Consider the following 72,089-nt stretch of genomic DNA (forward strand, 5'->3'; position numbering starts at 1 on the left):
TTGGAACAAAGGAAAATCTAACATTAGTTTTAAAATTTAGGTTTGCGCATGCGCAGTTCCAACTTTCTTATTTAGAAAAGCATTGAAATGAAATTCTTCTCATAAACTGAAATTGAAGTAGCACGTCAACAATGGATTGCCCATGTGCAACGCTATCTTTCATATTTGTGGCCGGATTTTTACGATTTTAACAGAAGTTGCATCTTACAAATGGGAAATGAATGCAAGTGGAAATGCGCTTTATGTAAATCGTTTACGATTACTTTTTAAGTTGTTCGTCTTACAGATCCATGCTTATACATTCTACGTTTTGCGGCAAAGTTGGAATTCGAAGGAAAAACGCAGGAAGTTGCAAACACAGCCCTTAGATTAGTACAAAGGATGAAGAGAGATTCAATACATTCAGGTAGAAGACCATCTGGTCTTTGTGGTGCAGGTAATTTGATTATGGGGGAGAAAGTCAACGATTTAACGTTACTTTCGTTGTAGCATTACTAATGGCGGCTCGTCTACATAATTTTAATCGAACCCCGGTGGACATTGTCAAAATTGTCAAAATTCACGAATCAACTTTACGTAAAAGGTAGGCAATTAATTGCTTTTCGGTCTGCAAATCCAATTAACTTACTATATTTACTTTGTCATCAGAGTGTACTTACTTTTCACTTTGTTTGCATTAAGTGCCTATTAGAAATTCTATTTGATTCGTAAAATACTTGCATAAGTAAGTAGTCTGATATTCAATAAGCCATATTGTGTAATGTGTGGTAGACAGTGGTGCTGTTTAGCAATTTTAAAAAGGTATAAGATTTCACTCGCCTATTATTTGAAAAAATCTTTCAGATATATGTCATAATTTCATAATGTGCAATGATTTTCTTAAATACCACATAAAAGTGGTTTTAAACTATGACTGCACCACCTAAGCTGTAAAAACTAAAATTTCAGGGTATCCAAATCTGAAATAGTAGTACAAAAATGTACATCATATCTGATACACACATACATAAAATTGAAATGGCTCATCCCTTGACGCATACCCTGTCATTTTCTTCTTTTTCACAGATTAATGGAATTTGGCGATACTCCCAGTAGCGCGTTGACATTAGACGAGTTCATGACTGTTGATTTGGAGGAAGAACAGGATCCGCCATCTTTTAAAGCAGCTAGGAAGAAGGACAAAGAGCGTTTACAAAAAGTACGTTGGTAAACATACAGGGTGGAAATTTTGTCTGGAACACTGAAAAATTTATATCTTCAAAACAATATTTTGTTAAATTTCTTTATGGTATCCAAAATTATAAAAAAACCGCTACACTTCACTACAGGATTCTTGTTCTCATCTTCAGCATTGTTTGAACCTAGAAAAACGATAACGCCCTGTAGTTTTCAGTTTACACAACAATAGTGATAATGTAACTGTGAACCACCTAACAAATGAAGTAATTGCAACCTTCAGGGTTATACATTTTCTCCTTTTTAGATGTTTATCTAAGTAAAATTGGGAGGAACCAATGTTATTTTGTTTATTTATTCTTTTATCCAATCCAATTTGGTAACTATTGCAAGTAATGTGTATCTTATTGTACTTTTCTTGCATTTTTGTAATTTAGGATTCTTTTCCACCTTTAACCATGACAAAAGCTAAAACAGAATTGGCAAAGAAGTAACTTCCAGAAGCTCCATAAACGGGAATAGATCTTGGCAGAGGTGAAAGAGACGAAGTTGTATCTAGTATTTTAAAAATGAAAAATTATCGTTAAATCTCTTGCAATATATTTCATTCAATTACAATTATGTTGATTTAGTTAATGGAGGAAGAAGCCGATCACATAACAGAACTACAAAAAGACATTGAGTCACAGCTAGATACAAATTATAAACGAAGTAGTAAAGTGCACAGTAAGTGATTGTTCCATTATTTTCGGAATGAATACTGAGCGCATGGATGAATGGGATAATAATGAGTTCTTCTTTTTGTTTGTAAGAAAGTGAGTGTGGTGTGATATTTAAATGGGGTACAATAGTACAAACTTTAGACTTATCTACTTTATATATTTTATTTTAGATTCAAAATCTAGCAAAGAATGTAGTGATGAAAGTAGATTTATAAAAGAATCCACCTTAGGAGTAATAGGTCAACTATTAAATGAAGAATTGGAAGACGATCCTGATAATTTGGAAAGTCAAAAATCAAAAGAACTTGGTAAATAATCTTTATATTAATTATCAGACATTGTCGCTACATTGTCTATTGCCATACATTTAACCCTAACAGGGAGTAATTGAAAATGTAACCCCTGGTTATTTTGAGTTCGTAGTGCAATTTTTTAAGAAGTAAAAAAATGCTTTGGAGAGATCTGTTCTAGTGAAACCTCGATTCTCTATCTACAGGCATCTTGTATATTTAAGGTCCAGACATAGCCAGTATGGGTCTTGCCAATTCTTTGGAGGATGTTACCAATGCAGCCCCAACCAATCCCACCATAGAAGTAAATCTAACATTTGATGATATCGACGACAATGAGTTGGATGCTTACATTATGAGCGAAGATGAAATGAAACATAAAAATGGATTATGGTTAGAAGAAAACGCTACCTATTTGGAGCTATTAAAAGGTAATCTTTCTTAACAATTTAGGCCGAAAAGATTCTTTATCAAAATCGGACCCTTGCTATTAAGAACTCGAGAATGGAAACATGTGTGTGATTTCAGATTATGACAAATTGAAACTAATTTCACACTATATCTTATATTTCATTGTGTAAATGAGAGTAAAGTAATGAGCTTACTTATTAGGTAACTTTGACAGAGCACATATGTAATTTATTTACTTTATAATGTCAATAATTTCATTTTTAATCACTTATTTACTTATGTTAATGTTGATTTTACTTTCACATGCCATGTTTTCTGAGCCTATATTTTATTTACCTTTTAATTTAAGTTATTTCATTCCTCTCTAAAATCCTGATGGTGACAAACTTGAATAAATTCTTTTCATGTTTTCTCATCTACATTGATTTTAATCTTCCTTGCATATACACCCGCCATGGCAATTAATGACTTTACATAATTCTTTATAATGAATGAGTAGGTATGCAAACATTAAGGTCGGAAACAAATTTCTCTTACATTTAAAGTGTGATTCCCTTTTTAATTAGACATCTGGGTGTGTATGGGGACCAGGATCTTGAAATAATCAAAAAAGTACGTGAGTTAGAAGTGGGTTATGTAAATGAAATATATTTTGCTATTCTTTATGTACTTCATACATTTATATTTAAATAAGAACCTGACTGGTATTTATTTTCCTTACCTACTTTGCCACGCCGTAATTTTGCGCCTGTATTTTCTGGTTTATCTGTAATTTTCCTTTATAATTAACGCACGTTTGGGCCCCACAATGAAATGGTAGTTTCTTTTCTCTACGCAATACAGTGAATTATTTTCTTGAATTCATATATTTATTTACGAATCTGTTCTTACTCGTAGTACCCCGACAGTACATAAGGGACTGCTAAGTAACCTACGACGCAGTAGATATTAACTACGCGGTATGCTACAACAAAATAAAGTACAACGCTGTAAATTAAGAAAAATGACTCGGTCGATGTAAATGGAAGTTCTACCCGTGAATATCGCTGCTGGTCCTACGATGGGCACGTCGCAATCTGTTTCGGTTTATCAATCATACACGGTAGGTACGTGCCTAGAGGTGACGAACATTTCGTACGCGGCTTTTAAGTTCGCGCAGAGGAGATGTTACACCTTCACAGGCGTTTTTCTATTTATATTACGCTATCAGGGAACCAACACAATTTTGGAAACCGGCGTCCTTTTTTAACCAATATCCGATCAGCGTTTTTTGTTTATAAACAATTTTCGTCTTTGTTATACGGAACCGCGACGTCCTTTTTTAGAGTATACATAACAATCCATGGTGTGCAAGTAGAGAGGCATTATGCAGGTCACTCTGTAATTGGAGGGATAATAAATAAAAAATTTAAAAAAACTAACATAAAGGAGACTTATGGAATGTTTTCCATACCCAAAGAAAAAGTATTTCTGCTGGATAGCCTTGTTCCATCATCCTCCCAAGAACTCTCCTAACTGAAGCGCTCTCATTTTTTCATCCCAGTTTCTCTGTTTCTGTCCCTGTCATTTACTTTTTTCAAAAAGATTTTGCCTTGTCTATGTTCTGTTGGGTTAGCACTATTTATTTTCGTACTCGATGTTTCCTTTTCACCTTCAACTGGACATCTTTCTTTTAAATACTTTGGCATTGTCATTGGTCACTCATTTACCTGTAATAGCTCAACGTTGTAATTTGATGCTTGTAATAAAATGTTACTTTTTATAAATCATGCAACCACACTCAATCACATGCAGTTAGTGCCCATTCCAAGTTACTAATCTGACCTCTAATCTACCCTGGTCTTTACACACTACGTGACTGTTTTGCTGAAGCCTATGTAAGGCAGTCTTTTATTCCATCACCCTGTTCAAAATTAATAGGACATCTCTTTATTTCAGTTAAGGAAGAAAAAATTGCAAAAGAGAAAGAAGAAGGAAAACCCGAAAAAAAGAAACGCAGAACAACTCGTAAGAAACAAAATTTAGGTCCAGCGAATTCCGCGGGTGAAGCTATAGAGAAAATGTTACAGGAAAAAAAAGTATCGTCAAAGATTAATTATGAAGTATTGAAGAGTCTGACAGCTTCTAAATCTGAGGAGCAGTCAAACGAGAAGGAAGCAACTATAGATATTGATCAAATGTAAAAGATTTACCTTATTATGTACTTACCCGTAAAAGAGATTGTTGTTTCAGTGCTTCCACCTCTCTACCGGATGTCCCTAGCGCTACTCCTAAACCACGAAAAACGAAACCTTCCGTTAAAATTAATTCTAGAAACTCCAAAATTAAAGCACCTGCCGTTGGTTTACCATTTGTGGAAAAAGCGGAAACTGTAACAGTTAATGAAGTTCCAGAGGAACCAAAAGACATGGACACAAGTAAGTTCCTGCTCGAATGAATGTAAGCGTCATGTATACAAATTTTTAGCGCAAGATGACTATTTCGACGATGATGATGAGGAGGAGACAAGTGCTGTAGAACCTGAAATGGGCGTGTATCAGATGTTGAGGCAACATCAACAAAATGGTGCAGAGGAAGGAGAAGACTTGTATGGAATGGACTATGAGGAAGAAGATTATTAATGTGATGATTAAACAATTTTATTTATTTATTTAATATACCTTTAGATCATGACTATCTGTAAGAATTTAATTGCGAATACTTGTTATCTCTATTTATATTAGCCAAAATAAATATTGAAGTGCAAATCTGGAATCTGAGAGTATACATGGATCGTTTTAGCAATGGGTATAATAAATGGGAAAGAAAATTTTGGAATGGATGGAAATTTTTATGAAGGCATCTTCTCCTCATTTTCTCTGATTATTTTACATCATGATCATGATGAACAAGTGGTTGTTATAATATTTTTTTTCCTACCTTGGGTTGGGTATTTCAGGCCTGCGCACTTTGACCCTTGGATCTATTGTTCATGAACCAGTATCTTACTGCGGCTCCCTGATGTACGGAGGTGTTATTGCAGCCTCACCGCGCTCTTGTGATCTCTATGTGCTCAGGAATCAGGGGGTGGCCAGGTGGGACTGAGCCCCACCGAGAACATGGTCTTGTCCCCACTGGAAATTATGGTTGATGGTTCTTTTACAAAAATTACAGGGGAAGTTTTTACCATTCTTAAGCCCCACCCACCCATAAAAATACTTGCCACCCCTGCTACTTCACTCTGGCAACGGGCCTGTCAGGAATGTTTATTTGTTGTACAACTCCTAAGTGTTTTGCACCTTTATGTATTCCTCCCAACTCACTATGGAGCAGTCTTATTGTTCCACTCGCTGCTTCCTTCTTCACCACTAAGTGAAGAGGGAAGAGGTTCAGGAAGATCTCCATGGCAGCTATAGGTGTAATCATTGCTCCACTAATACTCAGACAGGATATTCGTTGTAGCCTATTTAGTTGGGGTTGGGGTCAGGGTTTTTTTCTAAGGAATACTCTGCCCTACTGTTTTCTCCATCGTTTTAAGGGTGAAAGTCGGTAGCTCTTGGGTTGGTTGGCTATTGGGTCTCTTGTCTGCCTTGGCAATAAAATCCACGTCTACCGTCCTCCAGAGCTTAGGGAGTAGCTTCCCCTAAAAATTTCTACTAGAAAGGACGTTAATATCTCAGTCCCTTTTATAAAGAGAATGGGGAGATTTATAAGGCTTGTAGTAGCCTATCGCCCAACGGACCCTGTTTGGTGTAAATATACGGCACTATAAGTGCCCCTTCATACTGCGTGATTGAGAAACGCTGCTTATAATCGTGCTGCTGAGCAGCGGGGCGGGACGTAGTGTAGCAGCGCGACGGAGTCGCCTTAACCCGCGACCCAGTCGCACGTTCAGTGACTTGCAGCACTTTCGAGTAACTTTATATCTGATGCTCTAAGGGGTCATTTATTAGATCATTATGAATATGTGGTCTAATATATTCTATCTTCTACGTTTTTGATGTTCATCATAACTGTTCTTCACGCTCCAGAACCGATCTGAATTTGTGAGAAAACTTTCCCGGAGGTCTCCTATAGGTTTCGACTAGCAAGTTTTACCATCGCAAGTTGCGTGCGTGATAGAAACGTCGCAGTTCTTATAGCTGGTCAGTGCTGTCAGACGGCAACTTGCGTTAGAAACCTTGCAAGTTAATTCCTACCTTTACATAAATGCACTTCACAAGTACTATCTGGACTATTTCCAATAAATCAAAAATAAATTTATATTTATAGATCTTTTAAGTAATCAACATTATAATAGAAATCAAGTGAGTACTACTAGTAAACCTGTTGAGAGCACAATTGTAGCATGTTTCTGATAGTAAGATAGTTCCAAATGTCTAGTGATTTTTTGTTACATTCTTCATTGAACTTTTCGTGGATTGTCCCAGGCGAGCTGGCCGGAATGGCATGTCCAAAGACGAAACATATGAACTATTTGGAAAGTGTGGGAATTAAACATTTAATAACATTATCGCCAGAAATTCTTCCACCTTCTGAGGGTAAAACTATAAAGTGGTCCCAAATATTTATTGAGGAATTTGAAGCGCCTTCGTTGGAGCAAATATTGAAGTTCGTTGATATTTGCAATACATGCCGTATTCTACATGAGGTAGGCGAATTACATTACATGCTGAAAAAAATGGTGTTTTTTTGGGGAGTTTGTTATTTATTTATTGTTTCTTATCGCTCTCTTGTTGTTCAAAATACACTTTTGAAAATGCCGGAAGTAGTTGGAAACTTTGTTGTTTTAAAGTTTTAGCGGATTTTTGAGTCCATATGAATTTTTTTTTCATACCCTGATAATGCTTTCGCGTCACGGTTTATGAGTTGGGACAAGTGAAAATTTGCTGATTATTCACGTTGGGGGTGACGCAGTGGGTACTCTTTGGTATAGGTATCCTCACAATTCGTTTTAAAAAGGTTAGCGGACCTATTAAAAAACAGGAACAAGAAAATATGAATCCTGGTAGTTGCGCATATTCAAGTTATATAGTCACATCGGCCTAGAACACATTAATGGCTATTTTTTAGGATTATCGAGAAAATCCTAATGAAAACGAGTAGGTAAGTGGCCGTATATAAACCAGAAACCCCTTGTAATACAAGAAGTCAGAAGGGTACCTATTTGTACCTTTTTAATCATAGTTTTGTGTTCATAACTTTTTTTAAAAATTTTTCGTTACTACGTGTAATTTATACGTTTATGTATGTCTGCCATAGGTTAACTGAATTACAATTAAAAAAAGGGCCTTTACAATAAGCGAATGCAGTCTCGGAGACCGGAACGACTAGAGCACCGGGCCTAAACGTGGAAATAAGTAATAATTCGCCTCTACTGTAAGTTTAATGCAATAAAATGGGAATTCCTCAGAAGCTATAGTAATAGTAGTATAATAGCCAGAAACATGAAATATCAAAATTAGCGCTTTTTCATCTATTACATGGGAAAATCAGAGACTTGCTATAACTAGACTGCGCTTAACGTATATCTAAGGTGTTGTTGACACAGTATGCAACACACAATACACCGCGGGGCAAAAATCGCTGAGATGATATGCAATATAATGACATAAGCTGTTATTTTAGATGTTCCATTCATTAATCATTCTCATGATTAGCTCGAATTGTGAACAGATAAATTTCTGTTGAGTTGAGACTTGAGAATAAACCAATAAACTTAGGTTAACTTGTGCCTATCAACATGTACTCTGTCGATAAATTTTTAAATAATATGCTGATTTTCAACGGATAAAAGTTTGAAGGGCTAATGGATCAGAGCCATTCGAAGAGAAAAATTTACTCCCACCATAGTGCATTTGCGGGGAATGAAGCCGATTTTAGAAAGGTACCTACGAAGGTGTTAAACAATAATGCAATACCGAGCGTTTTCGACTTTCCCATTCACTTAAAATAACGTAGAACTATTATTCGACATCCTTTACCAGCAAGACAACGGCAATACCTATTTGCCTATTAGGTATAGACGTAACTAAGTACTTACTGGTACTAAGTATATTTCAGGTTTTGTTACAAGAAAAATAGCTAAGTCTGTTAAATGTTCCATATGTGCAGATGCGATATTCGCATCAGAGAGTCATTCACAGCTTTTAAGTAGAAAAAATCGTGGAGGATTGTTGCGCGTATCAAGCGATGCATTAAAAATTTGCCAAATTGCTGAAAATGTGTTCAGGTTTTTCATTCAATCCACACGACACCGCGTTGTAAACAAAATGGTTATCAGAAGTCTAAGAAAAATAAATAACAGTTACAGCCCATTTGGGTTTTTGGATAGGCATATATTGAATCAAAATCCGCTAAATAATCATATCTTACTACTTACATCTTTAGTTTTAAGAGTATATTTTCCCATATACGTGTTCACCACCAAAATACACATATAAATCAAATTAGGACTAGAGTAAGGCAGTTATATACCAATTTAGTTCAAATAAAATACCAATAAATTCGATTAAAACAGTTAACATCTATATGTTATGTTTTTTTGCAACTAAAATTTAGAATAAACATGGCTAAAGCAAGCTGCAGAACGTACGTCTGCCCCGCGATGAACAGTTGGTTGCCTATCCTATCTTGACAACAGGCGTTTATAGTAAAATCTACGTTACGCGCGGTCTAGTTATAACAAGTCTCTAAATACTTCATTAAAAATAAAGGAGTCCTGTATTTATTTAAAGAAAACCTCAAATTTAAGGAGCCATAGCAGTGGTCATATAGTATTTTAAAATTTGTTGGAATTACGATTATTTCGGGTTTTGAAGCCGTGCCCCCAGCCATAAGGATTATTAAGCAGTAGAGCAAAGGGATGCAAGCTTTTTAGGGGAGTCGATGATGTCTGTCTGTGAACACGATAACTCGCAAACGCTTGCACAGATTCAGTTCCAACTTTCCATTTAAATTGAAAATGGGTCAAATCCAATGACCCCGTTGAGCCAAACCGATCTGCCGCTTTTCTATGCCCGTTTTACACGCGATTTATTGGTCATTGAATACATGGAAATATCATCATATAAACAAAATCTGGAATAAAACCTTTATTAATTAGTTTGAGTATACAGGCTGTTTCACGCAAACCGCTACCTTAAAGTTTTCAGATTCTCATTGATGAAATTTTGCATACAAACACAGTTTTTCATGATCTATCGAAAGGAAATATTATGATCGTTTCACTTCCGGTTTTACCAGATGTGTATAGCAACTTTCGTATTTTACATAGAAAACACCCTATATTTTATTGCATTACATTAGGTATACCTACATGAATTTGCAAAACTTTTTGAAATTCAAGTCAACGGAATCATATGTGCATCAGGGCCCAAAAGAAAAGCAATCAAACGTCAAAAATGTTGAAAAATCTTAAATAAGTTGAAAACCATTGAGGCGCTGAGGAAGGGGGTATCAAACGACGTAGATTTTCATTTAGATTTCGAAAATGCAATAAAATACCGAGTGTTCTATTTAAAATATCCGGTACACCCGGTAAAGCCGGAAGTGAAACGATCTCGATAATATTTTCATTCTATAGATCATGAAAACCCTCGTGAGAAACTATGTTCGTATGCAAATTTTCAAGTTTAAATTATTAATTGGAGTAGTAGGAATACTTTCAGGCAATGAATAATTTATTCATTGCTTTTAGGTAGCGGTTTGTGTGACAGGGGTCAACTCGATGAGACAGGTCAAGAAGTACTTACCATTGCCGAATTCTGTCGCACGGTGTCATCTTGCGAGCATATTACGCCTCAATTTGCTGTGATTACTGACATAGAGAAATTCCATTACTATTTTTATGGAAAAATCTTCATTCTACGCACGGATTATAAGCCATTGTTTGGCAAAAACAAGCACACGTCATTTTTCGAAAGAAAAAAGGAACTCTCGTTTTATCAAGGTTGCATTCATTGTGGGCACCAAAGTCGCGATTCCGCCAGGGGGGAGGAAGAGAGTATTGGAAATACTTCACGCAGTGCATCCAGGCATTGTGAATATGAAGGCACTGGTCCGATATCTTACTGGTGACCAAAGATGGCTGATCAAATCTAGGAGAAAATTAATACCTCTACGTGTTCCAGTGGTCAACAAGTGAGACCGATCCCTAAGAAAACTCCGGTACGGCCATGAGAATGGGCCAGGGCACTCTGGACGCGGTTGCATTAGGTTCTGCGGGACCTTTTGGTAAATTCTTTTTAATTGTCCTTGCGCCCTACTCGAAGTGCGAATGCATTGCACTTCTAATACCGTAACCATTACTTCTTTGGGAGTTTTTTACAACCCTGGATCCAGTATTCACCTAATTGGAATTTAAATCGTTTCTAGACAAAAATGGAAACTGTCAAGTCCTAGAGTAGCTCCATATACCATCCTAGCAGTAATGGACAAGCCGAACGAATGTGAAGAAAAGCGCTAAAGATGTCATCCAAGGATATTAGAATCCCCCTGTTTAGGTAGATGTTTGCTTACTCAATAGAGAGACGAATTCCAGCGATACTGACTCTAGTCAAATGACTTCAGAAGTTGCGGAGACACTAAGAAATCTTCACTGTTGGACACCAGCGAGATTGACTGTACCGGGTAAAACTTTAGTAGGTAGTCCTTATTTTCTTTTATTGAGAAATTTCCTGCTGACATAAAATTGTATGCATTAAGTTTCTTTCGGCAACTTGTTTGATGGGATTGAAGGAACGGGAATAATTCCAGAAAATATTATTCCAAACAAGCTGTCAATTGGCATTAAACAAGGATTTGAAAAAAACTCGTAAACGATTTACAAAAAGCGTATTTCCGCATTAACAGTTTTTGTCTGAAAAAATTACTGCAGCCATTTAACCAAAAAATTGCATCCAGAAATAAGAAAGTAGGCACCGCGCATGCACAATTCTTTGGTAGGTATCTGGTATATCGATATGTCATTTGAATTTGAGTTAATAAAAACCATCTTAGCGTATAGAGTTTATGAGCACAAAAAATTCAATAAGTGAATACCGAACGTATAGGTATCACGTATCCATCATTATCCATATCTTCGAAAACATTTTTTTTGAATCGACATAACTAAGGGAAGGGTCAAAAGGGCCTTCCTTACTTTTTTTTATCTACATTGCCAATTCACGAACTCTGTTCTAACAAACTTAATAAAGAAAAATTTCCTCGCAATTGGTGCAAGCGTTCTGTTTTAAATCGAGACATGAAGCCATCGAGCGAGAGAGTCCGGACGATTGGGAGAAAGCATAGGTAGCATATAATATACCGTTTGTATGTACCTACTGTTGTATTAATTTATAAACTTCCCAATGAGCGAATTTTTCAAACAAAATTACAAACACCCGCAATGGAGTAACAGCATTGAATTTATAATTATAACTATGAATGGTAGTAATAGGTGCAGTTTCTAGCATAATCGGCGCTGCCTTATCAAAAATTAAAAGAAACCCAAAAATGCAAAAAGGGTAGCCATAGTCGATTCCACGGTGACTTTGAAAGTTTCTACACTTTCGAATTTCAGGTTCAATGACCTATTTTGGATTTGTCTTTATGGAGGACTCCGCCCCTCTTTGACTTTTCCTTTTACACTTGTGCTCACTTTAGAGACAACATTTATACTTTTTTTGCTCTCTATATAGAGTTTGCATCATTTGTGTGCATCCGCACCATTGTTTTCCCTGGAAACATCGGACTACCCGTACCAATGAACATTTATATGGTGTATATATACATAACATCGGTTTAAAGTTAGTGTGAGAAGTAAATTGAACTTGAATTGATGTATTTTAGCTAAATTTGAATGAATCAATCTCATTTTTTGGTATCTTGTGGCAAATGGTATCAACAAAGGAACTGGCGAAAAATTTTTTTGAAAACTTGATAGGATTTCAAAAAATAATTAGAATTAGTATTTTAAAACGTTATAGTAGCTCTGCGCAGGCGAAGTTAGCGGTGAATATGCGATTCGTGAACGCCACTCTATTTGTTACATGGTTTACACTACTTGTCATTGATTGTTATTATTCCGATACCACATTTCCCACTCGAAAACGTAATCTTATCTAATTTCAACGCAAAACACGTGAAAATGATAGCTTTATTGTTATATTGGTTAATCGTCGACAACTACGTACGTAGATTTAAATGGTGTTACATTTGTTGCCTAATCAAAAGGGGCGATTAAACCTGCAATCAGCAGTACAAATTTTTGTAGCTATTTATGCTTTTATTCAAAAACTTTGAATAATTTATATTCAAAGGTGTAAAAAGCTTTACTTCCACTATGATAATATACGGTATGGCTTGAGCGCCATTCGCCATATCTTGCATTATGGTTTACGGTGCTTTGAATGATCAATTATAGCGCGAGCTTTGATATAGTTATATTATACCCCAAGGTAGAGTCACATTATTCTGCAGCGATTAAATTGTGTGGAAGTTTTATGTTGATTTAACAAAAGAAAGTTCACGTAGACTGCGATTGACAGCTCAAAAACGAATTTCATTGGATTTTTTGATTGGCAGCAAAAATTAGCGTCCTAGAGTAAACGTCGGCTTTGAGCTTGGAATGAATGCCCCCAAAGAGACTCCAACGAGTACAGTCAAAGTGGGAATCAAACCGCGAGGTGAAATTTTGTGATTGTAAATAAAAAGGATTGGTGAGAGATAGTCGAGTACGGTTAAATTAAATTTTGTGACCCCAAATATAAGAGAGAATTCCATCAAGATCAATATCAAAATCGAAACGTTACCTGAATTATACCTTTAAATCAATAAATACTGTCAAATGCACATCGTCTGCTTTATATATGTTGCAAACGTTATAGGTTACTATTTATATTTAAATAAAATAAGCAATTTAATGTAAGTTTCGCATCCCAGCTGAAAATTCTATTTGAAATTAATACACAATTTCAATTAAAATCCTAATGATGAATTTGAACTACCTCAAAGTTGCGCAAGATAAACGATTGTTCGGAGAAACGCAACTGCAGTTCAGTTTATTAATACGTGATACAACACATACCTTATCTTGAACCAGCCGGTGTGCCTGTGACGTCATACAGCAACATGTAGATATTACGGTTCTGGTTACTGGCGTGTTGACAACGAAAGCTGCCTCTTCATATACGAAGTGGAAATATAAGTAGGTCAACTATGTATCGGACAAAGTTCAGAGAAAATAGAAAATTTGTCTGATAGATACATTCGCAAGAGTTGTGCGCGGGTGTCCCATCCTGTTGAAACTAACAATTTTCTACTTTCGATTTTTTTGTGTGCCTGATATACCTATCGTTGTACTCGTAATAAAAAATGCTACTCTATACAATATGTACTTTTTTCACGGGCCATATAAAAAATAAAGTTGATTTCTCTGAAACGAAACATTGCATTGAGATTGAAAAAACGGGAGCTTGCAGAGATCAAAAAAATAAAAATGAAATCGGCCAATGTCGGGTTGTCTGGAATATCTTCGAAAGTAATCGGAATTTTCCAGCGTGATAATAATCCTTTAATTGCGTAACCTTTTTAGCGCATTTCCACAAAAAAAAATGCGCTATTGTGGCCACTTTGTCCGTCCGTCCGTCCGTCCGTCCGCTAACTTTGCGACGCTACTAGTTTTTTTATCTTAAGAGCTATTGTTCTACTTTTTTCGCTATTTGGTTCGTTATGGTGTCGAGTCTTGTACCAAGGAAGGAATTTTTTCTGTACCGCTTACAAAAAAAGTTATGTAAAAAAACAAAAAACCGTTTTTTACATGTTCCATAATTTTACACTTTTGCCGTTTATTAACGATCCTAAAGATCGTTTATAATTTTGCATTGCTATCTGTCGCCTGCCGGTTGGTCTCTCCGTCTGTTCCTTTGTCTGTCTGTCCATCTATCTGTCCGTGTGAACGATAACTTTGTTTAGAAATGTTCGATCGCTTTTACATCTCCGTTAGTTATGAAACTGAATTGCATGAAATTCAATATGGGCATAGATTTAGCCATATAATACGCAATGCCAAAAGTTGGATCGAATCGATTCAAAATTCACAGTGCCCTTTTCGCATCTCGACCATTTATAAGCCGAATTGCAAACTTTTTTACTTATAAAAGTATTTGAATGAAATTTGATACATAGGCACTTGTAATAAAGGAAAATCAAACGACAATTTCAAAATTTGGTTTTGCGCATGCGCAGTGCCAACTTTTTTATTTATGGAAGAATTTAAACGAAATTTGATACATAGGCACTTGGGATAAAGGTAAATCAAACGCCAATTTCAAAATTTGGTTTTGCGCATGCGCAGTGCCAACTTTTTTATTTATGGAAGAATTTAAACGAAATTTGATACATAGGCACTTGGGATAAAGGGAAATCAAACGCCAATTTCAAAATTTGGTTTTGCGCATGCGCAGTGCCAACTTTTTTATTTATGGAAGAATTTAAACGAAATTTGATACATAGGCACTTGGGATAAAGGAAAATCAAATGCCAGTTTCAAAATTTGGCTTTGCGCATGCGCAGTGCCAACTTTTTTATTTATGGAAGAATTTAAATGAAATGTGATACATAGGCACTTGGAATAAAGGAAAATCTAACGCCAGTTTCAAAATTTTATTTTGCGCATGCGCAGTGCCAACTTTTTTATCTATGGAAGCATTTAAGTGAAATTTGATACTTAGGCGCTTGGAACAAAGAAAAATCTAACATTAGTTTCAAAATTTAGGTTTGCGCATGCGCAGTTCCAACTTTCTTATTTAGAAAAGCATTGAAATGAAATTCTTCGCATAAACTGAAATTGAAGTAGCACGTCAACAATGGATTGCCCATGTGCAACGCTATCTTTCATATTTGTGGCCGGATTTTGACGATTTTAACAGAAGTTGCATCTTACAAATGGGAAATGAATGCAAGTGGAAATGCGCTTTATGTAAATCGTTTACGATTACTTTTTAACTTGTTTTAATTTGACCATCGTCGTATCTTCAATGGTTTCCGAGATGATAGACATCCTTATCTTGGAAACGATGTATATAATGTGCAGGGGCACAAGAATTGGACTTTGACGTACCTACTCAATTGTTAATTGGTAAAAAGATTGATTCCGAATCTTTTATTTTCACTATCTGGCTTCCACTAGTAATTAAAAGAGGTATCAGACTTATCGAAATCAATACTTGTGTCAGGATTGAATAGTCAAGCATAATTAACACAGACAGTTCATCATTATCGGCACCACTCAATATATCATCAGTTAGGTATATCAAAGAGTATATAACATACTCTGTGGTTATATTTAAACAAGTTAAAAAGTAATCATAAACGATTTACATAAAGCGCATTACCACTTGCATTCATTTCCCATTTGTAAGATGCAACTTCTGTTAAAATCGTAAAAATCCGGCCACAAATATGAAATATAGCGTTGCACATGGGCAATCCATTGTTGACGTGCTACTTCAATTTCAGTTTATGAGAAGAATTTCATATCAATGCTTTTCTAAATAAGAAAGTTGGAACTGCGCATGCGCGAACCTAAATTTTAAAACTAATGTTAGATTTTCCTTTGTTCCAAGCGCCCAAGTATCAAATTTCACTTAAATAGTTCCATAGATAAAAAAGTTGGCACTGCGCATGCGCAAAATAAAATTTTGAAACTGCCGCTAGATTTTCCTTTATTCCAAGTGCCTATGTATCACATTTCATTTAAATTCTTCCATAAATAAAAAAGTTGGCACTGCGCAAGCGCAAAACCAAATTTTGAAATTGGCGTTTGATTTTCCTTTATTCCAAGTGCCTATGTATCAAATTTCATTCAAATACTTTTATAAGTAAAAACGTTTGCAATTCGGTTTATAAATGGTCGAGATGCGAAAAGGGCACTGTGAATTTTGAATCGATTCGATTCAACTTTTGGCATTGCGTATTATATGGCTAAAGCTATGCCCATATTGAATTTCATGCAATTCAGTTCATAACTAACGGAGATGTAAAAGCGATCGAACATTTCTAAACAAAGTTATCGTTCACACGGACAGATAGATGGACAGACAGACAAAGGAACAGACGGACAGACCAACAGGCAGACGACAGATAGCAATGCAAAATTATAAACGATCTCTAGGATCGTTAATAAACGGCAAAAGTGTAAAATTATGGAACATGTAAAAAACGGTTTTTTGGTTTTTTTACAATAACTTTTTTTGTAAGCGGTACAGAAAAAATTCCTTCCTTGGTACAAGACTCGACACCATAACGAACCAAATAGCGAAAAAAGTAGAACAATAGCTCTTAAGATAAAGAACTAGTAGCGTCGCAAAGTTAGCGGACGGACGGACGGACGGACGGACGAAGTGGCCACAATAGCGCATTTTTTTTTTATTTTTGTGGAAATGCACTAAAAAGAAGTTTTACATCTAACACCCGATCTAAAATCCGATCGCGTCTCGGGGATAATATCAATGGATTGTACAAACTTTGCATTTGGGTCATCAAGGTTTTTTTGGAAAACTTTTCATAAACATGGAAGGATAATAATTGGTCGTGCATTTAATTTACGTATAGGACTAACCTTTGCGGTTCTCCAGGCCTCTGGAAAGACCGCATCGATTATACAGGAATTGATTAGGTGTATATGTGCGGCGTAAAAGAGCAATAAAGGGGCAGCAAAGTCGTATAATTTTTATACTCGGTTCATCAGTTCCAACCGGATTACTTCTGATGTTTTGACATTTGATAAGATGTTTAATATTCCTTGTCCACTAGTTAACGCAAATTGAAAAAAAAGTCTTTGTAACAAAATGTAATAAGATTATTGAAATTGTGGTTATACCAAAGAGTGTACGTTATATACTCTTTGGTTATACAAAGATAATATTTGAATTTACAAAGGCTTCATTAATTTTGTTGGAGTCACTCAGATGAATAGGTGCTTCACGTGGTTCTGCTGTTGTGTATACTGGGTGTTAATTAAGTACTTGTACAAACTTTCAAGGGTGAATCTTTGGCTAATTTTAAGAGACAATGGACATGGGTCCGCAACGGCTTGGTTTTTGAGAAACAGGGCGTCCAATTAGACGAAATTCGAGATCCTGGGTATATTGATGACGAAATTAACTTAATTTTTTGTTTAATGTTAGAGGGCGCCATATACAGTGCTGTTTCTGAAGTTATTTAATCATAATTTTTTTGTGTCGTATTGTACGTGTGTCATTTTTGACTAGACAGACCTACTCCATTCTCAATTCAAAAGGTACTTTTAGTATTTGTGGAATTTTTTTTGTTTATTTTTGAAAAACTCGTTTTTTATAAAAAAAACGGCTTCTTTTTTTGGTCGCCCTGTATCTCAGAGACCAAGCCGTTGCGGACCCATGTTCATATGAACACATACCTTAAAGTTAGTCAAAGATTCAGTCTTTTGTACAAGTACTCAATTAACTAACACCCTCTGTGTTAGTTGTACTTCAATTTTTCCACAACGTTCTATGTTTATTTTGATTCAGTTCAAATTCAATACTTAAATGCCTTTTTCTCTTGTTTAACTACAAAGGTTTATAATTACGTAGCTGTTTGTAATAAATCCAATCAGTATCCCCCCGCGTTTGCTTAAACTTGACAAGGGTCTTAGTTCGTAGCTTAATCATAATTCTGATATTATCGGTCATCTAAGGGGGGATCCTTCCAGATCCTTATTGCAGATAAAGCGTACATCTCTGTTGATGCCATTATTTATGTCCATAATCATGACAGTGTTTCCAGAGGGGTCAAGGTGCCGAAACGCACCGGAACGGCGTTGTGGTTTTACAGAAGAAAAAAAAAACAAGTACAAGCTGCATTTTATGCGCATATTTCTCATCCTTATGTTCATGAAACAGCATTGACCAAACATAAACGAGTGGAATGAATTCTTGCGCATGCGCAACCCGCTATTTATATTTGGGAAATCCGATTTTCTTATTTATTAAAATATCTAAATGAAATCTATGTATGCACCTTGAATAAAAGTAAAACTAATGCTGATTCTAGAACTTTGTTTTACAAGCTGTGTAGAAATGATAGATATGTGAAGATCTCAAGGATCGTTCGGTTGTACCGAATTTTGATGAAGATTTTTAAATTTGATATAATGTTTTCCATGACATTTTAATGATTTTTTGTCATTTTTTAAGTCATAACTGAATATTATTTATTTTTTGTCTGTTAAGTTTTGTTTTGTGCAATGCAAAACGCTTGAACTATACAGGGTGTTTTTTGGGAGCTTTAGTTAAAAGTTTCTGGGAAAGTAAAATAGGTAGGTTTTTGAAAATTTGTACTTAGGAGTTACTCTGAAGGCCGAACCGATGTAAAATATTTTTGAAATGGCCGCACTTCCGGAAATACCGGAAGTAGATAGTAACTTCGTTATTTTAAATGGCAACCCCTATTTATTATTATATTTATATTATTGCATTTTTGGATTCTACGTGAAATTTCACTTCTTTTGATACCCATATGTCGTATCTATCATTTATGGTTTTTAAGTTATTTTGACTTTAAGAAAAAAAATGGCGGATGCAGATGGTACCTTGATAATTGATTACTTGAAAACGGTTGTAGTCATGGCAACCTATTTTTATCAGTGCATAGAGAATGAATAGGGATTTCTTTTGGTGCACTATTTAAGTTGCGTACGACCGCCCCTATGGATATCCAAATTTATGAAACTTCAAAGACTAAAAACTCAGTTTTTTTTAATGGAATGACCATGTTCTTACTATTCCATGAGATAGAGAATCTAAATGGGCATATTTTGACAATACATGTTCCTATAGCTATCTTTAACAGTTTCTGACTTATTCCCATTTTATTGAATTGACACTATTTTTTTCGGATTTTCTTTTTAGTAGTCGGCCATGATTCTATAACAATTGAATTTTAAGCAAATCTAGTGACACTAATCCATCACCCACTGTTATAGGTTAACATAAGTTTTTCAAAAATCGAAAAATGACTCGCAGTGGTTTCACCTATTTTGGAATTTAATTGTTATTTATGGGGAAATGGGCAGAATCGCGGCGCGTGCTTTCCGTACATTCATTCGAAAACTGGAACGAAATTGTATGAATTTTTGGAAATTTTGTACCCCCAAATGCACTACAAACCGTTGAAGCACAAGTGATACAAAGCACTACAAGAGAATATTTAAGAAAATGAATTGAATTGCTAATGCAAGATTAACAAAATAAATTCAATGCAAAATATAAATCAAAAAATTTCCGTCCTATATCCTTAACCAATGAGTTATTTCTTAATGAATTATATTTAGACTAGAACTAGAATCAATGATATTAAAGAATCCATTCCTTGATTTGTTTAAAATTCGATTGTTATAAAATCATGGCCAAAATAACTTAAAAACCATAAATGGCAGATATCGACATATGGGTATCCAAAGAACTGAAATTTCACGTAGAATCCAAAAATGCAATAAAAAATAGGGGTTGACATTTAAAATAACGGAATTACTATCTACTTCGCGGACATTTTGAAAATATTTTACATAGAATCGGCCTTCAGAGTAACTCCTAAGTACAAACTTTCAAAAACCTACGTATTTTACTTTCCCAGAAACGTTTAACTAAAGCTCCCAAAAAAACACCCTGTATACCTAGTTAGTTTCTCATACCCAAACAACATTTTTTTTTAAATTTTAGAGTTTATATTTTGATTAAACTCATAGACATATAATATAACATCATTTTGAGCAAATAAGTATAGGAAATATAACTTTTTAACCATTTTTCATCTGTAATTATGCCTTTGCTGTGTGCTATTTGGTGAGAAATAAAATCTATTATTATTATTATTAACAAAAGCGAAGTTAATATTAAAAAAGTGCGTTCCGGCACTGCGAAATTTGCCATGACACCATTGATTGTTTCGGTCAAGTCATTCCCCTGAAATTAGTCAATTTTTTTGATACAATGTGCAGTCACAATAGCCAAAAAAGCAATGTGCCTTTGATTTAACTTTTATGTCACCATACTCCGTAGGGTTGGTTATACTAAAGATGGGGATCTTTACACTTTGACCATTGGTTCCATATTCTGATATTCAAACGATTCAAAAGATCAATTAAAGAATTTGGCCCAATTATAGGCAACTAGTGTATCACGCTTGTATTACGGTGACATTTTCCGTGAAAAGCTGCGATTGCTATTCTAATCATTGTACCTACCGCTACTTTCACATATGCAACGCTACTAATGCTTAATGACCAACAAAACATAATTATTTCTCGGTACATTTACTGATTCCAAAATACATTTTCTGTCAATTAATGGAATAGGTATTAATCCATAATCGAGTAAAAGATAATACGTTGTTCTATCAATTTAATTGATTTTGATCGCATACGCGCAAAGTTACCTCTCACACTCTAATTTCAGAAAAGCGCTGCATATATGCTTAGTGTAGTTCAACCTTCCCGTGGTAGTCCGATGTTTCCCGGGAAAACAACCGCGATGCGCACAGGCATCCGCAACCCCAAATCCCCCGCTAGACTGCTGCGAGGGTGCGCTACCCTCAAAACACAGCCGACCATACCGTCATGCGCCACGCTGCTGGGAGGGTGCGCTACCTCACACACAGCCGACCATACCGTCATGAAGGACGTTGTTCTTCAAAGCTACCGTGGAATCGACTATGGCTACCCTTTTTTCCTTTTTTTGTAATTCAAGGTTTCGTGTACCTTGGTGCACTATGAGAGGGCTTATTAAATATAAATCATGATAGATCTAAATTAACCGGCGTGTATCTTCATTTATAGAATTATGTAAAATGTGATCGTTATTAACATGCTCTGTATTTTCTGTATATGTCCCTGAGGTGCCATAACAAGAACAAAACCGACTTAAAATAAGAGGCAGTATAGATCTCTAAGAAATCAAAAGTGTGGGGAGGAAAAAAAGGCGTTTTTCAAAAGAAGATTCTCATACGATGCTATGTATGGAACAACACTCCGCCGTCGTGCAAAATTCTTAGACTCAACACGTTTCGAAAAATATATTGAATTTGGAAATACCGGTAACACACGTCAACGTTTCCACCAAGCATACTCAAATGCAACGTGGACATGATTCTCAACAATCCATACCCATACTAAAGTAGTCACTCTCAGTGCTCTAATAAGGACTCAGTACTCAATACTATACAAAATGTCCCGATAGTTTTGTCAGAAACCGCTATTGATCGGGACATGTTTAATACGTAATAAGCTCGGTAATAAGTAAATTCAATTTGAGATTCATTTGGGTTAATATCTCTATAATGGCCTTCCATATAGGCTATATAAGCAATGTAATAAAGTCCAAATTAGGGGCACATTTGTGAGAGCTACATTTACGCTAAGAAAAAGTACAATTTCACTTTTCAAGTAGCTTTTAATAAAATTGCAAAGATTGAAGGAATTAATTTGTTACTAAGCGTTTTGCTAAAATTTCTTTACAATTGCTAAACATCTCCCGAGACGAAATTGAATTAGTTTTGATATCAATCCCCTTTCATTATAGCTGCTTTCGCGTCGCTTATCGCGATTGTATTGGGTGGGGTAATCTTTCATCGGCTTTGCATTCAAAACCTCCAGATGGTTGTATACTACAATCCACAATAATATAAAAGCAGTATCTCTGCAAAAGTCTGCAGCGAGTGAGCAACGAAATTTTGACTTAGAGTTCGCCCTGAAAGAGAGAGTCATCGGTCACGTGTATTTGGCTCAGTGACAAGAGTAGTTTTACTGCACAAGTAAATCTAATAGCTACTTTGACCTAAAACTTTCACGGCTTTCTCTGAATCATAATTTTATTGCTCATGCCTTATCATGCCATACAGGCATACAGGGTGTAGAATTGGTTTACGCACCATAGGGATTTCAGTAGTAATTTCTTTATATTAAAAATTTTCCCCCTAATGGTTTTACCGCAAAGTTGTAAATACATTTTTTGTAGATTGTAAAATCTCTTCATGTGCCCGTTTGTAATTGTTTATTGTGGGAAATCTGAGAATTAAGGAAATTATAAAGTATAATTATAAATCGAGTTATTGAAACAAAAATTAGATTTTTACGCAAATACTAACTTCTAATTTATTTTTTTTCGGATTTCCCGAATTGAAAAATAATAAATAAGGACATGAGACTCAGGAATTTTTTAAGCTACAAGAAACCTATCTACAACTTTGGTCTAAATCAATTAGGGGAGAAAATTTTGCATTTTTGCGAGTTAATTTGTAAGTACCTACTGTAATTTTGATAATTGCCTTAAATAGATTCATTACCGGCATTCAGTGTTGTTTTTTTGGATCATTCAACTTACCGTCCTGTATTTGAATTTGATTTTGATATTTCTGTAAATTTATTTTGCATTCATACCGTTTAATTTTTACTTTTACGTTACGTTTACCGGACCGTATTTACCGCTTTTGCTTGTTCTTGCACAAAAATTTCTACCGCTACGTTTAATTACAAGGTAAGGTTTTTGCTACTTTCTGTTCGATTAATATTGAAAGGGGGGAAATTGCCAATCTCCGTTGAGTTGGAAGGGAATTATACTTAATTTAATGGTGAATGTTTATAGTTTCTGTTTATACTAAAGTTTGTTGCATTGTTGCAATGTTCTTATGCATTATTATTACACATATTTTTTTGTCATTTCGTTATTATTATACATTGTTGTGTTTTTTTATTAGGCCGCAGTTGGACGCCATTTATTTACTCTGGAAAGAAGTTTATTTCCCATTTTTATGCAGAGGATCGTTGTTTTGGTTCAATTAATGCTCGGCCGGAGTTAATTAAGAAACTTAAAGTCTGGGAAAATCGAATCCGTAATTAGAAATTTTTAATGTAATAAATTTTGTCTTGTTATTGTTAAATTCGTGGAAGTTAGCAGAGTGCACGCGCTTTGCACAAGTGTTACTTTAGATAAGGAAACTTTTAGTTGTTTAAGAGCGAATTTCATAGGAATTTTGGCGTGTTAAAACTCGTAAAAGTGCCAGTCTAAGTTGATTTACGATCGGTAATAGTTTTATTTATGCAATTATGTTATTGGTCCGCGGAGTCGACCGTTAAGTTTTATCGGCTCCGAAATTCAAATTTTACGTGGAAAAGCGTCGCAACGAGATTTGGCGATGGGTGGCGTATAAATGGGTTTGAACAGCGAAGAGAAGGCGCTTATTGTACCGTTTCGCGAAGTCTACGTTTTGTCTTACGTGAAAGTTATTGGAAAGTTTATTGTAGGGGCGTTTGCTAAAGTTACGCCAGTTTATTCGTCGTTTATTGTTATTTGAAAGTCCGGGAACGTTTGGATTACGCCGTCATCGAGGAGTTTAAGAAGGTCTTTGGAAGGAGTTTGTTGAAGGGAAAGGAGCGGTACAATAACGCCATTTTAGCAGCGAGATTTCGTTTTCATTGGATTTTACATTGTCTGGACATGGCGGAACGTTTGTTTAACGCCAGCATCGCCGAGGAGCTGTTGGAGTAGCTGTACAGGTGTCAGCACATACCTGGGGCTGTGTTTATGTGCATCGGTCGTTTGTGCATTTGTAAAAAGGATTAGTTTGTACACAGATCGTGAGTACTGTCATTTTTTTTTAATTTAATTGTAAGAATCGCCGTCTTAGACGGTTTTGTGTTTCAATTCGTGTAAGTTATTATTTTCAGATTTTGTGCATTTAGCTTTGTAAATTTTATTGTCATTTATTATTTGTGTGTCAAAGTAAAGGTCAAGGATTCTCAAATTTAAGTTTTCTTTTTTTATTCCGAGTGTGAAACGAGTTTGGTAACTTAAAAAGGTTTGGATCATCGGTGGGACTTAAATTTAATTCCAGAAGTCAGTTAACAAGGGATTATTTTATTTGGAATTTAAGGGAGGTATTAGCCACCGACCTGGCGAGGTTGCTACCCCTTGTCCGGACGAAAAAAAGGGGTAGTCGGACTCATTTTACGGGCCCTGAGATTTGTGTTTTAAAGAGTTTTTGTGAGATTGAGCTAGCAAGGGTAAGTTGTGTGGGTAGTTTCAGTCTTAGGAAGTTTTCACAACAACATACATATATTGTGTTATTACAATTATTGAATTGTTATTTGTTAGGAGTTAAAAGCTGGCTTCTTTTCTCTGTGCCGGGATCCTCCGGTGTAGGTATCTCAATAGGAAACAGACCCCCATTTCTGTACGTTGAATTTCCGGAAAATAAATATAAAAGTTGTTTTCTTGATAAAATACATGAGGCGAGTAAGAAATATTAGAAAAGAAATCTTTTGTAGTGAAGTGGGCATTGCTAGAATGTTTCCATTACTACTATAGCTGGTGGAAAAGAGACAAGCACGGCATGTGGACATTTTCCGGTAGATATTTTACGGAAGTTTCCTGATGTAGGAAAAGCGAAAATGATTTTTTGCACAGTCTACTTGTTCTATGTTCTGTACACAGCACAATTGATAACGTGTAAATGTGTACAGGTACTTAAATAGTACCTAAATTAATTTACTTAGGTAATTTCGTTGCTTGATTAAACTGCCCCCGGAGATGTTTAATAATGCTCATGGCATAAAATATAAATGTTGTCTTTAATATCGATAGCGGCGTGTAACTTTAAAATTAGTTTTCTTTTCGTATCTTTCTTATGCGAGTGAAGTAACTGTGACGTCACAGTTTAATCCTTTTAATTATTTCCAGGCTGTCGGGATACACTGCAGGATGGGCCGTGGAAGGACTGGCGTAATGGGTGCGTGTTATCTTGTGCGTTTTTGCGGCCTCGCTCCCGAACGTGCCCTTATTAACCTCCGACTCCTGAGGCCAGGATCAGTTGAAACGCGTGAGCAGGAGAGGGCAGTTTTACAGTATCACGACTATATTCGAAAAGCTGCTCCCGGTGAACCGTAATTTAAAGTCACCTAATTGGCAAACAAGGAATGTTCGTTTTTAACATAACGACGGATGCAATTAGGTTTTTATTTCGCGCTGAAACCGAAGCGTACCACTTAAACATGCAATTTAATTTTGTTGATTATATTGCCAAAATTTAGCTTGTTAGCTTGTTTTATTTGTTATAGTTAAAAAACCAGTATTGGCCTAAACAAAATTCGCTTTCACAAAATCACTCCAAAATTTGAATAGGAAAAGCTGATAAACTATCTGCGAGTATCTGTACAACTGGTTTGTACAATAACCGAGGTCACAACGAAAGGAATTAATTTCTACCCTACCATTTCTCCCTTATCGACCTGGATATAATTCCTTATATCTCAAGAACAGATTGTCGGAGGAGCGTACTCAAGGGTGATTGGGACGTCTGGAAGAAATATATCCATTGGTGATTTCATTTTAAGAGCGAATATCTCGCAAACTGTTTGTCGGGGGAAAGTACTCTCAAAGGAAAAATGAATCGCCTGGACGAGACATATCATCTATTGGCGTAGTGGAAGCGAATATCTTGCAAACAAAGTGTTAGAAGAGGGTACTCATAAAGGACAAGTGGAACGACTAGACATAATATATTATTGATGTCAAAACTTTCAGTGCAAATATCTGCAGAACGGAGAGTCGGAAGAGGGTACTCTCAAATGGCGGAAAGACGAGACACTACTGGCAATGTAAAAATTTAATGGTGAATATCTCGAAAATGTTGGAGTAAGGTACCTACAAAGGGAAAATGCAATATTCCGGAAAATTTCTCTACGGGCTTGATTCTTGCATTATATAGCGCAGATTTTGAATTTTGGGAGTTCCTCAACGGTTTTGTGAATAGTTTCTACTCAATCGCCTGTTTAAGAAAATCTTACATACAAGAAAAATATATTTAGAATTTGTACGTATGCCTTTAATTGCCTTCATACAAAAAGTAGAGTAGGTATGTACATACCGCAGAATTAAAGTGCATCCTAATCCTCCGGTTAACAGCCATTTGTAAAAGTAATTTTTCGAAGATTTGCACATATACCGCTTTATAACCAACAGAAACAAAATTACGTCTGTATAAAAGGCGATAACAACACGTGTATTTTCAAGAAAATGTGGGCATTTTCGAGACGCGAGGAGAGACTGTATGATGTGCGGGCATTTTTAGGCAGACGAAGTTAACCCTTAAGAGGGTAAGTACGTCCTCCTTGACAGCGAAAAAGGTGGTTATTCCGCGTATTGGCGAAAGTATAATGATTAAAATCAAGAGCCGCCAGAAAGTTGAGCTAAATTCGCGAACAGTTATTTACTATCTCAGTTGTGCTACATTTTTGTTGGAGAAAATTGAAGCAAGTCGCAGGAATGGGTTGCCGAATTTTTTTTAATGGAAAATTCCAACCAAGGACGGTGGGGCTATTTATTTCTATTAATCGCGTAATTACGAACACGTCGCGTCGTTTAGAAACGCTTTGTGAATGTAGTGACAAAGTTGGAGTTACCTGCAGGCTCAATTTTACATTAAAATTCGGAAGCTAGCTTAATTTGTTGCAGGGCCGTTCATTTTCGAATGATACAATTTACGCGAGGAACCATTTTTCGTATTTTAGATGCGCTCTTCACGTAGAATTAAACGTCTAATTTAAAAGACTGTTGTGGTAAACAGACATTTTTTCCTCGTTCGCATCGCTAAGGGTAAACAGCCAGGCGCTGATGCGTTCCGAGTGTCAAGAATCAAATGGCGCGGAAAGTAGCGTGAAAGGAGTACCAAAAGGCATGCACGGCGTGGTAGCCTAAATATGTAATATATGGAAAAATAATGGAATAAATTAATATAATAATATAATAAATAATTAAATAATAGTTTTAATTGCACCCACTCTTTTGGTGTGCCTTATCATTCGCGAGGGTCATTCTATTATGTGTTAAAAATTGTACCGCCTTTGGGAGATTGGGGAATGGGAGAAACGCTCGGTTTCTGAGGCTGCGCCGCTTCACTTCGTCCCAATATCCCGCTCCCGTATGGGACAGAAACTTGGTTCCGCTTCCGGTGGTTGCGCAGCCTCACCTCGCCCGGTATTTATTGTAAGCGTTATAAAGTATGCACTACGACCTAGTCCCATACCTCGCTCCCGGATGGGACATAACCTCGGTTTCGGCGGCTGCGCCCCCTCACCTTACTCGATATTATTATTAGCAGTATGGAATATACTTAGAACCTATTCGCATGCCTACCAAAAATACGAACCGTTTCAGAGGAGTTCGACTACAAACATCGTTACAGGTGGTGTTTGTGGTCGTATCCCTCCGAAACTGTGTAACGTCACTTTCCTACTCCCTGCGTGTACGTCTCTCTTACTCACTGCACATATCTTTTACCACTTCATTATTCTGAAATAGACGTTGGAAATTAAATGAAAAAAACAAGTTTTAATTATATTTATTATCAAAAGACATACAAAAATAAACAAAAACGTTACAAGCAACATCGAAAATTACAATTTAAATAAAATATACAATACAAGCCCATTTCCCCAACACCCAGGAGGTACGCGTATTTTTTTAACAGGCAGAATTACCGTAAGGAAGGGTATCGTATCCATCTTCAAGACGCCGTTTCTCAGAATAAATACGATTCCCTTCCTTACGGTTATGATGAATAATTGTAAATATTAATTTTAAGTTGTAAATATTCAGTGGATTAGGCAAACTGGGGATACCAGTTTAAAAAAAGCGCGCCATTATCACCTACCTGGTGCTTGCGTGGAAACGGGTTTGTATTGTATATGTTATTTAAATAGTAATTTTCGATTGTGATTGTAACGTTTTTGTTTATTTATTTCTGTATATTATACATGATAAGTATAATTAAATCTTGTTCATTTAATTTCCAACGTCTATTTCAGAATAGTGAAGTGAGAGAAGATATGTGCAATGAGTAAGAGAGAGAAAGGACCTCCTTTATTATACCTCGAATTAAATTAATTAGAGGAAATTCCAAGAAATCAAACACCGAATTATATTAATCAAAACCACAAATTCAAGTAATTAGAGGAAATTCGGAGAATTATATAATCGACCAGCGGATTAATCTAATTAGGTAGTAAATCAATTTAGTTGATGACGTCATCAATTGAAACAAATGTCAATAAACCTCAAAATCGTACCAATTTTGAATTAATTAATCAAATCCAAATTTTTCAAACGCGTTATTTTAGTAATTACAATTGTAAATTGGCCAGGTAATTACAAAAAGTGGTTTTCTTCTCAAACTGTAAGATAAGATTACACTCAAAATTATGATGACAAATGAGGTAATAAAATTTAATTGCTGTATACTCGTTGCACATAATTTATTGTCACCTGCATTATGACAACGTACGTTAAGCTAGGTGCCTAACGCATTGTGTCGTTCGAAGTGATTTATGTGGGCATGAGAATTGAGAAATATTTCACAGGATGCGACGCACTGATATTAAATTTGCTAACACTACGCGAACTTACGTACGATGTTGAATTTCGCCAAATTGTATGAACTCAGTTATACCATAGAATTGTATTTCCTCTATGGTTATACTAATTCGCAAGAAAATCTACAGAAAGTCGGTAGTTTGAAAATGCAAGACATGCCATCTAGTACTAGCGATTATACCGATACGTTCAGAGGAGAGAAAGAAAAGATTTAAATTAAAATATTGCAGGCGAAAGTGGAAAGGGAAGGTGTTCAATTTTGATGCATTTTAAAAAGATTTGATATGCCGCAGGTTGTTTCGTCCTTAATTAAAATAAACGTAGATTAGATGGACACATAAATGATTGCTTCATGCAATTTGGCAAGAGACGTACAAAATCTGCAGGTGTATCCTTTGTTAAATTTTATTATCTTTAAATATTATTACTTAGGCGTAGTACCTATTTTATGAATCATGCAGTGTGATAAGTTTAAAGAACAAGTGATAACTTCTTGATTGTAGACGTCTTACGACGAAATGTGGAAGTGGAGGGCCAAAACCGATTTAATAAGGGAAGGGGCGAAGAGACGTCAGGCCATTGAGCTTTCATAGTCGTGAATTAACGTTTGAAGATTTGAAGTCATGTTAGTTCGTCTGTTTTCCATTCGTACCTTCCATTCAGAATTATGTATTGGTTTGGAGGTCATCAATATCAAGTTTTGAAGAAATTGTAATCAAGCATTTGTGTTTCATTTGCTTTGTTATTTGACGTTTATTAGACAAAGTTTAGTTGTAGGTAATTTTGGGAAAAACTTGAGGTTTGATTTTACGTTTAACATTGTTGTAATTGTTTAAAAAAAACTATCACGTCTGTTTACGAACCCTATAAACTTTGAGTGTCATGTTAATTTGAGCAAGCCGAATGGCAGTAATGGTAGTCAGCAAAATACCTATCAGAAAGTGATTGTTCAATTAAAACAAGTAGTAATAAAGAGGAAAAATTAGGTTTCTAATGACGTAGGTACCACGTGATCTATGTGTGTCGCACTCAAAAACGATGTCACAAAATTTTTAACCCCAAAATATGGAAGCGTTCTATATCTCAAATGGTTTGAGCGCGAGGGCTTCGGTTCCATCTTTAATAGCGACCCTGTATATGCAATTGCTAAAATTATACTCAGATAATATTTATTTAATGTTCGAAGTGTAATGAGAATTCAAAAAAGTCAGTTTTTTTAACAGAATTACTTAATTATTAGCCAGACAGAGTTATTAACAGATTTGTGTTATTTGACGTAGAAGCTTCTGAGTGCTGCATTGGAGTCACAAAAATATGTTGGATAAGTGGTGCGCGAATTAGTGTTTTAAGGGGCTATGAACGTTAATGATCGACATCAGAGACTTCCTGGATCTCAACACTTAAAATGGAAATTGTAGGTAAGCTGTTCTACATCACGCAAGATGAATTTCTGAAGACCTTCCGCTTGGATAACTTCGGAAACTTTGAGCAATTAACCTTAAGAAGTAATTTAGCTGTTCAAAAGTAGGTATTTGATAGACGCGCGGCATTTTTATATCCTAAATACACCAGGTAGTGTTAACTACTGTTATTTACAAGTTGGAATATAACTTTAAACTTTCGTGGACGAAATGTTCCTTATTTCCCACGAAAAAAGCATTGTCGCTTAATTTTTGTAATGCAATATACCCCTGAGATTATTTAGTAGAATTTAATAGCTCTTATCTCCCCTCGACTCCGGCGGCAAAATTGTGTCGAACGGAAACAATTTTCTAAATGCTTCCATCTGGAAATGCCATACCAAGAACGCAACGTAAAAAAGTTAAATAGTTCTTACGCAATCCACATCAAACCTCTCGGCAATATTCTAATCGAGACTTTTGAAAAAAACAATAACTGAAATGAATGAGACTTCAGACGAATAAACTTGTTACCTGCCAGACCACAAGCAGAATTCTCATTTAATATTCCAGCCGATTGGCACAATGTAGTCGGCAATAGCTTAGTTTCTGCAACCCCCTAAATGTACTTTCACATTTACTTCACAAACCTTTTGAATAATGCCTATCTATTGTTATACACTAAACGATTGCCTTAATTATATAGTTTAAATAGAAAATTTCTAATTTTTCACCTACCTCATCTCTCCGCTTCGTACTTCGCCTCCTTCTTCAACTATAGAAAGTATCTTACCCAATTCACAGAAGAATACATACTTACATACCTAAAATAAAGCTACCGAATTAGGTTCTTTTATTGTAAAGTAGTGTATTAGATACCCCCACAGTAAATGCGGTGTGAATCACCTGGTAGCCCAGTATAACATAAAGATACAAAATGCTGGAGAACTTCCGGGGGAACACTTAAAAAAAGTTCGACTCACACCACTATTCGTCAGTGAAAATGACTTCAAAAGCTCACAAAAGTTAGATTTACAAACAAATTTTAATTGCATTTATTCTCAAAAACAACTTATAAATTCACACACTCGGCTTGCCCCAGTTACAAGAGACAAAATTTGCTGAGTTCGTAAACACACGGTGGCGTTATGAGGCCTTCATTTTATTGCATTTAGATTGAGACCCTGTTTTGGGTTATAATGGTATTCATTACACTTGTTAATTTAAAAACGATATAAGTTGACTTTATATCGACGAATTTGACTGATTCAAAACTGTATACTCACGTACTTTATTAACTTCATAAACCTTTGACGGCGCACATTTCAAAACACTGCATTTAAAACGGTGAAAGCCTGTATTATTGCAATGTGCCGTTCTGTGATGATCTTACTGATTTGATGTATACTTTAAGCGACCCTAGGCTTTACCGCTGGAGTGGACCGGTCGAGGATCCGGTTGATTTCAGCGAAGAGACCAGACGGTCGTTTGTAATCTGTTCCGGAATTCTGAATCTTCAAATGTCTTGCGCCGGACTCGGCGGGTATGTCGTTTATAGACATAACTTCTGACGAAACCGTAAAGCGGTTCGATGAGCGAAGTGCGTACCTGTATCCTATTAGGAACAACAACACTAACATCTATGGCAATGATTCCAGCTGGTACCTGTAACATAAATGACCCTTACATGTATGTAGTGGAGAACGGGTGTAGTATTAGACTCTTTCAAGAGTGGTTGGTGACCATTATGAAATTGTATTTTGGGATATAGGGAAATTTACACGTATACCGCTTCATAGTAAACTTGGACAAAAGTAAAGTCTAGGGATAATGGTGCTAAACGTGCGCGCTTGAGGAGGACACAGTCTGGTTTAGTAATAAAACGATCGACCGACCGTGTTGCCAAGTCGCGGCAAGGAGGTATGGACGTTGTTACGTGTATAGTTGTCTATGTAGAAAAAAGGGAGAGCTAGTTTGTTTCAAGCGGAGTAGTACATTCTTTACAAGTAACGATAGAATCTGTTTTTGTACATGGAATGCGCACGCAGAAAAAGAAGATCAAGGAAAAAGCAATTTTAACCGCGGAAACTATATCTGCACGACCTCTAGCGGGAAAATAAGGAATTAAAAAAAATAACATTCGTAGTAAAGCCGTTATTTACGAGTGATGAAGCAAACGTGAATAGTGAATTCTGAATCTGAGCAGAGCTTTTAAAACCAAACCGCGAGTAAATAAACTGGCATTAAAACTCATCGTAAAAAAGCAAGGAATTTTTTTCGGATTGCTAACAGTAACGGCTGGTTAAAAGCAAGTTCCTCACATTGAACAGTGCCTTGTGCGATAAAAAAAATTTGGTATTAATGCCATACGGCAGGGAATTTAAATACATTTAATCGGTGCGTTTACCCGCAACAAAACCTCGATAATAAAATTGGGGAAAAATCAATACCAACACAGCCAAACATTGGTATTTTATCCCTGTGCAAAATGACGATCTCGAGTATTACTTTCGAGATATTAAAGCCGGTTTGCTTGGATTCATGATTCATAAGAACTTTCCTTCCGTCCAATTTGGCATTCACCACGAAGATAATATTGCCGGGGTGGTGTAGAAAGTCAACTGTGCAATCGAAGCGATCTGTTTCCATATTTCTAAAGGAAACGGCATTTTCCAAGGAGAATAAGATCAATTTGTTACCAGAAGAGAATATTACCCATGTCAATAACAGTCTACCGCATTATAAACAAGAGTGGACCTAGAAAACGAGCTTTGTTTACGAAATTGTTTATAATTTTGGGTAGCTCCATTAAACGTATTTCGAATTATTGTGAAATTCTGATGCCAGGAACATTAGAACGAGCCTGAGCACACTCACACCAGCAAAGTTTTTAATTTTAACCCCTTCTGAAAGGGTACAGTGGTTTTCAATAAATAATGTAAATTTATAAAGATGTAACACCTTGAACCGATTGACAATGACATCGTTGTCAATATTAGGTATAAGAAGCAACCAACACTGTAAACAATACCATAAAATCGGTGTAATTGCCAATTAAAGCTTTCGGCCTTTAGAACAATCAAATGTACCGCAGTTTACATTTGGAACACGACCCAACGAAATTTCTTGTACAATAAAGTCACTTTATAATTAGTTCTTTTAATAAGCTATAGCAGATATCCCCAACTTTCCAACTTTTTCTCGTTATAAAATTACACGTGCTCGGTCATATGTTAATTATGCCACGACCTGCGTGGCTCGAGTGTAATCCAGAAAAATATTCCATCGGGACCTTTAGATGTACCTATAGGATTTTAACCTTTTTGATGACATATAAAATTGTAATTTTAATATTTGCGTAGAACAGTTAGCCTATCTAAGAATATATTGGCAATTAGAACCAGCATGAAACATATACAATGAGTAAATAACGGCCTCTATAAAATCTATAATCTAAAATATCATGCTGTGTAGATTTAAGAACACGCTGGAGATGTGTTAATAAGCTTGAGAGAAGTTTATTGTGGATCCTAAAGGGCATTTTCTAGTTTTGGATACTCGTGGCGTTTGGACAAACAAATTCGGTAACCTGGAATCACTGTTTACGATTTGTCGTATCAAAATTCGAAATTTTGTGTCAGGTCTATCGACAAATAAAAATTCCCCGTGCTTACAAAAAAGTGGATTGCCTGAAAGTACAATATTTAAAATTACACAAGAGGATCCGGATACAAAAAGAGTGTCTACTCGATGGATTTGTCAGAGGCATATAATAGGTTTAGGAATTATATTCACAACTGAGAGAAATGATAATATTTTCATTATTTTGGCACAGGCTGTGGCATAATAATAAGGAAAAACCAAAATATTGTATTCGGTCTCATTCATATATTCATGAATTTAATTAGGGAATGGTCTCGGACAGTAAGTTGTGAACGCTATTAAAATTGCACAGACGTAAACGTTTGAATAGTCATTTTGAACAGTCCTCGGTTATAATTAGTGCAATTGTTATACTTGCGTGTGCGTTCATATTCATACAGAAGGTAGTAATTTCTATTGCTTTTGCTCTTTCGCGTTTCCTCATTTCAGTAAGTGCCCTAAGATTAAATGACGCTGAAAATATACATTTATATAATAAAATACCATATAAAAATAAAGGAGAAAGTCATCCATTAGGTATCTTTGAGCATTTTATAAGTATTGTACTATAACCAATAGGTATATTTATCTTCTTTGCTCTTATTTGTGGGACGTCAATGAATAGTCCTGTAAATTTCTATTGAAATTTTAACGCTTCCATTTATTTTATGAACAAGTATGTTTTCCAATCACTATACAAAGTAGTGTACCTACGGGTACTATTTTTTTTGGCTAATTAGTGACTTTCAAGTTTCAGAATCACAAAATAAACACAAAAACCTAGCCAAATTTACCCGTAAGTAAATAAAATCATTCATTTACTGTCATTAAGGTAGCTTTTGCCGCATCCATTAAAATTATTTAATTACTCAATGATATTACTACCGAACAGATCAAAGGTTAAGATACAAATATACCTTGAAATACTTATCCATAGATTATGCTTATACGAATATTAAAGCACAAATTTATTCACGAATTGTGGAAGCCTGACGTTAATCATTTACTTTTCCCAATTGTTTTATTTACTAAAGTCTACTTTCTTTCAGCGCGCACGTTTCATAAGAAAATACGAACCCTTGCATAAAACTAATACGCAAAGAATTATCGTTTCTAAGGCACAAATTACGTGGTTTGCCTGTTTGATGTGACAAAGGCGAATCGGAGCGTAGCAATCACACGGAGTACCTGGAGATGTCCTTCAGACACATATTATGGTACTGTTGCCTACATGAAAAGTTACAGTAAATAACTTGTGGGTAGAAAATCTCTTTTTAACCATAATCAATCAAGTCGGTTAACGAAAGTAAAATATATTCAAAGCGTAAAGTTGACAAGTTAACACTTAATTAGTCAGTTATTATAAGCACTAATGTTTGAAACCCATAGCATTCGGTTGATAAAGTTGGTGTTCCGCTAGTGCAATTACATAGTCCATTGATCATTTTGATATGGCAATGGAACATGAGCACGAGTTTCTTAAGTAGGTCGCAGTGTTGACTATTCACATAATTTTATATATTTCCGCCCTCCCGCTCATTTGTTTAGAAAGAAATTTTAATAGGTACGTACGCCTTTCATAAAATTATTAGAGATGAAAGTAATCCATTTTCAATTACACTGAACGCATCACAAAATCGCAGGATCAGTAACGTCATTTTTCTGAAAGTACTGTATACGGCGTAACTGACGCGACGGTTCCGGTTGTTGTACCTACTCGTAAGTTTCTATACAATACATTTTTTTCTCTTGTGTAATACAAGAAAAAGTTTGAAAAGGGCTCTGTTTCACAACAATGCAATCGTGTTTCAGGTTCACCAGTTCGTTTTATACTTGTCTCTGTAAAGTAAAATACATTTGCGTTTTACTAGTCTATTTTTTAGAAACAAAATTAAGTGAAAACTGAAAACCCCAAAACTTCATTATCTGGAATGGGCGCATTTTTCATCTCAATATGAACCTTAGCCTCACTTCTCCAATAGGGAATTTCAATTTTGTAAAAGAAATCGTTTAATCAAGCAAATGGGTCGACAGAGCACAGACAATCGGTACTTGCTGGGCATTGTTCTCTTTTAATCAACTCTTGATTCGGCGCTGTGGCATTTTATCAAATGGATTTGTTCACAACTGCCATAATTCATTTTCTTTTTTATTTCAAACATGTTTTTTATTCGCATTCCTTTATCTTTTCTTTAATATTAATTACATTAGTGCGTACAGTTAATTACGATGGTCTTTAAGTAGTAAATCTGTATTTACGATTTGTTCTTTTATTATTTTCATACTCTAAATTAACTGACCGTTAAATTTTGATTCTACCTTTAGTAAAAAAAAACTAGTTTCATAATCATTTTAAATTGCCCGTTAAAATGAATCGAAGGTTTAAGCTAACTCCTCCACATTAGACTTTAAAATTTTAACTGGAGAATCATGAGCGAAATATGCGCAGTGGTTTCGGTGATTCGTGAGGTTAGATTATCCCGTGGTTGATTGGAATTATTGATTCGTATTGAGTATTAATTACAGTTTTTATATACGATTGCATCCGTGTCAGACGTTAGCATTGCTATTTCACAATATTTTTTGTGCAGTTCGATTTACTAACCCTTTTATTTGTTTGTTGTCTCATTGTCTGTTACAGATGTCCGAAAGGTATCATAAGGGATTATTGTGTAATATTTTATAACCAAAATGGGCGTATAGGTCACTTGCCTGTGAAATTCTTTTAAGCAAAAACCAAAAATCGGGAAGACTGTCGGTTCAATCAATTTTGACATCTATGTTGCAATTTATCGCAAATATCACGTAAAAAAGGGGTTCAAGATCTACTTAAAAAGTTGGGGGTTTAAAAATACCACCATCATCTTATAGAAAAATGTATCTTTTTTGCCGTTTATACTCGTATGTGAAAAAAGGGAAGGAATAGTTTATGAATTATACACACATAATTTTATGATATAGGCGCGAGGAAAATCTTTAATATTTACGTAAATTTTATTAATTTGAAAAATTCAACAGCCTTAACCGCCCCCAAAATCCCAAAGAATTTTTTTTAATCAACAGCTTCGAGTTAAAATTCTTATCATGCCGTCGTAAATACGCTTTTCAACAAACTGACGTACTAATCAGGCTGAATGATGCTTCGGAACCTCGCTTCTTTGACTTCACTATAACTGCCCTTTGATGGTTGATAAAACTCCCTTTAACGGGCATTGGGAAACTTCTTTGTAAGCATAAAAACCAAAGAACACTCTTTAAGCATTCTCTACTAGACAACTTTACAATTAAACAAGACGGACTGTCTTTTCAAATACGCTCAAATACGGCAGTAACCCCAAAACGAACGGCTACGTTTCAACGCCCACCACCAAACAAACAAAACAACGATTAACGTCCGCCTCTGCTATTTAAAACAATTTCCTTTTCTCATTTTCGTCCCTCTTTCCTTAACAATAATACTCAATCCCTGAAAGAATTAACATCTGCTTACTTCGGCGATAACATGCGCTTATCTTGAAACTAATTAGTTAACGCAGCGTTAAGAAAGCTTATTATCTACGACCCGAGATTTTCAGGAAACTACGCAAACAATTCCACATTTTCCTTATCTTTCTAACACAAGATTTAAACATAACTAATAATGGTATAAAAATAATTCTCATATAAAACAGAATTGACCTCGAATTGAACTACTTAATAGGATTCGGATTTGCGTTCAATCCCAATTTATAACCACATCTGACATAAAAAATAATAGAAATTAGAGATACAGAGTGTCCCATAGTTATTACAGATGCCGAAGCCAAATAAAAAGTCTTGTTTTGTAACGATTAATAGAAGTGACTAGTTTAAGAACATAAATGAAATAATTAAAATGTTTCATAAACATGCATAGGCTGGTCCCTCGTAATAAGTCAGAATTATAAAAAAGGTTTCAAAACCCAGTCGTTGGTGTTGCCGCGTAAATGATGAGTAACGGGAAAATATAGGCCATAGCAGCTCTCAATAGCGAAGTCTCTAGGTGGCCCATGGGCCGAGATGTCGATGGACCAGACAACAGACGATGGAAAGCAAGCAAATCAAGCACATAAGCGTTACATCTACTTCGATGTGTTACTTTTACGCGTTACGCTAAAAATTGCAGCAGGAACAGCATTGAATAGCAAGAATCCCTATATTTTATTGCACTAAGTTAGTTTGTGCCAGAATTCTCCATTATTCTCACTAACCCGAATCTTAAGGTTTGAAATAAGATTCCTACTCACGTTTGCATTGAATAGCAGCAATTCACCCCTCTTTGTTATAGATATTATTAATGCAATAAAGGAATACATCCCCTCTGATTTCCAGGACACTTCATTAATTAAAACTGAATGTCGTACTACAATGAAATTAAGCTTTTTTATATTGTTTACATTACATTATGTAAATTGCATATGAATATATTTACATTTTATATCTGTTATTACATTTTCTTTCATGAAAATTGTATTTGCTTTTAACCTAGGTATTTTTGACACTGCAAATCCCAATAGAAGAGCGGAATCAATGTTATCTCCATTTCCAAAGGTTTGTTGTATTTTAAAATTTAGAAAGTTATATGCAACAGGTTGGATGATTGGCACCTGTTATTTACATAAACAGTAAAGGGCGGAATGGCAAAATGCCAAGTGTTTAGGAATAACTTGATCCGATTGCAAATCTCTTTATTAAATTGTTCGGTAGCCCTATACGGAATATTTGAAATTTAAATTTCTGAAAGCGCAGGTGATTTCGTTAACGCTGGAAAACCGTCGCTTCACCTTTGGTGGACGGAAAATAATTTTCCAAATTTTCTGCGCATGAACATAACTATAATCGCGGAATTCCGAACTGTTTACCAGTTTTCCGTGTACTTCCCTTCGGTATGGCTCTTGGAGAATTTTAAAACACGTGGGTTCAGATTACGAAAAATCGGTGCGCTGACGTGTTAATGTGCGACTGAGATTTTATCTTTGATAAGAAACAGCATTGTCGTAAACATAAATTGTGGGCTGTATAATGGAGCGGTAAGTTTTCCATTATTTTTTTGTATGAAATTTAAATCTTTTATATGTGAACAATGTGTAGAAATCAGTTTCATTAAGTGAATCCATTTCAAAATTGTGTTGTTTTTGACGTAAACTTAATTAAGAACTGCCGTTTGGAAATTGGCAATAGAAAAGCATACAAGTCTCTTTGTCTTTTCGTAAACTTCGAAAGTTGGAAAGTTTTAGAACTATATCCCCGTTCCGATTGAATAAAAGATTATAGAACTGTGACACTTCAATAAAGCCTGTCGCTGTCAGCTTCACTGCGTCTTTGCTCTTATGGACGACGCGACGACTAATCTTTTTTTACTTTTACTTCTGTGAAATGTATTTTGTAGGAATAAGTCCAGTTGCATTTCATGGAGCGCTGCACTTGCGGAATAAAAGGCTTAGAAACGAGCCATAGAAGTTTTTACGTCTATATAACTCTTCTCAAAAGCTCCCAAGTTAATCGCCCAGCGCAAATTTGTTCAATCGGATTTACCTCAAATCCCTATACGTCCTTTCAAACTCCCAGCTATTCGATTGTCCCGGCAGTCGTTCAATTTTCTTACACGATGTATCTGGTTTCAGTGACGCGTTTATAAACTAAAACATAGCAAATATTACACTAGGTATTAACTTTGTTTGTTCATTTGAATGAATAAACAAAGCCAAAGCTATTACCTTTGAGAATAGTAGTACACGGAGCTTTGAAGCAGAAGTTCAACAGATAGTTCTACAAAGTCACATAAAACAGTTGATTTTGATGATTCTGATAAAGAACATGAACAAGATGGAGGAAATTCATGTTGCATAATAAATATGTTTTTTAAAGAACAACATACTGCATCTGTTAATACTATTAGCACGACGCATAATTTATGAAAATCAAAGTTTCCATAACAATGACAGTTCTAAAATGTATTAGTTTTGACAACTGTTGGGCATGGCGAATTGGTGGTACTGTTTCTTATGAATTAGTCATACCAGTTTCGTTAGATTATGACATAAATCATACGTAATCTTAATACGTAGCATATGCCTAATTTTTATTCGTATTTTGGAGGAAGTAAATATACCATTATTCCAGCATCGTATATCAAAGTAGTATTATATACGTTTATCAAAATTGACAAAAGAACGTTTATTTATATACATATTATCAACGTAGAACGTGAACTCTATACGAACAAAAATCGTATATTAAACGTAAAGTATAAAATTGATCTACAAAAAAACGTATACTACCAATACTGAATTTATCCTTTCAAAACGCTTTAAAACCATTTATTAAACGTAAATGTGTTGGCTGGGGATATTGAAACGGTGTATTCAAAAGTAGGGGAACTTTTGTTGTTTGTCTAGTCTTTTGTTTCCAGGCATAGTCAGGGAATATAAAAACGACCCCTCGTATAGATAGTTATAGACATATCGATAGATATCGACATATTTTTTCGGTAATTATCGATATATCGAGAAAAAATATATTCGCTACTATGGGAAATGCGTGAATCAAATATAAACGGTATAATTTTGCTATTCTTCTTAGAATGCATTTCCTAGCTAGATTATGTTGTGGTTAGTAGATTCTTGGTTTATGAGGAGTAGGGGAATGCGTCTGGTAAGCGCGCAAGCTCGATATTACAGTTAAGTTAGTACAACCATAACCGATCAAAAAGTACCTTCGTCTCATAAAATTTTTGACCGATGAATCAGAAATTCAGCTTTAGAAAGGTTCAACCCATAATCACTTATCAACTCGGTTTCAGAAAAATTAGTGCTGGATGGATTCTGAGGTTTTTGACTGAAAACTGAAAAACACGTCAGCTCCGAGATCGCTGGAAGGTTCCTGGATTGATTTAAGCGAAATGGGGAGGATTTTTAAAGCGTATCGTGACGTGATGAGACGTGGGTACATCACTACACTCCAGAGTCAAAACTGGCAAATAAAGAATGGCGGAGAAAGGACGAAGGTTGTCCGGTGAAGGTTAAGACTTGTCTCTCTGCTCCTCTAATTAATTAAGGAGAGGGTTCTAAGCAAATAGTTACAACGGAACGATTGCCAAATAGGCGGAATTTACATTCGGTTCGAACTTTAACTGGTAGATCTAAAATAATTCAATAGATAACGCCGGCAATCAAAATGGTAGTCTACTCACACGTATAGAATTGCGTGTAACTCGAATTCGACCACGCATCGAAGTTACACCAAATGAATGAATCGCCAAAAACAGCCAAGCTTTTACTTTAAACGGTTGCAATTCACATCATGGAATTCTTTCGCAACAGCCACCAACTGCTTTATCTAAGCACGTGGAACCAAGGATAATGCCGGAAGAAAAATTAATGCATCTTAAGGATTGCGCGCGATGGCGCGAAAAACTTCCCAGAGATGGCGGTAGTGATACTGTAGGTATGCCAGTGAATCTCAAACAACTAATGCAGCGACTGTAAAACAAAAATAACCAATGAGAAAATACACTGTTACAACGTCCCCAAAGGCACCAAAATTCGTTCTTACTTTAATTTTATTCTCGGCAACGGTGTATATCTGTTTTAATTCCTATCCAAAGATAGCGCGCCCCTACCCGAAGGCTAAATGAAATAAAGGATATTCACTCCGAGTAGCGAGTTGTATTGATAAACGTTGGGCCAAAGAAGTTAGTGACAAGCTGCCATCATGATATAATAAATAAAGATATGTTCTTTCTTGGGATATCGTTGAATAAAATTCCTATATCTGCGCATAAATTTGTGAATGTACCTCAAGCATAACTACCTTTTATGACGAGCGACGTATTTTAGTGGCCATAAAAGCTTCATTATGCTTATGTTCCATAAATAATTATTGAAAACAGTTCTGTTTCATTTTAATGGGTTACCCTGTATGCAGTGTTACTACTTCTATTGTTCTGAAGCATGCATGTTGCAATATTAATAAATACTTGTGGTATACAACGAACAAGTTACTTTAATAAGTAACGAAATTATACGCACCTTTGCAACACAGAATAAGACAAAAAGCATTAAAAAGGTGTTCCTCCCGAGAGTGATCAAGTAAACGATAAATTCAGATAAATTTTTCTTTTAAATTAAATTTCTAAGACACATCCACCAATTATAGTTGGGAAGGAAATTTTGAAGTTTATGCATTTCGGTTGATATAATTGAGGTTAATTCAGTTTCATGCAATAACGTAGGATACATCATTAAAAAATAATAAACTTTTGGCGCGAAGTTATTGCGTTGAGTTACGTGTGTTACATTAGTAGTGTAGTAGTAGTGTTGATTTTCATAAGTGGCATTTGAATAACGTATAAGATATACGTAATTCCAATTGTTTTCTTTTCAAAGGATGCACAGATATTACAAATTAGTAAAAACCATTAAAATGTAAAATCGAGTGCACGCCAGATGCAATTAGAACGGTTTCTTAGCTCGATTGCTTTCAATCAGCAATAAGAAATCGAAATCAATCTCAAATAAAATAAAATTGACTTTTTATTACAAGATGTTAATGCCTTACGTAAAATTGTTGCAAATTCATATGCCCAAATGGAATCGTTACTTATTTCAATGATTTAAAAAATCTTATAGCATCTATTTAAACTTTTTCTACAAGGTGTTTTGGCATTATTACAATTTCAATTAAAGATATTTTACACAAAATTTACTTCATTTACGCTAAATGCCTCAATAAATATACTGGATTTTTCGGATTTTAAACAAATGTAATTGGACTTTATTTATATTTATTTTAATAAAAGTTCACCATTTCTATCTGAAACATTAAATTTGTTTTGGATAGAGTTAATTTAAGTAGTGTTGGTGTTTAATTTAAGATTTATGCTGTATGTAATTCTTTTTAAAAACTTTTCACGTGTGTTTATGAACCCAGTAAATGTTGGGTATGTTGTTAATTTGAGCAAACCGAGTCGTTATTTATATAATCGTGATTGTGAAGACAAAACAATTACATTTTGTTTTCGAATCGAGTTGTTGTGGCTTATTAAAGTCATTTTCAGTGAGGAATGACAGGATATTAAATATAAAGGGATTCAGTGCTATACAAATATGGGTTCCTTTCATGAAATTGGAAATGTGTTCGTTTCATGAAATTAATCAATGAATTTACAGATTTCGGTTAATTGATTTCCTAATAAAAGAAGAACACATTTGTGTAACGTTGAATATATTTATGTTCAGCATTCTTAGATGTTTCAATTTTGAGCGGTATGTTATCTCTCTTATATTAAAGCGTAAATCCCAAAGAAGCTTTCGAATGGTGATAGAATCTGCCTTTATAGCTATTTTTACGACTGCTCTAATTTCCGTCAAGACGTACTTGATCAGAAATTTGCGATAAAAGTTCACATTTAGCGTGCCGTATGAGAATAAATTAATTGACTGCGATTCGTCTATAAATGAGGACATTTCAATCCTATGTCAGAATATGGGTTTTTTCCGCAACTCGCCCAAAGTGAAAGAAAAATATCATAAATGAATCAGTCAAAGAGTGCATTAACTGAAACTGTTGTGCCATGGTAGACTGTGTACAACTGCAGTGGAATTCATATACACTATACAGATAACTTTCTATATGCGACAATGTTGCCAAGGTCTATCGCAGACGTTTGTGTCATATCCATGTCGAAATGGCGTGTAGCAAAATTCAAAAACGGCGAGGTGTGTTTCAAAGCCGGGTCGAATGTCCTTTCGCTTGTCAGTCCCAGTAATTGTTATGCCATTCTTGTTTAGTTATCTCTATATATTTCCTTCGTTGGAGAATTGTTCAAAACCGATAAAAAGAAGCAAGCGATCGTATCGTAACGTTCAAAAAAATTTGACGTATCTCAATACGCGCTTTGTACCAATCCAATGTTCAACAGTAGCACATAACTGGAACTCGCTGAAGTGGCCGACAACCGCATACAAATCAGGCCTTATTACATAAGTTGTGTACACGAGGCAACTAATCAGTTCACGATAAGGTTTCTTCTACAGAGGAGCTTTAACAATAAGGGCAAGACAAAGCACTTTTTCCAAATAAACCGAGAGTCCAACGTGTTACGTTAGGGAGCCACCCCCACAAAAGTGGTGAAATTTGGATTTTTTCTTTAATTTTTTTCTAGCAACCATAAGAGTTACAAAGATGGGTGGCACGTCTTTGAATAGGCTTTCGGGTGAAGTATTTACGATCGATATTAGGATAGATACTTCAAATTAAGTGACTATATTCCATTGAATCAGGAAAGTTGCATCGTAAAGTTACAAGACTCCAGTTCCAGTATACGTCTACCTCCTTACAACTAGGTGATTACGAGCAAAATCTCAGACCAGTCCATTAATCGAGTTCAACGACAACGGATGCATCAAATCCTAAAACATTCCATTTTTTTTAAATTTTCAAACAAAATTTTCGTTCGGTGAAACACTTTTTTTTCTTTGTGGCTGCACGGGGTCCCTAGGCAGTTGCCTACTCTGCCTAATCCGGAACTGATTGTCGGCATAAAACGTACACGCAACTAGAAAGTGTAACAGGAATATCAAGGTAAGGGAAACAATAGGAATATTGTGGTGAAAATATAACCAGTTCCGGCTAAAAAATGACGCAGACCAAATTAAGCATGCGATTTACGCACGAAAGTAAAACCGAATCGCAAAGGTCAAGTTTATCTAGTAGATAACACCCTATGTGAATAGGTACACTTGTTCCCATGCAAATTAACTGTCAGATAAGTTTAAATGGTGAGATTAAAGTAATGTATATGGTACCTATTATTCTATACAATTCCTGGGGCTAGGCAATGTGTATAATTGAGCCCCCCTCCCCCGTCCCAACAGAAAAACGTACAAAGGACAATATTTAGAATCCAAAAACTAAACACTAGAGAGACCAGATCATACAACACTTTTAAAAGAAAATACATCCCACATTTATCACAATGACCAGCCATTATGAATATTTCCTAAACAAACTTGGAATTGCATTTCCTAGGTATTGTACAGAATATCTACCTGAATTGAAGATTGAATTGAAATTGCCGATAACATGGCACTATAGAAAAACAGGAAGAAGACGTTCTTTCTCGATTACGCGTTTAATTTCATATATGCGTGTCCGAACACTATTTAGATGTGTTCTTAGATTAAACGTACAATTCTGTTAGATAGATATTATGGAAATATGTAACATGTAAACGAACTTAGCTTCGTCGACGATGAACATGACAAACTAAATAATAAACGCGATTAGGGTGGTAAATTAAATTATGTATAATTTAAAGTTCCCGCAATATTTGTAAATTGTATCTATGGAACTTTAAAGTTTAACGAAATAATTTGGCTTACAAAGTAATTTCTCAGGAGGCATCTAACAACAGCTAAAGTACGAGTACCTTCCAGTGGAGCTATATTTTGTTGATTTTTGCTAGACAATATTATATATAAATAACTATTATTTATACTATGCTATTATTTAACCTGATTCTGTATGTTTATCGTATCTTTTGTGTGTGAACAAAATAAATATTATAGTTGCACAAACAATAAAATTACTTTTGCAGCAGTGGAGGTAGTAATGCGACATCCTAAGTACATAAATAACACTAAATGAACCTTCAGAGTATCTTTAGCGAATCCATTCTATGCCTTGAAGCTACTGCTCCATGCTTTAACTTACAAAACTGAACACGAATATATTATAATAAAGTTATGAATGTCTCAAGCGTAATTTGTATCGGGCCACAGGCAAGTAATAAGTTGTCTGGACTCAGGATAAACATTAAAACTTCATTACCTTTCGTTACATAAAAAGCTATTTTCGTAATCCATATTGTTATTTTAATATAATAAAGCACAATTTGCAAATGAAATGTCATACATAACGGCCACTTTTTGTGGTTTTATCTCTGTTTAATAATGATCCATGGTAATATACAGTTTCCATGATGTCGCCATCATTCGATTTTATGAAATTAGAAATAGAAACGTAGTACATTCTTCTACTGCAACCAAGGTTCTATGTAAGATTTTTTATCCAGAATTCAATTTTTTTGTTAAAATATATAAAACAGACAAATAGCTAGGAGGATTTTTATGGGCGAGTACAAACAATGTTGGGGGTATTATCATTGAGATAGTTATAAATTCAATGGTATTATGTATTTCTTATTTTTTTTATTTTTGTGTATAGTGTTGTGACAACACGCATAATTTTAGTTTGTGTAATTTTTGTATGGTTTTGAAAAAGATCAGGCAGAACAAGCCACATGTGCGAATTGATTGATTTATTTAGGTTGATAAGAGGTTATTATTATTATAATATTATTTAGATTGATGTTTTTTATTTATATATAACCGTTTCTTTATTTATCCATAAGGCTGTAAGGATATCTTTACATTCTACTAATTTTATTTATTCTATTTTAGATTATAATCCTTTTTATAAGCACCCAAATGAGGGTTTTAATTGGACTTTATGGCACAGAACTGTCAAAAATTGCCTAGCAACGATTACTTTAACCATCGAACATTTATTATTCAGAACAATCATACAATCATGTTATTTATAGAAATTAAAAGTGCAATTGCTTGGATTAGAAATTGTAACATCATGAACCAACACCTAATCTTGAATTTCCTTTTTTTGAAGTACCCAAGATTTCTTTAAGTCACAGTCTCAGTATCCATAGCAACACAAAAAACGCCAACTATAATCTACACCACTAATACTTGGATAGGGACAAATTCCTACAAGAACTACAGCTAATCTCTTTTAACTTTTTAGAAATTGCGCTAAAATAGAATAAAACGTTGTATGTACCGCGGGCATAATCGATTATGGCCCTCGAGAAATTAAAAGCCCTTCTTCGTCGGGTTTTAAACATTCTCTCGTGGCATAATCTTTTGATAATGCCCTTAATACATAAATAACTATTATATACATTCTATTTCCTTATATCAGTACGTTCAGGTTCCTTTTCCAGTTTTCTCTGTCTTCTGCCATTCCTTTTGCTTCCGTCCACGTGTTTTCTCCCTTGTTTAATATATTTTCAATTACTTGCTCCCATGATTGTTTTGGTTTTCCTCTTTTCCTCTTGCCTATTGTTTTTTCTTCCCAGATCTTTTTGGCTTGTGTACTGCTGTCCATCCTTAGTAAATGCCCTCACCATCCCAGTTGCCTTTGTTCGATGAATTCTTCTACAGATTTTTCAGTTGTCGGTTCCACTTCGTTCCTTAGCCTTTTCCCGAGTATCTTTTCAAATATCCTCATTGGGGTGCTCAATAAGGTAATTCTTCTGTAGTCACTACAGACCATCGCAAATTTGTTGTCAAATAGCAAACGGTAACGTACAGGACTAAATCTAATGTATCTGCAAGAAACTAATTTACAATTCAAAACTAATTAAATTTTTCGGAACAACAAAAAGTAACGTAGATAAAATCGCGGTGATGGTGTCGAAGGTCTCGTAAATTATATCAAAGCAATTCAACGATTAAAAATAATCTTCAAAAATGTCATCGGTAATACTTGCAGTTAACAGAAACAACCAATAAGTCTTTAGATGTAATAATTTCTACGTCAGTCGATGGAACAATATCACGTATCAGCTTCTATTTCAAGATGCAGAGCCCATGTAAAAGGTGATACAATCCAAATTCTGCGCAAGTATTTATCAAACAATACCGATATAGATCGAGATATTCGTAATGTTCAACGTCGAAACAAATGCAGGAAAGGAAATAAATTGCGTCATCTTAAAAACACTTACCGATGCAATGAATTTTATACAAGTAGATCTGATATACAAGTGTTTCGGGCAAGGGAAGGAATAAGTCTTGTAACCTTCCCCATAAATCTTTTAATACGTTTCCTTCAGGTAATTATTTTGGATTTTTCCAAAAAGTATAGACTATCCTCTGAATCAAAATCCTTTCTTTAGACAGATTAAATGCAAAATGATAGGGTTCATTTATATGGATGAGCCCTGCAGAAGACAGATTTATGCAAATATACGTATTCTCCTATAGTTTAGTGAAATGAATTCAGCAATGAGAAAATCAGTAAATTGCAGTACCATCAATGCGACTAACGCCAGACAGTCACAAAATTCACGTGGCTGCAGCTTTATTATTCAACCCGTACGCTTACCACTCTATAACGTCTCTAAATCCAAGGTGTATGTAAAGCAGCCATTAACGTATGTGTGCTATATTGAAATTGCAGGTTTTAAGTTTATTTAACCCTTTTAAATTCTGGCACCTAGCTATTACCTTTCACAGCAGCATTCAATTTTAATGATCTCATTCCAACGTGAAATTTCAACCAGTGCGTGTCAGATTATATCGCGGTTTATTCTTTCAAATTACTTTTACTGTTTTGTTTCCTGGAAAATTACGACCTGCTGCTCTAATTTACACTAAGATAATCAAGATTTGCCAGTAACAGATTTTAAAACAGAAATAAAATTGAATGAATTAACCAAATACCGACTAAATTTATAATAAGAAACTAACATTAAAAATGACAATTCAATAAATTTTTCCCAATCTGTGCCCATTTGAAGTAGAAAAAATTTCAGGTCTTATGAAATAACTAACGGGCGTTCAAAAATGACTTGCTGTCGAGTCACCTTTGGAAGTTCAAGTTAAGTACGATTTAGCATGTAAACAAAAATTCTAAAGGTGACTCGACAGCAACTGATTTTTGATCGCGTAGTACCATTTTTCGATATCCCAACCGAAACTAGGTTAAAAACACGTATTTTTGCACTACAAGGTGGCTCGCTCTCACCTTTGGCATTGTTTCAACCTAAAGAAACGGCACCCTCATGTAGTTTACGCAACAATTTATTAGACTATACTAGGCGGCCTAGGCGCCAATTTTCGCACAACAGAGTTCAGGCTACCAACAGTTTTTTTTGTCATAAAGATTCAACCGAATTTACTTGAGTGAACACGAAGTATTGCATATTCTTTCTTTATATCATTAATAAGTCCTAGCATTCTTAACGGGAACTTAGGTCTTTCTAGTTAAATGTTTTCCTCCGGGATCTATTCAAATTCAACAAAAACGCCGTACACTTCCCATAACACTTTGATGTTGTTTGTGCTTACATAATAAAACAGAAAATAAGATAAACTAAGTTAAACTACCTACTCAAGCCGTTCATTCAATAGGATAATGATTCTAACCGCCGTGTGTGTCAGTGATTTTAATTTTGCCAAATCACGGTATGCCAAAATGAAATATTTCAGCTGACTAAATTTGTCACCTTTGGGGCAAGAATAAGACCGCGTAGTTCGTTACAAGATTTCTGATAAAATAACGTTTAACTATTCGGATACCTCTATGTATGCCCCACCCTTCGTAATGTTGAAACGTGGAAAGGAAAAATGTTTCCCTCTCATTCCCCCACTAGCGACTCGAGAATTAAATCCTACAAGACGAGTAATTACTATCAAAACCTGCCAGATATAATAAAGCGGTTAATTTACTCATATATTTGCGTTTAATGAGGAACGGGGTATACAAGTAAAAATAATTCACGATCATGTTCGATGTACGAAGCTCGTATTACTGATGTTGAATACCTAATTTTGTTACACGGCAAGTAAGACAAATTAACGATTACGATCAGATTCAAGACTGGCAGTATAATTTAATTTACTTCGTCGAACTCGATTAATGTAAATGTAAGACTATACATTCTGGTTGGAAATTATAATGCTGTTATAACTAATTATATAATCCACATTACTCGATCAAAGATGGTTTATAGTGTAATCGTATTATTTTTTTTAATGTAACCATTTAGTTAATATAGATTTCCTCTTGGTAGAACACGTGTTTTCTTTGCCCACATTCAAGTAAGCAATAATTTACCTAGAAACCCTTATAAAACTGTCAAACATAACGCCGATTTAGGGTGATTTAACCATCTGTGTTCATCACATTCGTACGCATATTTGAGTAAATGTGTACACCAAAAATGAAAACGATTTCAAAACTATAAAAGTTAACGATATCAAACACGTGATTTTGCATTGCGGTTAAATTTGAAAAACAAAGATATAAAAAATATAAAATATGGCATACAACACACAAATAAATAATAATAAATAATAAATAATAAATAATAAATAATAAATAATAAATAATAAATAATAAATAATAAATAATAAATAATAAATAATAAATAATAAATAATAAATAATGCATTAAATAACACAAGTATACTGCACGATGCTACCGTTCACACGTGAGTTTTTCAACATCCATAGCTTACATTGGAATATTCTTGACGTTACAGCAGTACTGCGGGTGGCAGTTCCATACATATGACAAAATAGCACAAGTACTAGTATACAAATAAACGTACCTAAGTATCAGAGATACAACACAAAGTAAAGGTAACAAAAACCACACAATGTAAGAGATTACACATTAATCTCTCATCGGCATTTTCTCTCTTCCATCCGCTGGTCAGAACTTTCGAATGGGGAATAGGCCTTCAACGTAAAATCGGATGTCCTTGTAAACCCCTTGGACCCCCCCCCCCCCCCACTACGTGACAATAAGCAACTGCCCCAAATGCCAGAATAGATGCAGCAAAACCTGTAAAATTCCCCCGCATCATTGGTGCAAAGGGCCCTCAACATTGATACTTGCTCCAGGAGCAGCAACAACAAATGCCATCTGACCTGTAAAAAGTTAAATAAACTTTCATCGTCCTGGCTGCTGAAGTCGCACTAAAAGAAATAGCCCCTAAAAGTTTCACGGAGGTGCCAAACATTCGATGTTCTTTAACGCAAACCATCACTCGCCACATTTCCATCAATCAAAACCCTGGAACATTTCCCAAATCTGCAAGGAAACCTAACAAGTTTGTTACATCGCAATGAAACCCCAAAAGCAGCACGCCATTGGACTCCCCTTCGAAAGGGGAAATACTTATGTGAGGAGATAACGTTTGTTTTGATAGTGCAATGATAAGAACGAGCAAACTCATCTGATGCGTTTTAGATGACTGCTATCATTATAACTAAGATGGCTGGAAGGAATGAAATTATTGGTCCAAACTTTTCGCTATTTGTAATTAACAAATTTGGAGCAATAAAAAATGTTCCGCAATTACTATTTCAATAAACCTACACTTCAAATGTTTATGTTACCAAAATTAACGCATTTTAATATTAATGGGGAATCAATGAATACCTATGGAACAGAAAACAAGCTGAGAAAACTTACGGAAACTAACATAGTTTAATCCAAAAACTGCATTTAAACTAACGATTCCATGTAATGGGAGCATACATGGACAATTTTGATTTTAGGATAAAATTATCACCGATGAATCTTATTAAACTGGCTTTTGTATCAATATCAATTCCAGTGCTTGCAGTTGTGATCACTAAATTCGTTTAAAGTTTATTTATGGCTATTACAATTAAAATAAGTTTACTTAAAAAGCAGACGACAATATTAATGAATTATGAACATTGCTTTTTTGAAAGGTTACAGAAGTCGAAAGAATAAAATAAATTTTAAATAAAATATTAAATTATTTCATTAAACGGATACAGCTATACTGAAAAAGCAAAATAATTAAGCAAACGAAGCAATTCCTAATTAAAAAGGAAGGGAAGTTATATAATAAAGCAGCAAATTTAACGAAGCAGTTTGTGCGTCAATGAATCTTGTGCGAAACAGTTACAAATACGAGCATATAGAAACATTTATTTAAACAAACTCGTTACCCAAGGCACAACAGTTAGAAAGCACCGACACGACGCACTGGCATTGTTTTTCATTCATTCGTTAACAATTTTTATTATAAGTGACATACGAAATCAGCAAAATTCATTTTAAATTACCCTTTTAGCGTCGTATGGTAGTGTTGGTGTGGACTCAGGAACCAAAGCACAAGCGCAAAAGCACAACTTGCTCTGTATATCCGCTATTCTAGATCTGATGTGATCTGATTCACCAATAAGGTTGTGGACAAAAGGCATTCCTAAAGAATAAAATGTATTATGTAAACAGACATGATATGCTTGATATTAGTATGAAAATAATGAAATATTTCATTGTCTAATGAAAGGCCCTACGTTGTTTTGTGAAACGAGTTGCTCGAGGATGTTTGTGTGTGTGTCGCTTTAAGAGCGCGCTGCCAGAGTGGTGGGGGAGCTTATTGCCTTTAGTTTATATTGTTACCATTTCAAAATCAGAAGGATAACGGCAGATGGCGCTAATGTTGTCTGAAAGCACTGTTAAGTATCTTGTTTTTATCTCGAAAATTCGCCGCGTCCTTCGGAAACTTTCGGAGACTTTCGCTATATTTACAACAAGCACGTACTTTTGTAGTCAGGATAATTACGAAAGCGTAGAGCGGACATAGATAAAATATTTTACTAATTTCAAGTTATAACTCAAAATTAAGGCCAGCTTCGAGATATAAGTCGAAATTAAGACTAGCTTCGAGTTACAACTCGAAATTAACGGTAATTTCAAGTTATAACTCGAAATTAAGGTCAGCTTCGAGTTACAACTCGAAATTAACTGTAATTTCGAGTTACAACACGAAATTAAGATTAGCTTCGAGTTGTAACCCGAAATTACGTTTGAGTTCCCGTTATTATACTCTGTATTAATCCAATCCCGGTTACTAATTGTTCAGAGTTGACAGCTACTGGCGATTGTGTTTTAAATGCGGTATCGTGGTACTACTTTGTCGAAATGGAAGAACTGATCTCATTTTATTTTCGTATGGGTTTACAACAGTGTGAGATAGTGTCTTGTTTGGCGTTAAATCATAGCATATTTATTAGTGATCGCCACCTTAGACGTTTGCTGAGAAAACTAAATTTATTCAGAAGACAGAATTACTCGGATATAACCGATGTGGCAAACTTTATTGAAAACAGTGTTCACCAGCACAGCCAACTCCATGGGTATCGGTGGATGTATTTAAAATGCTTGCAGGCCAATTTCGTTGTGACACAAGAAGTTGTGAGACTGTTACTTCACATTATTGATCCGGTAGGTGTAGATATTCGCACTAGACGTAGATTACGTCGTAGGCAATATAAGAATAAAGGACCTAACTTTCTATGGCATATGGACTGTTATGATAAACTAAAGCCATTTGGTATATGTATTAGCGGATGCATCGACGGATTTTCTAGGCGAATAATGTGGCTGTATGCAGGGAACAATACTAGCGATCCAAGTGTGATAGCAGCCTACTATTTGCTAACATTAAAATCAATTGGAGGTTGTCCTAGAACTGTAAGGGCTGACATGGGCACTGAAAATGGCTTAGTCAAAGAAATTCAAATTAATTTAAGAAACCAGGCTTTAACGGATGATGGGCATAGTCTACTGCCTCCTTTTCTGTATGGAAAAAGTACATCAAATCAAAGAATAGAGTCGTGGTGGTCAATTTTAAGAAAACATCATTCACAGTTCTGGCTTAACCTATTTCATAAACTGCGAGAGGATGGTAATTTTTCTGGAGACTTTCTGGATAAAAACTTGATACAATTCTGTTTTCTAAAGATTATACAGGTAGGAAGGAAATACATATTCTATCAGATACGTAAAAAATAGTAGATATTTCTGCCGTAAGATAGTCTGAAGGCGGTGAAGCGTAGTTTTTGTTCACAATAAATGAAAAATGTAAGTAGATATTTCATTACTAATACTGATATTTTTAGGATGAACTGGACACGGTGGCCTTAGAATGGAACTTGCACAGAATATCGGGATCAAGAAACAGTGTTTCGCCAAGAGGTCGACCATTCACCTTGTATCATATGCCTCAAATTTACGATACTACAGACAACATTTGTCACATTCCAATTAATGAAATTTCAAACTTTGATGAATTCTGTGCATTTCCATCCAACTGTCCTTGTGACAGAGATGTTTATGAATTAAGCGTGATTTTAATGATTGAAAATGATTTGCACTTGGCTAGGAATGCACACGATGCCACAGATTTATATTTGTATCTACGAGCGAAGATAGTGGATCTTATGATTTAATACAACGGTGTATTGGTTATCACACAGTGTATGTCGATTATTTTACTTTATTCACATACATTCACATACATCGTTTTTATAATTATAAGTATATAAAAATAAAAACTTAACTTAACATCAATGTACTTGTATTTAAGCAGTCAATAATAATTAAATAATGTCTATTAACCACACATTCCCAAAGCAGTTGCTGCATTGCCGCGTTGTATTGCCAAGCTTATTTGTTGTTGAAGATATGTTTTGGCTTGACGAACTCTAGTTTTTGTTTGCAGCAAGGAACCTATTTAATGCCACAATGTTTTGGTTTCTTCGCTCCAGGTTCCCATGGTTTCAATGGCGAAAGCAACAAATTCATATGTTTCTTTAATATCTTTGTATTTCTTGTGCTTCAGAGAAACTGTAGAAGCGACTGCAGAACCTGAGAGCAAACAGCTGTTCTGAAGGTGTGAAGCAGCAAGTGTCGACGCAAACCAAAGAACGTCCTTTTTCCACGGAGTTATAGACATTCCGTCTGGGCGTTTACCATCCGTTCGGAAAAGGCCACACGGTTATAATAAATTTGGAATATCAATTGATACCAGAGCCCGTTTTAAAATATTATTTATGGCACTATGTCGTGAACTTTTTGAACAAGACAGACCATGATGTCCTAGAGAATTAAGAGAAGCAGTACAAATACATGTATGAAGATGGCAAATGTTTGAACCAATCCTTAAAGAGACTGCAATTTGTAAAGCTTGTTTGTCCAATAAAGTAGTACTCAAGGTAAAGCATTTAACCAGGCACCAGACTCTGGTTGTGATGAAGGAAGTCAAACAATCTTTATGTGGGGAAAATTTTTGTTATTACCTAATTAATATTAATATTTTTTTAAATACCCAAAAACTGTCTCCTTTTCAGAAGAAAGGATTTCATCCCTTAACTGTAGTTTTGCTATTATATTTGTTGAAGTCGGTTCACATACACTATGCAAAGATATCGAATCGCCTATTTTCCCTAGCGCACCTGATTTGGAGAATCACTTAGCTACAAACTCTGGTGTCTGAAGTAGTTCTTTTTGCGCTTCACCAACTAGTACGGATTTAAAATTAATCTTCGTAACCAGTCTCAAAATCTACTATTTCTTCTTCTTCGACACTATCGAAGTTTGTTAAAGCCTTTTCTAGTGTATTCGATCCCGATTCTGATTCAAATTTTTAAAAATCGTTGGGTATTTCATCGTCGGTAACGAACTGATTTAAACAATTTTTTATGAATACTGGCGGTGCTATAGGTGGTGTATAGGGAAATAATTGCGGTCACTCCATTCACTTCCAATTATTTTAGCAACAGCTTCCCATTCCGCGAAACGGAAATAATCTCGAAAACAAGGCACTTTAAGGCTCGTTCCAACGGTACAGAGCAGGTTTCCGGCTTTCCGGTATCTTGCACCGATAGGGGCAGGTTTTTCGCGCTGAGACTTCACAAAATAGAAGCGAGAAAAAGCACCAAATTAGACCAGTCTGCTTGTATACCCATGCAAAAAAGTCATCTGACGACGACCTAATTATTTTGGAGTTTGTGTTAATAATGTTAAATGGAATAAAGATGGCATGCATCCCATTAATCGGGAAAGAAAAGAATATAGACAATATTATCATTTATTTAAATCATAAAATTATTATAGAAAGTTTTCTCAAACACTGTCCCTATAAGAGCTTATTTATCCACAACCCCCGCGAGCGTCGGCAGAAAAAACTAAATTTTTATTCCGGCAAAAGCGTGCACGGCTGCACGCAGCATGGTAAAGTCTTTACACTAAATTATAAAGTTATGGCATAGTTACCGGACTACTTTTGTTTATGTAAGGAAGAGTTTTACTGACAGAAACCGATAAAATTAATAAACAATGAATTCTGTCCAACCGTTCACTTTCTTATCAATATAATTTGTTAATTTAGAGGACTTCAAGTACTAGAAGTGAAAAAAATAGTATATATACCACGGTAGAGAAGTCTATTATTGCCTTCGCGCCTTACAACCCTCGGCGCAAGCGCCTCGGAATGTAATCTTGGTGCTCAGGCAATCAGTAATCATATAATAATTGGGCTTCTTGTCTGATTGTAGGTAATTGTATTTTTTGTATACATAAATAAATAAAGAGCTTAATAAATTGTTATCAGTATGGATATTATTTATTTCAAAATAAAAATGAAAGTATAGATAACATACACAACTCATATAGATTCAGGAAATATACCTACATACTTATTATATTTTACAAATAGGCTACAAAATGAAATATGACCTCATTTAACATACTCTACTACAGTTCTACTTGAAGTTGTTAAATTAAATAAAGAAAAATATCTGTGTTTCGAGAAATACATTTCAGTATTATAAGGTTTTGGGTAACTTCTAACTTATACCATATCCATCACCCATACATTGGAACTTAATAAATTGTTAAACTCATTCCTGAACGTTAGGAAATTTTCGTAGGTTGTCGGAATTTGTAGTATGCTTGAACAAGTGTGTGCTATTGGAACCCGTGCAAATCCATCAGTACTAATGAAATCAATTGTGATTTTCCCTATTGGAAGATCTGACCCTGTGCAGAATCTCAGAAAAGATGATCGAGTTTTTTCGTCGCTTTCTTTAATAAATTTCTTCAAAAACTGAACAATTTGCTTTTTATCGTGAGACAAGTTTTCGTCCACTTTAAAAAGGGATATTATGTTTCTGTCAGTTGGCTGATAAGCCGAAAAAATGTAATCTATGTTCAATATATGTTTTATATAATTTAAGTGTGGTCTTATACATTCCCTCACAAAGGACGGTTTTTGAAGTATCTCTTCCTTTGCTATTTGCTCCAACATAACTTTTAAATTATGTTTATTGGGCAAACATTTTGCATCGTAATTGGTACAAAATTCTAAAAGGTCATCTTCATCGGCATCTTCAAAATTCTGTAATGAGTTTCTCAGTAATACAGCATCTGAATGTGAGACAAACTTAAGAAAATTTTCCAAAACTTCGTCATTATCTATTGGTTCATCTAAGGAAGACTTGAAGAAAGCGGGAGCTATCCTTATAGGGAAATATTTTTCAGAAACAAAGCTCTCTTTAATAATGTGGCCTATAGCGCTCCATTCCTCTTTCTGAAAATCATGTCTTAGGCATGGTACTTTCAATTCCGTACCCATTGTACATGTTTCATAAAAAGTATTAAAAAATTCAGATATTGTATCTCGTAAAACACCGCCCAAGTCTTCTGCCAATTCCGTCTTGCCATTCGGAAGTACCATTTCTATTTGCATGTTTTTAAAACTAATGTTTCTGTTTTTTACCGCATCTATAAGTTCTCTGAATACATTTCCTCTATGTAAAATTAATTTCTCAGTTGAACTTTTTTCTGACATGTCATTGTCATGCAGTGAACCTATATCTACAGTGTGCAGATTAAAAAATTCAGGTGAAGTATCATTGTGATCAAGACGAAATGAAACCATGTCCTCCTGATGACTCTGGAGATTGATATTCTGAAATTGACAAACTTATTTAGAATAAATGATAACGTTTAGACATGTTAATACGAGCACCTCATAAAATTAAATTAAAAGTTCTTAAGTCAGAATTTCTAGTTCGAAGTCGGAATTCCTAGTTCGAAATCGGAATTCCGAGTTCGAAGTCGGAATTCCGAGTTCGAAGTCGGAATTCCGAGTTCGAAGTCGGAATTTCTAGTTCGAAGTCGGAATGTAATCCAAATTAAAAAATGAAATTGTGTGGCCCTTCTACGCCTTCGTAGGCGAGTTATGCAAAGGTAAATGAAGATCCTAAAAATAAGTTACTTGTTAATTGTACACGAGTTTTTGATGGTGAGAAAAGTCAGTCAGTCAGGCAAAGTCAGAATTAGAAAATGTTTTAACTAGAAGAAGCTACCATGAAGATTTCATCCTTCCACAAATAGACATTCTGCACATGCACAAATGCGCAGAAGATGACTTTTGGCATGTGCGTAAAAGCTAAGAAAAGCTGTTCTGCAAATAGGAACGAGTTACGTGGATCGATGGAAAGACAGCCAGACCGACAAATCATTTCAAATCATTCTCATTTTGTTTATTGCCATACAATAGGTGGTCTAGGGGAAGAGATACACGGAAGACGGAAGACAGGCGGACGGACAGGCAAACAGACAGACAGAGTGACGGAAAATAAAGGGCTTTTCACATTTTTGCGGGTTCGGAGGGGCGTTACAAAAATGTTGAATGTAACTGTTTAACAGTAAAAGATATAGTCAAAGCGAAAAAATTACTAGCTATATAATAAAATGTAGTTACCTCTTCAATAAACGAAGCTAAATATCCGGAAATATTGCTGGTTGAAGGTTGGTTGATATCGTCTTCTCTATAAGCAACCGTGCTGGGTTGAGTTGATTGGTTGGAAACAATGTCGTTTTCAAAGTCATCACATAAATCGAAGACCATCTCATTCTCACTACTGTCATCTACCAGAGGAAGATCATTACCGCCTTCTTTGCATTTAACAATGGATAAATAAAACCGCAATTTATTTACTTTGGTTTCATTGTACATTTCCTCAACAGTTAAGTCGGTATCCACTGGGCTCTTGCAAAAATCAAGCAGACTTATTGTGAAGTTTTCAATAGGCCCAAAAGTCTTTGAAATATTGTTAGGGAAAAATAATTTTTTTGCAAATTCCAAAATATCTTTATTTTTGCTTGTCCTATCTACGTCGACTTTTCTTGTGCCTCCCCCTTTGTTAAGTCTAACTTGCGTTAGTTGTTTTGTGGTATCATTGAACGCCATAAATCCCAATTCAATAGCTCTGGTCGTCTTTCTATGCTTCTTCGGCTCCAATACGTGAGAAGATGCTCCTTTATTATCACTTCTAGCATTTCTGGCAGCCATTTTTTGGCGTAGCTTTTCAATTAAGCCATTTTTTTTGGGTAATAGCTTCCTCTGGCAAAAGTTTTTCACCGCTATTCTGTCCCCTAATCGAGGAATGTATTTCTTGAATACCTCCTCGTCCATTACTTGAATGGTGGCTTCATCAATCTGATAAACATACAAATTAAAGAAGTTGAGATATTATATAACTATCAATTCGTAGATATCGTCAGTGAAATGGATAAAATGTGATTAGCGGACTAGCCTATAATGTTATATATAACCTGTCAGGAAAGATTGGCGGTCACAGAACACTTGATCCCAATCTACAATCTCTGTTTTTCGTAAGGTGCTAGCGACTTCCGGGATAGTATCGTGTCAATGTTGAACGAAAAGACTTTTTGTTCAACATTAGCACGATCCTATTCCAGAAGCCGCTCGCATCTTAGTAAAAACAAAGATTGTAAATCGACACAAGGTGTGCTGTGACCGGTATTGCTAGTATAGGAGTAGGTATACTTACATTTTCTAACTTCATATTTTCAATTTCATCATTCGATAAGCCTCTCGTCTTTAAGAACTCTTCCAAAGACAAATTCATCTGTAAAAAATTAAATTGTTGCACAACCCTTAGCAATAACTTATAGGCACGCCATTACTAGCTTTACTGACGAGTTGAGAATGCATCCTTTTACCATAGATTAAATACTTTTAAAGAATGCTTTTACACAACGCAAATGAATTACGTAAAGGGTAAAGAATATTACTTACCTGTTCCAAGCAGTTTTCTTCACCCATGGTTCACAAAGAAATATAACAAAATTCGCTTACTTTGAGTTATTATTCTACTTAAGTCGGTCTAAAAGATAGAGATGACACGTAATCACCTACTCTAATTCTTAACTGTCATGTGCCTCAAACAGTAATTAATTGAAATACTGAGTAATAAGCTAGTCTTAATTTCGTGTTGTAACTCGAAATTAACCTTAATTTCGTGTTGTAACTCGAAGCTAGCCTTAATTCCGACTTGTAACTCGAAGCTGACCTTAATTTCCAGTTGTAATTCGAAGCTAGTCTTAATGTCGAGTTGTAACTTGGAGCTGGCCTTAATTTCGACTTGTAACTCGAATCTAGTCTTAATTTCGAGATGAAACTCGAAGCTAGTCTTAATTTCGACTTGTAACTCGAAGCTAGTCTTAATTTCGAGTTATAACTTGAAATTAGTAAAATATTTTATCTATGTCCGCTCTACGCTTTCGTCAGGATATAAATAAAGAAAACAAGATTATGCTAGTTGGTGCATGACGTCACGCAGTACTTTAAAATCGGGATTCTGAATTTGTGTTTTTATGATTTAGGTGAAAAAAATTTATAGAACATAACGCAAAATATGCCAAAAAATTTGAAGAAATCGTTAGACCACCTTTAAAAATGCTATAAACTATAATTGAGTGCACTATAACAAGAGGAAGTGCAAGCGTTTTTCAAAATATGGTAGATACCTACTTATGCTAGAGCATCTAAAAATTTTGGAGTAGATTACTACATAAAATCTAGCATAAAATATTGATTTATGTAGGTACACAAGTTATAATTAATTGGATGAAAAATGGATTCGATATATTCTTTTCAATAGTAGACTTTACACTGGTTTGTAATTACATCCCTACTTCTAAAATGAACTATTTTTAAAGGAGAAAAAAAGCACGAAATAAAAATTGCAGGCCGCAAGAAACAATTTACTAAGCTATGTGTACCATAAACCTGCGAAATCCTAAAGCACAGTTATTTTTAGAACAAAGGGCTACTCCTACTGTGTATTGTCATATTGTGTTGCTGTTATTCACAAGCTCCGACCTTGTGTGGGTGTTGATTGTGATGCGATTTCTTTGACTGTCTACCTTATAGTCCAGGAGGCAGCGAAATTTTTTATGCACTCATTTCTATAAAGTTGATATTCTGCCATTTTGATAGTACGAGTAAACACAAAGTCTACCACTCACGCAAGATGCATAAAAATTTATTCAATTGAACTTATTTCTCCAAAGATGAAATTTTTGTTTCAAAAAGTTAATGTCATTTCAGACACACAAAAAATTGGTCTACTGATCGCCGATTTAAAATACTTTAGATAGAAATGTGGCGTTTGCTTTTTTGGGACGCCCACCATCCCTACTGACAGGGGCGAACCGTAAGGCATCCCCTCACATATCGTATTTGGCATAATATGGAACCGACTTGGGACTGGGAAATATCAAATATCATGCTAAATTACTAAGTAAATTGTGGAACATAAGTTTATTTTCATAATATCGCGTGCAGTGGGATGTCATATCATATTTAATTGCTTTCATTGCGAACTATTAGATTTCGCATTGAATGCATACCTATCTCGCTGAGAAATGAATGAAGGATTAAGCAGCAATGCCGACTTGCTACATCATAGCACAGGAATAATAAATCTGTGATCATAGGTAGTAAAGTCATGCCATTTTGACCCAGTCTCAGTCTTGGATTTTGCGTGTTGTGGCGTTTCTTTAGCATTTGAATTTCGAAAGTTGGAAAATTTTAACATTCCCCCTGTAAGAAACTGCTCCGTTCGTCCCTTCCTACTACTGAATTAACGGTTCTGAAAAAACGAAAACGATCCCGAAATCTTTACATTTACCCTGACCTACAGCGTCGCGCTCACGGGTTCTTTTTGCCTTATGAACGAACGAGAGCGGTATATTCACTACCGTGGTCATGTATTTAAATTCAAATGAGAACCCGCCATGTTTCTCCGCCATCTACAGGCGAACCACTGCACTTACGTTTCGCTTTCGATCTAAATATGGTGGGAAACACAACTAGGGTCATTTTATAATGAAGAAGTTTCGTACAAATTTCCTTTAATTGACCATAAAATCACTTGAAACTTATGTGTTATCTTTGTAATGACCCCAAGAAGGCAATGACGAAAATTCATGGAGATTTGATTTCATAAAAAATTAAAATTGCCCATTTTCAAAAATGTAATTAACCTATTTATAGCGAATGTAGATCGATGAAAATTCGTTACCTCCTGCGCTGGTCCTTGCTGATTAATATAAAAAAAAAATTAGACTGATACCACAAACGGTTTTTAAAAATTGTACAAAAATCTAAAGGCATGTTTTAAGTGTGTTATCTACGCTGATCCCCACCACTCCGGCAGCGCGCTCTTAAGGCTCGGCCAACACAAATAAAACGCAAGAGATGCGGAGAGTGAAATTTAATTAAGAATGTTAATAAAAAAACAATCACATCCAAATTCAAATCAGAGTTGCCCTCTTTTAATCGCATGAGTGTATAGCTCTAGGGACTTCATTTACAAGAATGAAAAAAGAGCTATTGCAAACCTTCTAGAATCTGTACTCAATTACTTTCGCATTTCTTTTCTAATTTGCATTTTACAATTTTACATTATAATAGTTTTCAGCCTGTACGACAACATCGGGCAATTTGATCTCCCTCATAATCGTGACTTGACACCGATATTTAACATATTGTGCCACCATCTTTGACGGAAATTAAATTATGTACTTAAGACTGATATGTAATGGATCCCGTCATCCACACCAAGGGTTCACGGTACGAAGAAATGGGTAGAGCTCAGGCGTCGCCCATTTTGACCAGGATATAACCTGTCCTATATTAGTCAAACAACATACAAATTCAGAAATCTTGAAAAAAAATCACATTTGCATCACTAACAGAAGGAAAATAAACATCAAAGGAGGGTAAACATGGTACAAAACATGTACAATTAAAATAGAATCACAAACATGGTTTCTAAACTAAACAAGAACAAGAGCAATCGCGAAGGGTTAATTCTATTTCGGTTAACCAACATTTGTGAACAGGTCAGGACGCAGAAAACGCGTTCAGAAAACTCACTCAATCGCACTCTATCGAATCAGGGGCAATGATTCTCATTCTCATACCCTGTCAGTTTTGACCATACCTAGGAAGCATGAGGTTTACCCCGCATTCGCGACTGGTTTGTCTAGACTTGTGAATCATAACTGCAATTTGTAGCCTAATCTAAGCTCGCAAGCTGTTTTAAAGCTGCTCTGACCGAATATGATGCTTGGAGCTTTTGTGGATAAGGCACGCCGAAATTTGCTTCCTATTTATTTGTGTAAGTTCACTGTTCAGTTTAATATATTCAGTGACTTCCGAGAAATGTCTTTATGAAGCTGAAACGTAAACGTATTTAATCCTCCACGGTAACCTTTATAAAACTACATACTGTTAAAGTCTTAAAACTCCTAACAAAATGGCAGAAAAGTATTTAAATCCACATTATACTTTGAAAACATGTCTGCATCAATTTTAGGGTTTGTTTTAACAAATACGTACGACCCGTTTCTGGCTTGAGATTCTGGTTGAACGTCTCTTGAAGTAAAAAATGATACCTATTAATTCTTTTCCGTCCTACGACATGTACCTACTCGCTGTGCGTATTTTCCTTTTTTGAGAGACCATACCTTTTTTCTATTTCATTGTGCAAATAACACTTCACAAAATGAGAAACAATTTAGATGGACCTATATAAACATCTAACTAAAAAGATTTTTAAATCAACGTGCAGACACTTCGACGAAGCTTTTACGATTTTGTTGTGTGCAAAATGCGTTCTACTTTTATTTACGATAAACTCGAGCCGAATGATAGTGCTACAGCAATTTTTAAGTTGATGACGTATTGAAGTGATGACATTCTATAGCGCTTTAGATTTTTTGGTGACTCGTTTAGTAAGATTAAGTTTTGGAGAAACGTTTCTTTTGATTTACTCTCACGCTCATCAATTGTCGTCATCTCATTTGTGCTGATGGAGAAGTGGGTAGTAACGTTCGAATCGATTGAGTGGATGTGGATCATCTTTATTATAAAGTGTTGACAGTTTATGTTTGTTAAATACTTAAAAAACGAGGAATTCAATTCCATGTGATCGATTAAACACAAAATAAAACACTTACAGATGAAACAAATTTATTAGACACAATCAATTAATTAGGCTGAAATAAGAATAGGCACTCAGGAGTCCACGCGACAAGCTATCGATTGAAGAATTTATTTAAAGAAATTTTAATTACCTTAAGATGTTAAGTTAATCTAAAATATCTGGTCGTAACTGCAATTCTCTCTAAAGGACGCACAAACACAAGCACCAAATGATGATACTTTGGAGCTTCAGTTAAATCTCGATTTAGACACTGGGTTTGCTGTAACTACAGATGTAGGTAATATTGGCTCTTTGATGGTGGAAAACTCCCTATAACTGATACTTCAAGGCCTTAAAGAAAGGCTTCACATAAGCGATAACTGCTCGATAAACGGGACACTCCGACTAACTTCACTTCACTAATTTCACTTTCAGTTTAAAACCTCTTAGAGCACTCAACTAACATTCTTCTGCAAAACTTTACAACGAGTAAGACGGATTGTCTAATACGCTTAAAATACACCAAACTGCTAATCACCAGATGTCCAAAAGCAACTTTTAACGTCCACCACTAAATATGTCACGATTCACATCGTCCTCTCCTATTTAAAACATGCATCCCTTTCAGTTTCAGCCTCTCGTTTACTTGAATTTGTGTCTATGAAATTAAACTCCTGTCTGTTCTTATTGGCGCAGCCTGCTTATCTTCAAACTTACGCGGCGATTATGAACAATCAAATAACAAAAAAAACGTTTCTACAAAAATTCCATTTCTCCCGAAGTTGTAGTCATAGAAAGGGGGATTGTCTTGGTATATCTTTGTTACTATTAAAGATAGGGATTCGTTTAAATAGGTAGTTTTGTGTGCTGTTCCGTCTAGAAAATTCGTATGCTATGAAAGTCCGTGAAGCTTTCCATGGCAATTGCACCAATTACATTAAAGCATCCATTATTTTTTATTAATTTTGGCTAGTATAAGCCGAAATGACGTAATTTTTGTATTAATGTCAATGTTATTCCAAAATCAAAATGGTCAGTGACTTCAACCCTATAGCTCTGGGAAAAAGCTACCCTATAACTTTCAAGGAGACACGACGAACGTTTCGCAGCACTTTTGAATCTCGGTAGTAGTTAGCTAATACCAAGTGGCACGAATGAATTCCCACGTTATGAAATACCCACTAAATCGGTTATTTTATGGGAGGTATAATCTGAAAGGGATTTGAATAAAAGGAAGAATTTTGTGCGCAAGAAAAGACAATATCAAATAAATATTATTACGCACACAACAAGGCGATACTAAGGAAACCTTCTTCGGGACAAAAACCCCTCAAACACCTCAAATTGTACGATAAAAATCAGGTAATCGAATCAAGTACACTTACACAAATTCATAAAACAAACACAAGAGATATCATACAAAACACGATAAATCAGATCAAGTGCAAAACGCATCAACGGTTCAATTTGGACAAAACAACTCGTAACATTGTAAAAATGTAGGCGCCAAATTGTGCACAATTACTGTGTTTGTACCATGTTTCTAAAAATATTTCTGGTCACCATTGGCGTGCTGTAATCCAGTGGCGTATTAGCATTACGTTTTTTATATGGAACGCCCCATATTTTGTTGAAGAATTGAAAAGAAAGGAGTACATATTTTCAGCGAATATACGGATATCTTAGGTATAATTTAATTTTTTAACCAGGTAACTAAATTGGAGAAACCACGAGTTTGCACGAGGCTGCATTACGCTATTAGATAAAATGTCTCAAACATTCATTCCAATAAAGGAAAATATTAAAAATGTGCCTTGTCAATCATTTACCACTGTGTGTTACGCCTTTATTTTCATGTACGTCTACGATTGTTTAGCATGTGACCCAATAGGCGACAGTTTTATAAAAAAAACATCTATGGCATTGAGTAGGCTTCTTTTATAGGTATTATTTACGTTTTGTTGAATATAAGAATGGTATGATTCGATTTCGAGTTTGTTATTGACACGTGTTGAAACATTCAAGGTACAATATTAATACTTGAAATTCAATCAAATACGATATTTTATCCTTGTATATTTAAATATCTTCCTTATGTGGTAGGTACATCCTCATATTTCACTTAATTAAGCGCAAGAAGCCAGCATTTGCAAACAAAATCAAACCAAACAGAATTTTCCCCTCAAAACATAAAAAAAATTGACGTCAATTATCCGCAGCTTGCGCTTTGAATATAAATGTAGCCCGAAAGTTAACGTATAATTACACCTTTATATCAACTGCCGCTGTTTTTCGCGTGAAATTTTGCATTTCATTTCCATTTACACACTGGAAATAAAACTATAATGTACAAATGTCGACAACGTGAATTTATAAATACCATAAAAAACCTTTTGGAAAACGTGATATAAAACCGTTCTATTCAAAGAACGAAAGGGCTCATTGAGTGAAAAATATGCCAGCATATTGTACTCTCATAACACGAATTTCGTGTCGTGGAACTTTTAAAAATATTCTGAATGCATTGACGTTACAATGCAAAAGTCGTTGCTGTTGTGAAACTTGCCCACTATTTTTCGTGTGTCGCCAAAAAGGTTTTTTCCGTGATAGTTTTTTAGCGGTTTCCTCGGCGTCACTTAAAATCTCTAACAGGCCTTTAAGAGTATTTCAGAGTTTTTTTAAATGAATATTAACTTTGAAAAATCTTCCAGAGTATTTACGCGCTTTTATAGATTTTGAGAAGCCCTTAAGAGTGTAACGGGTTAATTACATTTACAGTGGTTGGAGACACTTGCGTAAAATTTGAATTTGGCAGAAATCCCAAATGAACAATTAATTTTTATGGTACCCACGGCTAACTCAGGAATAAAATTGTTTTATATGCCTCTCACTTGAATTTCCAATCTCTAGCTTTCTTCAGAATACATTTTGGCAATTTGACGCGGACGGGAACCGATTTTTTACTTTTATTTTTAAACTCGAAACCATTACAGGGAGTTAAATCGAGCCCCACGTTGGGTGCCATTTGTTACGGGTTAGATACATTTACACTGGGGCTGAATACAATCGAATCTCTACGGTACTGGCAGAAATCCCAAATAAACAATTAACTTTTATGGTTCCCACAATGGCTCAATATAAACATTCTTTTTTTATGCCGCTTACCTGGCGGAAGTTTGGCCTCTTGTCTCCTTCTAAGCTCTGAAATTCAAAATATAACGTTCTGGTTCGACGGAGCACAAATACCCATAAGGGTTTAGTTGATTGAATGTATCAATACACACAAAAGCAACCGAGTTAAATTTTTCTTGACATTTTCTTTATACACAATATTGGTGCAGCTCACAAAAAGGAATATAAAAATAAAAACGAATGCAATCCCTACCTACTTTTTATCGAGCGTTCCTGCTAGACTTTAGCTAGAGATTTTATCTATAGCACATAATAATTTAATGGTGCATTCTCCTGTACATCGTATCGTATCGTATCGTATGGGTGGCACTCCCTAGGTACAGACGTTTTCAGGTCGCATCCACAGACGACTTAACGAGAGTCGTGGTATGGCTGCCGCGACCGCCAGCTTTACATGTCCTGCGGAACATGGTACTCAGGAGATGTTCTGTACCACTAAACACTTGCAAATTGTTGAATTCGAACTCACAACCGGTGAGGTTAGAGTCCGCTACGCCAAACTAACACATATTCTTGGAATAAATTAATCCCACCAAAGGAGTGGTAATATTGAAATTAAGTGCAAATAAAATTCCCTCACTGAAACAAATAACCCAAATACATTGCTTGTGATCTTTATCGATAAATGAAATACCAACGTGTTCATCTACATATTTCTGATAGGTCGATTTCTTCAGGAACGTTACTTTCATTAAAATTAAAATGAACATTTTCGAAAAGCAACTTACATTAACTGCTATGAGTGAGATTTCTTTCAGGCTACAATGGATTCTCTTTTTGGAAAAATACCGCTCCACTTAGGAAGATGGAAATAGACCGTTGCAATGGTACACTTGACTTTTGATACCACCCTCGTAACGTTAACTTCGAAGTGAATGTCCATTATATTTCGAACTCCAACATCCAGCTCCAAATTCGCGAAAATAGTAGGGGATTTGTTAACGTTGTGTATCGAATATAATAAAGTAAAAATTCAAGACTCACTGTAACCAGAAAGGTAAATTTATTCGGGGGTTCCACAGGGCTCCATACTCGGCCCTTTATTTTACACTATGTACACTGCTAACTTACCAAATTGCATAAATACATGCAAACATCACCTATATGCAGAGATACACAATTAATCTTTCATTTCCATCTTCTGACGTAGATCTCGATAAAGCTAAAGATAAACTTACCAGAGTAGCTTGTTTGAGACATCCAAAAAATACTCCCTAATTATTAATCCGTCTAAATCTGTAGCACTGGTGTTCGGAAAGGCTTACCACCGAAACAGCAGATTTATTTAAATGTTGGCAATCACGTCATTCCAATAATAATAATAATACACTATATATATATATATATAAAACACTAATCGTTACTTGATTTTAATCCGTGCGATTAGTTAACCAGGCTAGACCTGAGTTCTCACAAGAAACACCGACCATAATAATAATAATAATAACTTTATTCCCTATAAAGACAAATATAACACGTCACAGGATCGTCAAAATAACATCAAAGCAAAAAACATTATGTTTGGAAAATTAAAACACAAGATCTTAGGACTAATCATGGATAGAGATCTTCGTTTTAAAAGTCATATAAACCATTGCATTCAGCGCACTTTCAGCAGTCTAAAATCTGTGTATATCCACAGATACAACTTTAACTTTGATACCAAAGTAAAACCATAGACCAATCTATGGTAAAACTAATGAATGTGCTAGTTCTATTTCATTTTAATTATGCAGATTGTGTATATGGACCTTGCTTGGATGGAACCAGCAGGAAAAGACTACAACGAGTGCAAAATTCTTATCTACGGTTCATTTTCGGCTTGAGAAAATTTGGTCATGTCTTCCATAAAACGTCCGAAATAAAGTGGTTGAATATGGAAAATCGCCGTTTTTGTATATGTGTCATCAAATCGTTTTAACTCATAAACCACAGTATCTTTATAATAAAGTTACTTTCCGTACAGATGTACACCATCTCAATTTGCGTAACAAAGGACTATTCCAGCTCATAGGTATCATCTTTTCGAAGGGTGTTTTTCTTATCAAATTGCAAAACAATATAACTCGTTGCCAGCTTTTATCAAAAATCTTTCCTTGAAGCCTTTTAAAACACAAACGCGACTTTTTTACTTTATAGAAGTCAAATCCAATGTTAACCACTTTTTTTATTGTGTTTTTTCTACATTGTTACAGTTTCATTTTCACATTTCTTTAACAAACGCAGGTATACCGCTTTATTGAGAGAAGCATCACTCATTTCGCCATTTAAAAAAAATGAAGTGTATATTGGGGTAAAGTGGAAGAGCAAAATCCGTTCGTATGATGGCTTGGATTCTTCCTTTTTTTGTACAACATGAGAACAATAAACGAAGGGGCCAGCTTACTTCGGAGGAATTTGATAAAGCCGAATTATTCGTACTAAAGTTAGTGTCGGGGTTCAAGGACTTATAAAATCAAAAACAAACGCCGAATTGAAAAATTTGTTTTGCGCATGCGCAGTCGGTTTTTTTATTTGTTAAGATATTTAAATGAAATTATGTATGTAGGCACCTGGAATAAAAGTAAAACTAATGCCGATTCAAAAAATTTGTTTTACAAGCTATGCTGATCTGGTGGGACAGAATCAACCCCTTAAGGTATATTGTAAAAATGATGTATGTGTGAAGATCTCGCGTATCGTTCGGTATTCAGTTGTATCGGATTTTTTTTACTACGTTCGCGCTTTTTCTTATGCATATAGGTAACTCATTGCAGCAACAATATAATCATTTGCATGTTATCCATAACTATTTTATTCCCCCAATAATAACAAGTTCCTAGTAGATATTTTGAGGTTAAAATTTAATGCTACGCGACGTCAGCGAGCTACACTACAAACGCACCACTAGCTTATGTAAATGGTAGTAAAAAATGCAGTCTGAACTCCAATGCCAATAGCAATCTGCACTAATCCTATGTAAATGAACCATTACACCATTGAATAACTTTCACTCAACACTAACCATTGAATAACGAAGTTATTAATTAATTTTTCACTCAACGCTAACACGCACTCTAACTAATATTCTATCGATTACATAAAACATCCAAAGAGTTTCCGTGACATAAATACAACGATTAAATCTTCGAATCATCTCTTTCGCAAATAAAGGAAACACGTTAGTAAATAAGATTATTTTTATTCAGAAGTGCCCCATCGTACTAATCAAATTGATGTCTAGTTTTTGCTTTGAGTGCGAGCTTTACGACTTGATTTTTTGCTGTTTGGCACTTATCTAAGAGGGTTACGAGTTTGAAGGAACGAACGAAAAAATATTAGACGCCGTAGAAAGGTTGGCCTCGGGACAAACATAAAAAGCACGCAGTTCACTCATCGCTGATGACTAATAAATTGAGATTTTTTTATTATTGATATTTCACCGGAAAATAACCCGAGACAGCCTTGTTTGCTGTTATTCTTCCTATTTAAGCAAAAATTACCTCCATTAATAAAATCAGCATCGTTATTCCCGACGACGGCGACGCTCTAAATTCCATCCACGCCGCCAGAACTCATAATACACCCGCATCTCTTATCTAGCCTTGCAACTTTTATTTGAAACTTTTTTCCATAACTCTCTTTGTTACTAAAATATTTGAATTTTTTAAATATGGTGATTTTCCCTTTTTTCCAATTACCTAGGAAACGAATTATTTTTTTCAAAATATTGCATCGGTATATCCATCAGCATAAAAAACTACACAACTTTGCCAATTAACCGAATCTGTAAGTATAAAAATAACAAATGCTATCCTTCTCGATTTAAGGCACCCTGTATTTTTAGCGCATTTTTGAAAAAATTTTTTTTTGTAAAAAGTAGCTTTTAATCTCACTTTGGCTGGCTGGATGGCTGGCTGGCTGGCAGTAAATGCGCGCCCGTAGAAAAACCCTTGTAAAAAGACAAGGAGTGTACATGTAACTATCGGGGCCGTGTAATTAAGAACGTTAGGGATGGGGCTACAAGATTTGGAGTCGACGACATCTGGACGCCATCCCCGAGCGTATTATACTAACCTGGAGATTTTTCAGTTTTTATCTATCTTCTTCTACAGTTTTTCTCCGATTGTTTTCAAATTGGTGTCGTCGGGAAGATCTTGTCAACGCGCACAACTCCTGCGTGGCGGAATTTTGTTTTTTTTCCTAGGGGCGAAATAAACCACCTTTTGCGCGGCGCGCTTCGAGGGGTAGTCGACTTTGGGCGCCCAAAAGTTTCTTACAGCGCGAATCGCGGTCTCTCTTTCTCGTGTCACTAATAGAAGGTCGAGCTATGTGAAGTACCCAAAAGTTGAATACGATTTTATGCCGGGATTTTAGCGAAATCTACCAAAATGTGAATTACGAATGAACGGGACGTCGGAACTGTGTATCGACAAAGGGAATGTGGTAACCCCCGACGAGATCTTACTGATGGTGGAGTCAAAACTTCAAACGCGAATTGCGAGTGCACGGTAAGTGAGAAAATGGTACCGACAAAGTGAACGTGGTAGCTTTCGGCAAGATCTTATTGATGGTGGAGTCAATATTGGCTAATAAAACACTGATCTGCCACACAAAAATGCGCTGAAGTTCCTTCGATCTCACACGAGGACTTTGATAATTTTTATACACGATAAAACACCACGTTCAAGAATAAAGGCAAAATAAAATAAAATAAATAAATAAAATAAAAGTACTAGGAAGTGTGTATTCAAACAAGCTGTTTTATTAAAAAAAATTGGAGTGCTTTCCGGCCAAACCTGCAATTTTTTGCATTTTCCTCTAGATTTTTACACTCTATGTGTATAACTGCATAAACATAAATGATAACAGGAATTTCTATAAATTGTCTTATTAAATAACCAAAAAATTA

General features: G+C 35.3%; 5 protein-coding genes across 5 annotated transcripts in view; 4 read left to right on the top strand and 1 right to left on the bottom strand.

The window, feature by feature from the left end:
* The first annotated feature begins 240 nt into the window (after positions 1–240).
* LOC116159885 (transcription factor IIIB 90 kDa subunit-like) lies at positions 241–5,346 on the top strand. Its single transcript, XM_031472976.1, has 9 exons — positions 241–436; positions 490–583; positions 1,066–1,198; positions 1,809–1,902; positions 2,069–2,206; positions 2,413–2,619; positions 4,538–4,778; positions 4,832–5,016; positions 5,066–5,346. Exons 1-9 carry the CDS (start codon positions 382–384, stop codon positions 5,218–5,220), a joined length of 1,302 nt encoding a protein of 433 aa, XP_031328836.1. The 5' UTR covers positions 241–381; the 3' UTR covers positions 5,221–5,346.
* A 1,571-nt stretch (positions 5,347–6,917) lies between these two features.
* On the top strand, positions 6,918–26,422 carry LOC116158610 (dual specificity protein phosphatase 23-like). Its single transcript, XM_031471422.1, has 2 exons — positions 6,918–7,229; positions 25,315–26,422. The coding sequence occupies exons 1-2, from the start codon at positions 6,954–6,956 to the stop codon at positions 25,519–25,521; spliced, it is 483 nt and encodes a 160-aa protein (XP_031327282.1). The 5' UTR covers positions 6,918–6,953; the 3' UTR covers positions 25,522–26,422.
* Positions 26,423–38,968: 12,546 nt separating this feature from the next.
* LOC116177399 (lutropin-choriogonadotropic hormone receptor-like) overlaps positions 38,969–72,089 on the top strand; it is a 229,684-nt gene continuing 196,563 nt past the window's right edge. The window contains exon 1 of the mRNA XM_031496372.1: positions 38,969–39,094. Coding sequence (XP_031352232.1) covers positions 39,087–39,094 — 8 coding nt within the window. The 5' untranslated portion in view covers positions 38,969–39,086. The remainder of the gene's footprint in view (positions 39,095–72,089) is intronic.
* On the top strand, positions 52,515–54,994 carry LOC116177417. Its single transcript, XM_031496394.1, has 2 exons — positions 52,515–53,669; positions 53,819–54,994. The coding sequence occupies exons 1-2, from the start codon at positions 52,839–52,841 to the stop codon at positions 54,146–54,148; spliced, it is 1,161 nt and encodes a 386-aa protein (XP_031352254.1). The 5' UTR covers positions 52,515–52,838; the 3' UTR covers positions 54,149–54,994.
* Positions 56,424–60,040, bottom strand: LOC116177406. Its single transcript, XM_031496384.1, has 4 exons — positions 59,809–60,040; positions 59,561–59,638; positions 58,468–59,205; positions 56,424–57,669 (listed from the first exon to the last, which is right to left on the bottom strand). Exons 1-4 carry the CDS (start codon positions 59,833–59,835, stop codon positions 56,551–56,553), a joined length of 1,962 nt encoding a protein of 653 aa, XP_031352244.1. The 5' UTR covers positions 59,836–60,040; the 3' UTR covers positions 56,424–56,550.

The sequence above is a fragment of the Photinus pyralis genome, unplaced genomic scaffold, assembly GCF_008802855.1.
Source record: "Photinus pyralis isolate 1611_PpyrPB1 unplaced genomic scaffold, Ppyr1.3 Ppyr1.4_LG1, whole genome shotgun sequence".
NCBI classification, from domain to species: Eukaryota; Metazoa; Arthropoda; class Insecta; order Coleoptera; family Lampyridae; genus Photinus; species Photinus pyralis.

What these genes read in the sequence shown, in the direction of transcription:
- LOC116159885 (XM_031472976.1), top strand. Translation starts at nt 382, where the DNA reads ATGAAGAGAGATTCAATACATTCAGGTAGAAGACCATCTGGTCTTTGT. An exon ending in GAATCAACTTTACGTAAAAG is followed by an intron (nt 584 to 1,065) that starts GTAGGCAATTAA and finishes TCTTTTTCACAG; the next exon opens with ATTAATGGAATTTGGCGATA. An exon ending in CTATTTGGAGCTATTAAAAG is followed by an intron (nt 2,620 to 4,537) that starts GTAATCTTTCTT and finishes TCTTTATTTCAG; the next exon opens with TTAAGGAAGAAAAAATTGCA.
- LOC116158610 (XM_031471422.1), top strand. Translation starts at nt 6,954, where the DNA reads ATGTCTAGTGATTTTTTGTTACATTCTTCATTGAACTTTTCGTGGATT. An exon ending in CATGCCGTATTCTACATGAG is followed by an intron (nt 7,230 to 25,314) that starts GTAGGCGAATTA and finishes AATTATTTCCAG; the next exon opens with GCTGTCGGGATACACTGCAG.
- LOC116177417 (XM_031496394.1), top strand. Translation starts at nt 52,839, where the DNA reads ATGGAAGAACTGATCTCATTTTATTTTCGTATGGGTTTACAACAGTGT. An exon ending in GTTTTCTAAAGATTATACAG is followed by an intron (nt 53,670 to 53,818) that starts GTAGGAAGGAAA and finishes TGATATTTTTAG; the next exon opens with GATGAACTGGACACGGTGGC.
- LOC116177406 (XM_031496384.1), bottom strand. Translation starts at nt 59,835, where the DNA reads ATGGGTGAAGAAAACTGCTTGGAACAG. An exon ending in AAGAAAACTGCTTGGAACAG is followed by an intron (nt 59,639 to 59,808) that starts GTAAGTAATATT and finishes AATTTTTTACAG; the next exon opens with ATGAATTTGTCTTTGGAAGA. An exon ending in TAGCTTCGTTTATTGAAGAG is followed by an intron (nt 57,670 to 58,467) that starts GTAACTACATTT and finishes TGTCAATTTCAG; the next exon opens with AATATCAATCTCCAGAGTCA.